We start from the raw sequence: 72,089 nt of genomic DNA, 5'->3' as shown, positions 1-72,089 counted from the left end.
TAAACTAAATAATAACAATTATACAAAAATTAAAAACTGGAAACGAAGAAAAAATTACCTGAAGATGATTTGTGGGGGAGGGGCGGACCATTCGTTGGGTAAATGGGTATATATAGGCAAATTCTTGTTTTTTTTTACACTTACAATGACGCATGGCGCCATCGTATTGGCTGCATCTGTGGCAACGTTTATTTCACATCCGAAATCATATACCCATAGCGACACTGGTTTTTTTTTTACAGTTACAATGACACGAGGCGCAATTCTATTGGCTTCATCTGCGGTAACATTTATTTCACTTGCGAAATGATATACCCTAGCGACACTGGTTTTTTTAATTTACACTTACAATAACACGTGGCGCCATCCTATTCGCTGCTGCATCTGCTGTAACATTTATTTCACCTGACAAATGATATACCCTATAGCGACATTCGTTTTTTTCCTACGAAATGATATACCTCATAGCGACATTCATTTTTTTCTATTTTTAATTTATTTAATTTAATCTTTTTGTTTTTTAACAATTTTTTCTTCGTAATTATTTTTTTTTACAAATCTTTTATTTTTCTTTTGCGTTATTTAAATGTTTTTTGAACTTAAATTTATTAATATATTCTATTTTACAAAATTTGCTTTTTTTTTAGAATACCAGAGTCGCTATGGACTCTAGCATTTTCTTTATTTTTTTTAATTTATTTACTCCATTTTTATTTTACAAATTTTTTTTGTAAATTTTTTTTTGTTTCAATTTTTTGATTTTTATTCTGCGTTATTCTAATATTTTTTTTAAAACTTTAGTTTTTTTGTTTATATTTTATATTATTTAAAATTTGTTTTTTTTAGGATATAGCGAAATAATTTTTTTTAAATTTTATATATTCCATATTAATTTACAATTTTTTCTTGTAAATAATTTTTCTTTGATTTTATGATTTTTCTTCTGCGTTATTTTTAATATTTTTTTACCTTCACTTAATTTATTTATTAATTTAGATTTTATATTTTAATTTTTTTCTTTTAAATATTACGGTCGCTATAGCCTGTAGCGCATACAAGCTATAAGGACTTGGTTTTTCTTTATTTTTTAAATGGTTTTTTCTATTTATATAAATAATTTCTATTAATAAAATTATATATTGTTTTTAAAATTATATTTTTACTATACACTAAGTTTATAATTAATTACATTTATTCAAAAATGTTATATACGAAAATTTTAAGTAAATTTTATTTTAAAAAAAATTATTTACTTGGTGAAATTGTAGCCTATAGAGACTTTATTGGAGCCGTATTGTGTCGCTATAGGCTATAGCGACTTCGTTGGGGACGCTACCAGCTATGACGACTTTTACAATATGACGTTCATGGCTTCTGCAAATTTAAAAAAAGGACACGTGGCACTAGTGTCGCTATGGCCCATAGCGACACTGTTGTAAACAACCCCAAAAGTATAAATAACTTAAAAACAGCCCCATTTAGGTATATAATTTCGAGAAGTGCCCCATTTAGGTCAATTAGCCTATATATATATATATAATTAAATATGTAATTAATTTTATATTATTTATTTAAAAACTAATTACTAAAATAAAAAGTTTTTGTGATGTAGGTGGGGACGTTATGCATTCAAATAGTAAGTGAACAGAAAAGGCTTATCCTTAAACGTTATGCTCTCCTTCTTTAAAAGCCTTCCTTCCCAATCCCTTGTTAATTCTCCATGCTTATTTTCCTCTTTCCAATTTTTTCTTCATTCATTTCTGCTTCTTTCATCTATTCTGCTCTTCTTTTCTTTTCAATTTTCTTGTGATTATTGTTTCTTAGCTGTTTTAGTGGTTTCTCTTGGTTAATAAATTTTTTTTTCCATTTCTCTTATTTATTTTATTTATTATTGGTTGTTAGATCTTTTCTTTAATATTATTTATCTATTTTGTTTCATTTCTTAACTGTTTTATTTTGTTTTATTTATTATTGGCTGTAGTAATGTGTTGTTTATTTTTTTAATATAATTTCTCAATTTATTTTTGAGGATGGTGTAAAGCAAAACTCATAAATTGATATTTTTTATTTGTATTTCCTTTGAAGGTTAGTATCAATAAATTATTTTAAAAAAAAATATTTGCTTCATTTTTTTTGTGAAATATTGTATATAATAATCTTATAGCTTTAAAATACTATATAACAATTTTAAAATAAATATAAATGCATTTCATTGTTATATATTTATTGAAGTTAATTTATAAATAATAATAAAGTGAAAAAGTATTTTTATTTAATTTATTTAATTAATATTTTTTAAATTACATTAGAATTAAATATATAAATTAATCATATGAAATAAAAATATTTATTTGTAGTTGATATTGTAAATGTATATTTATTAGAAAAGCTCAATTTTTTTTTATGTTTATTATCTTAAAGTATTATATTAGATTCATTTAATTAATATTTCTTTTAATAAAGTGTTGTTCTTGATAAATTGTATTGATATAATATTTATTTTTAAAATTATTTTAAAAGTATTATGTATTTATTTTGTAGGTTGATGTGAATTAAATCTCCTAACTTATTTTCAAATTTGTTTTATCAGTTAAGGTAAGTTTTAATATTCAATTCTTAGAAGTTAAATTATTTTAAAATATTTTTTAAATTAAAAATTATATTTTAAAATTTTGTATATTTGGCTAATGTTTAGAAATAATAAAATATTGAAAGGTTGTTTATTTTTTTAGTATATAAAAATAGGGATTTATTTTTTTCATCTTGTTATTTTTGGAATACTTTGCAAGTTAGTTGTCAGTTAATCATATCTTAAATTTTTTTTTATTTGTATTTCCGTTGTAGTTTAAATTTTATGAATTATATATTTAGTTGTATATTTATTTCATAAATTATTATTTTGTATTTTTTTATGTGAAATGTTGTATATTTTATTAATTACTTAATTCTAAAATTAAAGAAAAGTTTATGGCTATTTTCAATTATACTCTTTGAAATTGTGCTAGTGAAAGGTTTGTTTCTTTATCCACGTGATATGCTATTATGATAAACCGAGACAACTCCTCTAATTCACTATTACATTTTAATTCTTTAGCAACATTCTTTTTATATTTATTAAAATATTACTATATATTAAATAAATAAGTTATTTTGTAATATTTTTTTAAAAAATATTATTATAATTGCTTCTAAAATTAGAGTTCCACATTGAGTAAAAAAAATATTTCTTTCATTCACATTGAATAAATGAATGACTCATAAAGAATATATATAATTAGTAATTAGTGGTGACTAATTAAGAATATCTTCAATCTTCTCTTAAAAAACTCTTAAGTGGTTTGGAGATATAAAAATATAATAATTTATAATAATATCTAAATTAAAATTAATTCTTTTATAAAGTTAACTAAAACTTAACATCATTAAAATGTTACAAAAATACCACTTTGATAACATTTAAAAAATGTTACCTAATTGTGTAAAAAATTATTAAAAATCTTTAATAACATGAATTGTATACAATATTTAATAATATGTTGTAAAACTAAATTAGTAATATTTATACACAATTAAAAAATATTTTTCAAATGTTTCTAAAAAAGAATTTGTGTTATAGTGATTGTAACGTGTAAGATAAAATGACATTGATAGACATTATTAATAAAAACCCTTTCTAAGTCCTTTCAATGGATCTATAAATAGATATAATAAAGCTTGCCTCTTGAGAACATAAAAGAAGAAAAGGTAGTATAGTTTTGTTGAAGATAGATTTGCTGGGATTCACTGCAAGTTTTGTGGATGCTTGCTTTGGACCCAAGCTCATTGATGAATGAGGGTGATTTAGATAGAAGCGCAGCAATAGGAATAGCGTGTTGTCATAAATGTGAGTGTGACGTGTCAACATTGCCTTCTATTTCTATGTGCCAAATTATCACGTAATCTGTCATTTTTTTTTCAAGCTAATTCTTAATTAAAAGTTGAAAAACAAGTAAAATGAGATTTAACACAAAACAAGATTATCCTGCCACTTTGCAAATCATGCATGTTTTGTACACTTATGAGCATTAATTTTTCTGATCTATGGGTTGCAGAAACCAGCATGATAAGAGATCAGAAATTAATCACTACAGATAGCCAATATATCTGATCTTGACACCTTACCTCTAGCTTATAAATTCATCAAAGAAGGTATTCAATTTTGAGCAAATTTCCACACAAACCCTCCATCATTCACATTAATGAGACATGTCTTTGCCACAAACATGTAAAAAAAGAACCTACTCCCACAACAGTCAATAAAAATATAACATTTTGTTTGTTGATTTGACTTAGTAAGCACCTCAAGACTCCCCCTTCCAAATGCACCTATCCTGTCCACCCATCTTGAGATTTGTTCTACTCATCACCAATTTTTTGAATGCTCTATTTGAGACCTATCGTAGATATATATGATATCCCTTTAAAAGGGTTACCAATATTTATGTATGTACTTAAGTCCAACAATACTTAGCGTGATGAAGTATTAGTTAATAGGACTATTTACTATTTATCTATCTATTAAGTCGAATAATATTAGTATATTAAAAAAATACTAAAACCTCATATCAATTAAAAATAAAATTAACAAATATGTATAAATAAGTGGTAGTCTTACCATATAAATTAATTTTGTAATATTAATTAAATTTCATAAATTACTTGTACATACATACAATATGACGATATTTCTTTTTCTCTCTTTATGTCACACTGGGTATTTTTATTTTTATTTTATTTTTTAAAAATATAGAGACACTATGAAGTAACAGGTATATAAAATAACATTACTTTAAACATCACGGGTAGTAGTAGTACTACCACCCTGCTAGCTTCGAACTTCGAACGTCACGGGTACCTCTGCAATGGATGGAAATGAAGGTCATCAACTCCCAAGAAACGATGCAAGATTCTTCCAGGTATATATGCTTTTAACTTTTATCATACCAAGAACAGTAATAAAAAGAAAAATTCAAGGGAAAGAAAAATTTATTGCACTCTATCCATTCTATAAATAGATCTACGTAATGCTTACCCCTTCACGACATAAGAGAAAGAGAAAAGATATAGAAAAAGAAAGTGAGTGAGATGGAGTTGAAGAAGGTGGTGTTGGTGAAGGCAGCTTTGCTGCTTTTCTTCATTTGCTTCACTGCAAGTGTGGATGCACGCTTCGATCCAGGATCTTTTATCACTCAGGTGTTCTCCAACGGTGATGCCATTTACAATGTGAAATCCACAACCACTGCATGTTGTGATAAATGTTTCTGCACAAAATCAAACCCTCCCCAGTGCCAATGTAACGATGTTGGAGAAACCTGCCACACAGCTTGCAAATTATGCGTTTGTGCACTGTCATATCCTCCTCAGTGTCGTTGCATGGATAACACCAGCTTCTGCTATGACAAGTGTGACACCTCCAAACCCAAAGCTCACTAGGAATGAGCAAGTTTCAATAACCATGTTCTGAGACAAAGCCACTTAGGCTTTGTTTTCGTGTATGCATGCATGAGAATAAATTACTATGTTAATGAAAATAGTACTTAATCGACCAAGCATTTGCTTTTCGGCAAATCGCTGGTCATGGTCTTTGTTTTAATTATGTTGCTCTCATTCATGTTCCCTCTCTCATTGTCATCCTATAGTCATCATCCCTACTAGTAAGCGTTTCTCCCATCGTTGCTCTTGTTAGTCCTCTTGGTTTTTGTAGATTTGTTTGGTTTGAATTAATTGGTTGTTTAGGGTTTGAGTTTTGGTTTTGGTCTGATTTTTGACTTTTGTTATATATGCATGTTAAGTGTTTAATATTTTATCACAATGAATAACATAGTGTCGCTCTAGGAAAAAATCATAAGGGAGTAGAAGAAGAAGGAAAAGAAAGGAATAATAGAGTTCTCAGAGAAGATGTAAAATTTTTAAAATTGGTTATAAAACAATCAGTTAATAAAAGTTTAGACTTACAAAATTGGTCAAACAAGCAATTGTAAAAGTCTAAAATAAGATATATAAAATCGGACATACACACACTTTAAAATTTATTGTGTATATATATGATTCTTTGAGAAATTAATTAGTTTATAAATCACAATTTAAAATAGAAAATGCAATAATATATAAAGTGATAAGCATATATGTAATTTATCTCATAATTTTTATTCACAATTATTATTTTAAATAAATTATTATTAAATATTTTAAATTAAAGTACTTGTTTATCAAATCTTTATATTTTAGTTGTTCTTATTAATTCATTAAATATAATTTGAAGCAAACAATTAAAAAAAATTGTTTTTTCTTTTAATAGGTGGAAACATTACAAAATCGACAATAAAACTGAAATTTAAATTATAATTTTATATATATTGTTCCAACTTCACCTTCATGTTGACATTATTGTTTATTAAAAAAGTGTTTCTCAATAACAAAAGGTAATTAGTTAAATAAATAAATAAAATTGAGGAAAAAAAATAAAACTAAAACCCTGCATGCATTCCATTTATTCTATAACTGTATATACGTATACATGCTTGCCTGTTAGTAATTTAGAGTTTATGTAGTTTAAGATTGCTTAATAATTTTTTTATCAAATAAAAAAAATATTGTATTGGGTGCAAGAAAGAGAAAATGAGGGAAAAAGGTAATTGGACTTTTTAAATTTTTTTAAGATTGCAGTTGTGCTGACGTGCGTTTGGCTCGCGCCGAATCAGAAAAGGTAATCGGTCACTTAGGCTTTGTTTTGTTTTAATTTATCTTTCTCATTTTAAATAATTAACTTCACAATATACCAAGCTCCTTTAATATATCATCATTCATTCCATTTCAAAGTTTGGAAATGAATAATAATCCCCCAATTGAATTTTAACATGAGAATGTAAATTGGATTCGTCTCGTCTATTCATGATTTTTAAACATTAGTTTATAATTTTTTTATATATGATAAATTAAATGATTTTAATAGTTAAGATCTCATCAAGTGAATATGTCTCTATAGAGAAGAACTTAGTTCCTTTAGCACGTTGAAGTAAACTATCTAATTGCACCCCAATTTTTTATAACTAAATAATATTTTTAAGGTTAAAATAATATGTAGGTTCTCTAATTTTGTCAAATTTTTAACTAGGTTCCTATAGTTAAAAATATTCTAAAAGAATTCTTATAGTTAAAAAATTTCTTAATATAACCTTTCAGTCACTAGTACCTTACAATTCCGTTAGTTTATGTTGATACAGTGATATGACAATTTTGATATGATAATTATTAATTAATTACCCTATTATTTACTGTGTGTATAAATGAATCTACTTTTCATTATCAACAATTTTGACATAATATTTTTTTATTATATAAACTTCATGTAGATCTTAATTATTTCTTTTAAAAATTTGTTGTCAATAAACAAACTATATTCGACATGTAAATGAAGTCCGTGCGATGCACAAATCAATATGTTCACTAGTAAAGATAAATATAATCGTTGACACGTTTCTTTATCTTTATTATATAGTGTGAAAATTATAAAAGTATATGACGTTTCGATGGGCCTAAGCCTTAATTCCATATTAATTGGACTAGCCCAATACTGCTACATCAGCGAGGCCCAAAATAAAGAGCCATCAATCTTTCTGACATTATAGCCGTTGTAGTTTTAGGACACCTGTATTGTGGTCCCTTTACAACCGTTGACATTTAATTTCTTCTTTAAAATGAGCTTTGCTCTGAATAATGATATGAAGAATTTCCACTTTAGTAATCTTTTTTATTGTAAGAGAAATTTTACACATACACTCTCAAACACATTTTTTTTATTTGAAAATTTATTAAAAAAATAAAAGTTGGTGGATTACACACTTTATTTTACAATTTTTTTTCACCTAATTTTATAATTTTCAATAAATTTTATTCAATAAAAAAGAGTATATTAAAAAGATAATGTTGTTACTTACTAGCATTTCTCTTATTATAATTATTAGTTAGCATAATTACATAAATAGGTTGACACTTGAAAATGCCTATCACTTATATATGTTATATGTAAGAACCTTTATTATTGTGTAATTTGATCTTTTATTAACTACTCTTCCCAAGTTCACACTACTGTATTGGATCCACTTTCTTCACCTAGAATTACTCCATTTAATAATTTATTATTAATATTAATATTACATTTAATAAGTGTAGGTGGATCTTAATCTGTAGTAGGTGTGGGAGGGGAAAAGTATTTTCCATGTGCTTAATAAATGACAAGATAGGGCATTGAATAGCAAGGCAATGGCACCATGACTCTTCAAACTTGGAAGATCATATCTGAATGTACGATGAGAACAAGTACGTGTCTTAAAAATTATAATAAAACTAGACCTTATCTCTTCTTGCATATCCATGTATATATATAAATAAACCTATTCAATGCTTATGTCTCCATTGTGGTGGTAGAAGTCATAAAATCAACCAGAGTTTGTTCAAGAGATGGAGTTAAAGGCAATGGTGAAGGTAGGTCTGCTTCTTTTCCTGTTGGGGTTCACCGCAACTACGGTGGAGGCGCGGTTCGATCCAAGTTCCTTCATGACTCAGCTTCTCTGGAACGGTGATGATGGCGTGAAAACGGCAACGACAGCATGCTGCGATGCATGCTCTTGCACAAAATCAATCCCTCCCCAGTGTCGTTGTGAAGATGTTGGCGAAACATGTCACTCTGCATGCAAGACATGTTTCTGCACACGCTCCATTCCTCCGCAGTGTCGTTGCGCTGACATAACCGACTTTTGTTATGAACCTTGTACTAACTACGTTCACAACGAGGTTCACTAGAATAAAACGTACGTGCCAGACAAAGTTTCTTAGCCTTTGTTTTCATGTATCGTGTATTTGAATAAATAAATTACTTCTGAATCAATAAAAGCTTCTAGCCCATGCACCAACTTCTGTTTAATTTTCATATATATAATCAGAGATTTGATTTCCAAGTTTGGAAATGTATTAGACAAAAAGAGTTATGGATTAAGTTTTATATTGTTATGTCATAATCAATTTTTTTAATTTTAAAATAATTATCTTAAAGGTCTTAATTATCAACAACTATAACGTATAAATTTTATTTTAATTTTGTGTTGACGTCTGACAGTGCATGGACAATAAATTCCGTTTAAATTTAACATATGACTGTAAATAGAATTCATCTCGTCCATCCAAATTAAATTTCTAAATATTAGTTTATATTTTTTATAAAATAAATTAAATAATTTTGACAGCTAAGATCTCAACACAAGTCTATTCATGTATATCTAAAAGAGTATCAGTTGAAATTAAGAAGTTGGACTTTTCGTATTTTAAGAAATTGATATTTTACTCTTGACCGAGATACATGGACACAAGAAAAAAGTTAGTTTTTAATGAAAATTAATAGTTTGTTGACTAATTTTATGTAAAGCAATATTTTTTTGTTTAATTATCTTTTGATTTTTATAAATTCACAAGCTTATATCCTAAATCACATAGTACCAGAGATGTAAATTTTTAACAATTAAGTATTTGTGTTATTAATTCACGTACTGTCTTATTTAGAAATCAATCCCCAAGTATGACTTCTAAAAATGTGAGTCGAACCTAACAAGTTAAGTGACATTTTTCTCATTATCAATTGAAGTAATCATGGTTGACCCGTCGTGCTTTTCCTTTAGCTTGCTGAAGTAGACTATTGAATTCCACATCATTTATATTACTAGATAATATTTTTAATTATAAAATATACCTAACCCCCACTTAATCCCCCACTACAACAAAATTTATTTTTACCGATAATTATTTAACGACAATAAATTAATTATTTTTATTTTATTATTTAATAAAAATATTAATGATTAATATATAATGATCGCTAAAAATGTATTTATATCACACCAAAATTTACTATTAATGACAATTATTTATTAAGAAAAATTTTAGTCTCACATCAACTAGAAATAAGATAATTAAAAAGTATATAAATGGATAATAATTCTCACCTTACAAGTTTATTATATAGGATTGAGTTAAACCTATAACTTACTATTCTAAGTTGGTATGAGATTACTGCTATTATCAAACTCAATAGTCCTTAAACTTGAGAGGACTGACTATTGAAAAGATAATTAAAAAAAATACATACATATATATATATATATATATATATGTATATATATATATATATAAAAGTAGAAGACAACTTTCATCTTACAAGTCTCATATTAACTAGAAATAAGGTAATTAAAAAAATTAAAAGAAATTAAAAAGAATATATAAGTAGAAGACAACTTTCATCTTACAAGTCCCACATCAATTAGAGATCAAGTAATTAAAGAGTATTTATACTTATCTTATAAGTCTCACATCGACTAGAAAGTAAAAAATGTCAGTAAAAGATTTTGTAACAATTTTTATTGCCACTAAAAGTCTATTTTGTTGTAGTGCCCAATCACGATGAAGTTATCTTGCAGGTGCCACGTCAATTATTCTTCTTCCTCCTTTTATTTTTACCGGAAGCCACATGAATCCATGTGAAGCATATTTTATTATATAGTTGGGTCCTGCACAATTGATGAACATTAGCAGCAAGAAAAATACATAACATTAGATTCACGTATAAGTTATAACACTCTAGGGATTTCCTCGCAGCATATACTTCACATGATGATGAAGACGATGTACTCGCACTGAAAAATAGGGATGAAAAAATGGTTGACTTTGTTTCATCAGAATCTATGATTTAGCCTATCTAAATTAAGTTAAGGGCAGTATATTTAAGTAAGAGGATTATATATTAGGTCATTCTATCTTTTGCAAGTGTGGAGAAATATTTTTTTTTAAGAATGTTAAATAGAGAAATATTATATCTTATATTTATTTTTTTAACATTTTTTATTATTAGCTATGAATATTAGAAGGTGCCATGTTCTTTTTTTTTTTTTTTTTTCCGGTATAGTTTGCATTTATTGGTAATCCAGTCCACTTGAGGAATTGGAGTATCATATAGGTTGGGTTGCTCCACTCTTCCTACGCACAAAATTTGAGTGTTGGATCCATTTATTAAGGCCTTTCGCCCCATCACATATCCCCCTCTACATCCAACAATACAATTACAACAATATATAGTGAATATAAAAAACATTACTCTCTTCCATCCATTTTATTTCACAATTAATGTTTTGAAATGGGATTTAAGAAATATAACTAATACGTTTGATTTTATAAATAAATTATATAACTTACTAATATATTCTTAAACCTTTTGGATTCTCACACCAATAATGAAAAAATGTGTTAATAATGATTAAGGATATAATAAGAAAATATATTTAATATTACAATGATATTGTAAAATTATAATCAAATTGAAACAAGTAAGAAATACTAAAATGTCAAACAATAAGATTTAATTGAGTGTCCAATATGACCCTTTTTGACATGTAAAATACTATTCTACAAAAACAATTTATTAACAATTACATTACAGAATAATATGAACTACTAACATCGGTCGAGTAGCAGCCAAAAATTAAAATAGTTGTATAAAGAATTAATTCATCACTATTGTAATCTTTCTTATCAATAAAAAAAATTATACAAAGAAATTTGTTTAAGAAAAAATTAATTAGAACACATAGATAAAATAAATTTATTATATCATTCCATTAAAAGTTATCATATAATTGAAATCGATTACTTTTTGTAATTATTCTTTAAAATTAATATATATTTATATAAGGTAATTTAAATTACTTAATAATAATAATTAAAAGTTTTAATTCAAATAATTCAACATTTATCTTTTTTAACTAAGATTTAGGACTTAATCTCTAAATTGAGACTCCAATCGTAATTGAAAATACAACTTTATTTTTATAAGAGTTTATTCAGTGGAATGAATTATGCTCCTTTATATATAAAAACATTACTTAATAGTATAAAAAGAAAAATTATTAATAATATATCAAAGTTAAACTCTAACCATCACCTAAATTAAATTGTATGTGATTGTTTTAATTTTTTTTATTTTAAGTTTGCAATTATGTATGTTAAATATTTAAGAGAAAAATTCTATTACTTTTAATAATTTTATTTAACTCGAGTATACTTATTTTTTAGTGGAAGGCAATTATGTGATCTTGTACTAAAAAAATACCGACCCATTTGTCGGTTACAGCAAAAGAATAATTAACAAAGAAAATTTGGTTGGCGTTTCTGATGATACCAATAGCAATAGTTATATATGTTCATAATTATATATCATTAGGCCAATGAGTAAGAATTCATGTTAGAATCACAATTCTCATAATGTTATATATTAATATTAATAATAGAAACACCTTTTGCCATGATTTTAAGTGTGGAGTAATTATTTTGGTGTGTGGTGTCTGTGACAGAAGTGGGCATTGTTTGTGGAAGAGGGGAAAAGTTCTGTGAATGAAAAGATTCTTATTCAATGTGTGTTGCTTGCTGGTTCAATGACCAATCCAGTGCAGTCATATCACACGCACATGCTCTTGTTTTCTTTTCAAGTTTTTATTTAATCATGTTCAAATCGTGCATGCTACAAGACATGGATCTTAATTTTTATATATACAGTCATTCACCAAATGCTGGTTTGAAAATGAAAATTATATAACTAAATATTCTTACTTATTATCAATCAAATATAGACGACAATTTGCATGAAAAAGATCATGCAAATTTTTATGAACAATGTAGTCTACCTGCATGACTAATACAAGGAGCAGAATCTAACTACCTAAATTAGGAATTGGTTTTACTACATAATTATATAAGTATAGTTTTCTTTATAAAAAATATGACACTGTTATTTGTTTCTATATATAAATATGGATTGTATTTAAAAAGGTCATAATCCAGATCCAGTACTTTCATTTGTACCTAACAATAGTGACAAAAGGATGAAAATAATTTGTTTAGTTGTTATAATATATATATATATATATATATATATATATATATATATATAGCCAATGTTTCTGATTATAATTCCTTCCTACTCATTTCAGAATTTTTCATAATAAACTTTATGCATATTTGCTCATCCAATAAATCATTGCATGACACTAGGTTTAGAGAGATATGTATACTTAGACTATAATATAGGTATTTTTTTAGTTGAAAGTTAATTAGGAACTAATTTTTAAGATACTGAAATTTATTTAAAAGTTGACAATTTTTTAACAAATATTTTTTATATACATCAATTAATAATCGAATCATTTTATTTGAAAAAAATAGTTCATTTAACATAATATCAATTCGTGAAGTAATTGGTTGGGTTAAACTCAACTCTAGATTTTTTTTAAAAAAAATTGTTAAAATAAATATTTTAGTCCATTGACTTAACTACCATCAAAGTAAATTACATTTTTTTTCTCTTACATTTTTTTTGGAACAAACAAACTTATATTATTTCCGTTAAATGAAATTAACAATACAATCAGATACTGTCCGGAAAAAAATAAAATGGGACCAACAAAACATATAAATGTCTTAATTAGGTTATGGACAATTAAGTTGGTTTGTATCCTAACAAATCTAACATGGTTGTTAAGTAGGGAATTGACGAGGTGTCTGCACTGCTCAAGTATGGATACCAAGTATAGGAAAGACTATAAATGACATTAATTTGGGAAATAATTTATGACAAAAGTACATTCTAAAAACAAAATAATTTAGTAAAATATATATATTTGTCTGTAAAAAAATGTACAAATATATTAAAAAAAGTTTTATAATTAATAAAAAAAATCTATAATAGAGATTATTTGGTTTTTATAGAAGAAAAAAAAGTTGGTGAAAAGTTTGGTGTATATATAGCTCAATCTAACAATAATTTATTTTAACAAAAGGGTGGAACTTAAAAGAAATTAAAAACAAAATAAAGTACCGTATACTCAATCAAAGAGAGAGCATATACTTCAAAAATAAATCAATTTTTCTTCCTTTATTTATTTTTTTTTTCCGATGAAATAAACAAAATATACAGCATATCTTTTCTTTCTCCTTGGTCAAACATTAATAATATTATTTCGAAATATTAAATAAAATCATTGGAGGGAAATTGATTTTGTCATGTATCTTTAATATATACTTCATAATTAAAAATTAGAATGTTGATAAAGAAAGCAGGAAGCTAATTACAGAGAATTTTGTGGAGTGTGAGAAACAATGTGTAACGACAGGCATTTGATGTTATCATAAAAACGACAACAGAGTACAACTGTACAAACAATTATGAGTGACATGGTGAGCTAGGGTCACTTTGCAGACTACACATTACGTACACAAACCCATCATTAATCACTCTCACACTCACATTCCCTTCATTCAAATGAATTCAGTTCGGAGCTTCCTCATTTTTAATTCATAATGTAGTGAAGGATAAATAAAGTATATATTGTTTAAAATCCTCTATTTTTATTTTTCTGTTTTAAAACAATAATCAAATTCTCTTACCATATACATATTTAAATATTAAACTAGTCGATTATTCCTGCGACATAATTATTAGAAACAAAAAATATCTAACTTAAAATTTTAGATATACAAATATTGAAATATGTATTATATATTACATATATATATAAAAAATCAACTAAATCAATAAATGCGGTATAAATTCAGTAATTCAATAAATGTAAATTAGATATTTTAAATTATTTGTCAAATAAATATATTGTCTATGCAAATTTACCATCACGAATAATCAATAAAATGTTCTCTAACTTATGCACCACCACAACAACACTTTACCCTTATCTTTGCCTTACATTCATACTATGTATAATCATTGCAGTTTACATCACTTGAAAATACACAAGGATGAGATAGAGTAAAAAGAAAAAACATAAATATATCGTGAAAGTATCACATCATCATCTCATCTTTAACAAAACATCGATAAAATAACACAATATACAACATAAATCAACACAATACATCTCTAATTCAACACAACATCACATATAATCTTAGTTCAACATAACATATGAATAATATAATCAACTAAACACATCATATGCTCAACATAAAAATTATATACATTATCACGCATTTTAATAAAGAGATCTTCTACAATACAAGGTGAACATTTTAACTATCATCTCCCTCAACACCTTCAATAAAACAACATAGATCACGCACACACACATGTGTGTATTTATATACAACTGATGCATCGTCATGTATATCAACTACAAATATTTTCTACAAATTATGGAGTTTTTAAAATTAACCTTCCCTTAATCCTCTTTTAATTAAAACACTTAACATTTGTTACTAATTTCTTTCTCTTTTAGTTAATTAAATAAAATCTTTAATTAAAACACCTTATATAATATTCTAAAATATGTCAAATAATTAAAATAATTATTAACACAATTCTATTAATTAAAACAAAAAATACCAAAAATATTTATATTATATTTTATGAAAAATGAAATGTTACAATGGGACTATCATTGTGAGATATGGACAAATCTTTAGATGACACTTATAATAAGATATTTGCACAAGGTCGTAACATATGCACCACTGATTAAAATTTTAAAATAAACCCCTATATTATTTATTGGATTATGTTCCAAAGCCTGGTTAAATGGAATATGGTTCAAGATAAACTAGTTTGTGTATTTTTTTTAGGTTGAAGTTCATATACACTAGGTATAAGCTCAAACTTAAAAGTTTTCTTATACTAAAAAAATAATATGTTATGCTTCATTAAAGATTGTTTCTTTAATTTTTTCATATATTTTGATTCTTTATTTAAAATTTAAATTAGTAGGGGATTGTTGAAGAATTATATTATACTTTAAAATTTTATTAAATATTTTTATTTAATTACTTTTTCTCTTACAATGTTTTTATTAAATCTTTTTATGTTTTAATATTTTTTAATTACTTTTAAGTAACATTTTGATAAGATTAATTAATTATTTTTTTAATCTTTTGTTAAATTCTTTTAATAGATATGACCAAGCCTTATGTTACTATTATGTTTGGGAAGCTATTTTTCATTTTTCACGTTACAAAGTTGTTATTTGATCACTTATATGTTACATGGATTTTGATTTTTTTGTGGATATGAATATATCTCCCGGATATTGGATAGAAGCAACTATGAAAAATACTATTATGAAAATTATCTCTCCTTAGAGAATTATTTTTTATTATTAAATATATTTTGGAACGATATTATACACGATTGATATAGATTGTTGTATCTTGATAAAGGAGTATATTATAAATTAATTTATGGTAAATGTTATGTGAAAATGGTGTTTAATGATTTTGACATGTATAACAAACAAATATTTAAAATGTGTCATGATCTTTTGTATTACAAATGAGTTATTAGAATATGAAAACTTGCTCAAATACAATGTTAAGTTACATAGTGCATGTCCTATTGTAGGACAAAAACAATTTACTATCAACTTCAACATGAAAGGAACATAGTATGCCGTGCCCATCAAATATTTCTCACGAATAATCACCTCCATTATAGTTTTTGTTATACATATATTGCTGAAAAAGAGAGAGAAGAATAATCTCTAATTGTTGACGAGAAAACATCACAATTATATCCATCGAATGTTAACTTGCGTATGTTAAAAAAATTTGAAATTAAACTACTTTATAAAGTCTTATGATTATCTTATCTTAATGCAACAACTACTACCAATAGTTTTCCATGACATAGTAACAAAAGAATTTAGACACACTAACCAAATTGTATATCTACTTCAATGTTATCACCATTGTATTATATATTCATTCTTTTGAAAGTTATCGCCATTGTTTTATACACTCCAACACTAATTTCTTTAGGAATCAAACCTAGAAACTATTAATAATTGAGTGTTATAGTGTATAGAATAATGATTATATAGTTTTGACTGAGGTGAATAAATATAATCTAATGCTTTGTTTGTAAGGAGAAAATTGAGGGGAATAGAAAAGAATAGATAAAAATTATTTGGAAAGCAAATAGGTAAAAAATAATGTGAAAATTATAATTGTTTAATAGAGAAAAATTATGTGAAAAATAACGAAAATTAATATTTTAAAAATATATTTTACATGATTAAATAATTATATTTTATTTTTTATTAACTAATTATTTAGATAATAGTATAAGAGTAATCTTATTCATTTATTTTTTGATAAAAAAATTTCACACAAATTTAACTTTAAAAGAATAAAATTAAATCCACATATACTTCGTCACAATTTTTTCACAAATTTTTATTTAAATCATCTATTTCAAATATAATTTTTTTAATTCATTGACAATCTTCTTCTTTTCTATTTTCTATTAAATCACCTTTCGAAAACATAAGTGAAATATATATCACGTGCAAAAAAAGGAGGAAAAAATATCTACCTGCCACAAAAGTTGAAATTCTATTAAATCAAATGAAAGGTTGACATGTAATGAATCGTAATTGTTTTCAGTATATTGATAACAAAGAGGATATTTTTTTTTAAAAAAATTGTACTATATATTTGTCACTTAATCAACTTTTTTAATTGAGACAAAAAAAAAATCAGCCTCAACTTGGGACATTATTTTTTTTTTTTAAAAAGATAATCTTTGCTTTTCTAAAAATGACCTCAAACCTAACACTAATTAACTTTTTTTTTAACTACCGATACAACCTGGCTGATTGATCATAGTGGGACATTTTGTGAAGTTATTTACGTAATTGGGGCTCTTTTTAAATAATATACACCTTTGAAACTGTTTATAACGGTGTCGCTATGACCCATAGCGACACTAGTGACACGTGGATTTTTTTAACTCTAGGGAAGCCATGAAAACTATATTGATAAAGTCGCTACAGCCCATAGCACCACTAAACAGCTTGACTGAAGTCGTTATAGTCTATAGCACCCCATTTTTAATATAAAAAAAAATAATAAAAAAAAGTAAATATTTTTTTAAAAAATACGAATATGTGAAAGTGACGTTATGGCCTATATAGCGCCACTAGGATAAATATTTAAATACATATTTAATTCGTAAGAAAAATATTTAAAGGAAAAAATATATATAAAGTAAAGAAATTACAGAAAAAATAAGTTTATAAATAGAAATTAATATTGAATTGGTAATATAAAATAAAATAATTTTAAAAATAATTAAGTTAATAATTTAAAAAAATAATTTACTGGAATTAAATAAATTTTTGTAAAATAATTTACTGGAATTTTGAGTATATAATAATTTTTAACAGATATATTTTATTTAAAAATTGTGTATAGTGTATAATAAAAAATGAAAAAAATAAATTTTTTCTAGGAACAAAATTTATTTATATAAATAGAAATAATAAAAAAACACAAAAAAAATGAATTACAAAATAGTTTTCTTTAAAAAAAACTATTACAATAAATCTGGAGAAAAAAAAAGACCCAATAACCCAAAAAAATGAAAATTTTCAACAAAAAAAAAGAAAAAAAAGGCTGATGTCGCTATAGACCATAGCGACACAATAGCGACACCAGCCTTTTTTTTTTTAGTTTTTCGTTTTTTTCTACTTAAAGTCGCTATGAGCACACAATGTCACTATGGCCCATAGCGACACTAGCCTTTTTTTTAGTTTTTTATTTTTTGCTGCCTCAGTTTCTTTTTTCAAAATTTTTGTTTTTTTGGTCATTGGGTCATTTTTTTCTCCAGATTTATTTTACCAGTTTTTTTTAAAATTTATTTTGTAATTCATTTTTTTGTATTTTCCTACATTTTTTCCCTTCACTTTTTTGTGTGTGCGTTTTTTATTTATATTTCTTTCCTCAATTTTATTTTTTTGTGTGTTTTTTTATACTAGTTTATTAAAAACAGGCTTGGCATTTTTTTCTTTTTATTTTAATTACTTATTTTTTTCCTAATTTTTTAAAAATTAACATATAAATATATTAATTTAATTTAATTTTTTAATTTGTGTAGTTTTAATTAAAAATATAAAAATGAAAATTTTAAAATAAAACGTAAATATTTACAAAAAAAAAATATACAAAAGGTGTCGCTGCCCATAGAGACACTCATTTTTGTTTTTGTTTTTTTTAATTACTTATTTTTTGCCCAATTTTTTTAAAATTAACATATAAATATAAATATTTAATTTAAATTATTTAGTTTTTGTACTTTTAATTAATAATTTAAAAAAGAAAATTTAAAAATAAAACGTGATTATTTGTAAAAAAAATTTATACAAAATGCGTGGCGCTATGGCCCATAGCGACTTGGTGTCGCTATGACCCATAGCGCCTCTTTTAAAAAATTCATATAATTTAATTTAAAATTACATTTTTAAAAAACTTAATTTTATTTTTATAAATATATAATAAATAACTCAGTTTATTATTTTTATTTTACATTTCTATTATTTTTGTTTTTTTTTGTTTTTTTCTTACACAGTGTCGCTATGGGCTACATTGTCTTTGTTAGTCCATCAAGGGTGCTGATCCAGCCTATAGCAACATTGATATGGCTCATTCCAGCCCAACCTAAACCAAAAAAAAAATGTCACGTGTCAAAGGTGTCGCTATGGGCCATAGCAACACCGTTGTAAACAGCCCCAAAGGTGTAATTAGTTACAAAACAGCCCCATTTGCATAAAATATTTTTAAAACAGCTTCACTATGGTCAAAAAGCCTTAAACTATTTTATCTTAGGTCTCCAGCCTTCCACTAAAAAAAAATAATCATTATCATCTTGGCATGATTAATACCGATCTCATGTTAATATGTGTTTTTATTGTTATGAATCAAGAATGGGTAAGATTTTATAATATTTGTTTTTATATTTACATTTAAAAATAATACTTAAATTTAATTTTGTATTTGCATGAATAATAATTTTAATGCTTATTTTTGTACTTGTTAGGTACTTGTGTACTCATACCTGCATCCGCGACTTGAATTTTATTTATGTATAAAATAATTAAACAAATCAATAAGAAAATAACATTTCACATAAACAAACATAATATTAATTTGTCATGTCTTTAACATTACAAAAATATATCATAACAATTTTTATAAATAAAGATTACAAAAATTCAATTCTTATAAATAAACTTAAAAAAATCATAATAAAAGTTGTAATTAAACTTCTAGCATTATGATCATGTGTTAACAATATTCTTCAAGACTTATGAAAAAAATTGTATAAAAATTAATTAGATTAAAATTATAGATTAAATAATATATCATAAATTTCAACAAAAATAAATATATAGATATTTGACCTTATCATCGGAATCAATTTCTCCTATATTTTGTAAACACTTGTTTTCTAAGTCTATATATTATTTTGGTCAAGTAATACCAATAGAAACTATATGACAAAAGAATGATTAACTAATTTAAATTAATAATTAAAACTAACAATAAAAAATAAAACAAATTTTATTAAATAAATAAAGTTTAATTATTTATTATTTTGTTGCTTGTGTTTTAACCAACTTTGTGTACACATAAATGCCTTTAGAGTAAATTTATGGAGTCTAAAATGATGAGAACTAAAAAATCTACCTCTTGTGTTAAATGTAAATTTTGAAACTACAATTGAAATTGAGATTAGTAGAACATCCTTAGCAAGTTTTTACAAAATTGAATATTTGATCCCATTTGTTTTCCACCATCTAAGATTGTTAAAAGTAACAGACAAAACATTTTATTTCAAGTAGAGTTCTATTTTAGACTTTGCTTATGTTTTAACTGTATCATTCACAAATTAACATGTCATAATCACTAAGAAAATTGAAAATATTTAGATTATTCAAGTTTGACTTATTGACATTTGCTTGTGAAATTGAATTTTTCATTATTCTCTTAACTTTAGTTTGATACTCTTAAAATAATGAGCAGTATAATTTATTGATATTATTAATTTTAATTGAATATAAGCTATTATAAAACTTAGAAAAAAAAGTATCCAACAACTTTAACTTGTATTTTGGATCTAAAATAATAACAATATTATTATATTATATTATATTATATATATATAACTGTAAGGCGAGTTGGGTACCATTATAATCGTACCCGCATTCACAAAATTTTACAGGTCTATATATACGTGTCCTGTACCCATCTCCATATAAACGAGTATTTATCCGCTCACATAAGAATATTTTTGCGAGTACCCGTAAGATTCGGATCCATTTTATCATCATTAGTGTATCGTCACTTGTTATTCATATTAAAATTTTAATTTATATTTATGTATTTTAAATAATCGGTGATTCTTTCTATTAGCATCTAACCTATATTGACACTTCCATTTTATTTATTTACTTGGTGTGTCCTCATCGTAAAGTATGGATCTTAAGTGAAATATCTCATAGATATCATAAAATGCATTATTTGGTCTCTAGCTAATTGGTGATCGATGATGAAAGAATGAACATGGAAATATTTTTGGATCATTTGAAACATGGAAATGTGAAATGATAAGACAAAAATGAAACGAAAACTACGTACATAAGAATGTTGTGATATGATACGGATGCCCATTATCGACTTTGTGATGCTTAAACTTGATAAATAACCAAGTAAAACATCGATCTTTATTAGTAATGAATGTGTATGATTATTTTCATTTTCTTTTGGTAAAAGAGAATATATAATAAATATTCTGATGGGCCAATCACTTTTTCTCATTTAATGTTCTATGTATGATTGTTATCGTATTAAATAATAATGGCGAACAAATTTATGTAAATAATTTTATACTTCTTTCTCTTTATATATATTCACAAAGATTGATATAATATTATTTATTTATTGTGTGTTATACAAAACTTTTTACACTTTTTTTCTACCCATTAAAATTTATACAAAGAAATATTTATTCTCATAACTATTTTTTATCTCCACGATTTGTAAATCATTATATATTTATACTAAATAATCACTTACAGTATTTTTTTATATTTAACTTTTAAAAGTATTGAAAGACACGATCTTCTTTTCTTTTAGTTATAATTACAACGGTAAAGTTCAAATCGAAGGTGAACCAACATTATTCACATAACCTTTTACATAATCCTAATTCTTATCACATAAATTTTTTAAATAAAATGAATCCATCTTTGACATTAAGTGTGAAATCTTGAAGCCTAGGCATAAATATAGCGGCTTCACATTTAATATGCACCATTTGCGGAAATCAGATTTTTGTGACTATTTATTTGTCTTCTTTGACTTTTAATACATAGTTAACTTCTAACTACACCAGCTAATTAATCTCCTAACATGTTCTTTCCTCTACATTTATCTCCTTAAAAGAATATTAAACACTAGTATGTTAAATTCAAAATATCCTCATTTAATATCTTTAATAAGAGCAATTATGAATTAAGAATAACAATTGTTATATATATGTAGAAAAAATTAATTAATATGAAAAAAGGATTATAAAATAAAAATTATGTCATCGTCAAAAGTGAAAATTAGAGCTATATTCTCAAAATGATTTTATATGCGAGTCTTTTGGAACAACCATGAAATGGACAATGACTTCATATATTTGCCATTATAGTAAAAATGAGAAAAATAAAAGGGAATTCATAAGTACTAATGTCTAATGAGGACAACATTAGATTTGCTCTTGGACAAAGTTAAGTCGTCCAGTGCAATATAAAAACATTAAAGATGTCTTTCGAAGTTAGGATATTATATATATATGAACTGAATTCAAGTAATTCCATATTTGGACGAGGAATCTAATATATGATCACGTGGGTCAAACCAATAATATTTTTTAATTATATCTTTCACTTTTCATAGGAGCGAATAGACTGACATCTCCAATTTTTTTTATTTTCATTTAACTGGACTGAGAAAACATTGAGATCAAATTATGGTTCATTATTATAATATAACATCTGCGGAAAAAAACAATGTGAGACTTTGAGTACTTAATATAAAAATCATATATATAAATTCTAAATACATAAATTAATTAAGGCCAGAGATGTTAAGTTTAAACTTGAATTTACAACTATCATATAATTATTCAGAAAGGCAACCTGTAATCTTTTATAATCCTAATCTAATTCGAACAAAATTTCTTTTTCTTTTAGATGTCTTTATAAGTAAATTTTGATTTCAAGGGGGAGGGGGATTTTGTTTACTATTATCTCAACTGGAGAGTTGATTTTAAGGTTTTATATATGAATTATCATTGAAAACATAAATCAACTGATTTAAGATTATTTTAACATAATTATGAGTAAATTACATTGAAATTTTCTGATATTTTGTAAAATTGCATAATTTTTTTAAATATTTACAATATCTTCTTTTATGAGAGAGGTTGTAATATTGTCAAACAATTAAAGAAGTTATTGTAGTGTATAAAGAGTTGCATTAGAAGCGAATTTTGATTCTAAAGGGGGATTATGCCTACCTATTATCCTACCATAAGAGTTAACTTAATCATTTTGTCCCTTAACATTATACTATAAAAAGTCATAAAAGAGATTCAGAAGAAGTTGTCAATTGAAACCCTACCAACTACATGACATTTTGTGGTAAAGATGGATACTAATATGTATATTGATGATAAAGAGGTGAAAAATCAAATATAATTGACAAATAATCTTATTCTTAAATATGATTAGAAATTTGATTCTTGATCAATATATATATATATATAATATTTATTGAAATAAATATTGATATATTTCAAGAAAACAAACTCTTAAAAAGATTGCTAAAGGGTACACAAAATAAAAAAAATAATATGGAGGTGTGGAATAAGGAGAGAAAAGATTCTTTGGAGTTTGTGTGATGGAGGTTAATTGGGGAGAGAGGTGGGTGAAGAGTTATGGTTACTTTTGATAGATATTTTAGGGTGTATGGGCCATTGCCATAATATGGTGAAGAGAGAGGGATCACATGGAATGGAAGGAACCACACAAAGTCAGCCTATGCATGCCCCACACCCCTTCTAAGTCACTCTCACGCGCTAACTCATTTGGGAGTTGGGACCAATCCCATGCATTCACCATCCATAAATAACAACTTGCTCAATCCTTATTTTAGGATATACTTATTTCTCGAGTTAATCATTTATATATTATTAATGTAAAGTTTTTTTTATTATAATTAATAAATTTTTTAAAATTATTTATTTTATTAAATAAGTAACTGACATAACATTATTAAAAAATTTCATTAATTATTAATGTAAAATTTTTTTACACTAACAATATATAAGTGATTAACTTCTCAAATTATTATTAGGATAAATTAATAGAAACTATAATTGTGACTTTCTTTATGACTTCGAATTTTCGTTTTAATTTATCCATGAATTATGATTCAGACAAAAGAAACAAATATTTAATTTATTTTGGTAAAAAGTTAATTTTAAATTTTATAACATAAATATGACTAAAATAAAGAAGTTTAACTAATAATTATTTTTAAGACTTAAATATATATTTAGTTTAAGTTAATTATGATTGTTATTCAAGAAAGATAATGTTACTTGTACAAGTAAATTTTAACAAGAATAGAGAACAAAATATGAAAAACAACTAATAATGTTACAGAAAAAAGAAGTCATTATTTTAAATAAATTGAAACAGAAGTAAAAAATAAAAATAGGTGTCCTGTTATGAAAACTTAGCTGAGCAATTGAATACATTTCATGCCTCATAAACGCATTAAATTACAATTTTTATGCTAAATAAGGTGTGTCTACATGGTTGACTTTGGATGATCATAGTAATACAATACTAGTCCAATATCTTACTTTTAACAATATAGAATATAGATTTCAAAAGTTGGATAGATATTTTGGATGATATTGAGGCTGGGACATTAGGCAACACCATAAGCTCAGTGGGAGTGATGCAGCAGAACATAACCATGGCGCGTGGATAGAGATAGACACCCTTTTCTCTTCACAATCCCTATGGACCCAAACTTCCCCACCACCACGGTCCCTATTTAAATCTCAAATATTTATTCATTTAATTCACTTATTCTTCAAATAAATACCATAGTACTAATATTTTGTTTATTTATTTTTTTTAAAATAAAATATTTCAGTATTATCCAAAACAAGAAGTGCTTTTTCTGTTCAACTTTGTTTGCTTCTCAACCCCCTTTCTCAAATCCCAGAAACATCACACACACAGCTTCGTCATCATCATCATATCACAACTCAAACAGGAGAGAGAAAGTGTGAAAAAAAAAACCTTTTTTTAGAGAGAGAAACAAAGCTTAGCCCTAGAAAAATATGCAACGAGATAAGGACTTTTGCAGCTGAGACACTGCAACTGCAAGAGTTAGAGAGAGAAAAGACTATTATTATTATTACTATTTTTATTTCAATTTTCAATTTTTAAGCTTTTTTTTTTTTATGTATATATTTATTTTGCCTTCTTTGTTGTTCTCCATTGTTGTGGAGAAATTTGCTTCTTTGCACTGACAGTGGTTCTTTCTCTCACCTCTTTCTCTGTGTAACTCTGCCACCTCTCTTCATTTCCCCAAGAGAGGAAAAAAAAGACTGTTGAACTTTTTTCAACTCAATCAATCACTAGCTTCCATTTCTTCACGAGTGGGACTGTGAATGTGCACCACAGCTTTTTGATCTTGTTCCTCAAATGTTAGTACGATTCCTTTTCCCTTTGCTTTGTATCTGCACATGTTGCATTCTCACTTTTGTGTGTTTGGGGCGTTGAATCTGTTCTAGTCATGAACCCAATTCTTCAAAGTTTGTAATTTTCCATGACGAAACCCGTTTTGGCTGACGCTTTGCTTGTTTTTCTTTGTGATTCTGCGGTCCCTTTGGCGTGATGTGGCATTTTCTGTTCTTTTTAGGAACTGGGTTGCAAATTCTTTATGGCATTGGTCTCGAGTAATTAGTTCCTTCCTTTTATTTTTGTTTCACTTGTATATTTCGTGGTGGTAATTTTCTGGGTGTTGGCACTTGTATTGCTTGGTGTTTAAGGTTTATGATGGGTGTTGGTAAGAGTGGACCTTTCATGTTCTTCTAGTCTTTCTTTATCTTCAGCATGAAGCCTTTTTGTTGTTTCTTATAGTTTGGTAAGCTGTAAATAGCTTCTTTTTTTGTCTTCTCTTAGACATGTCCATATTGTTGTTAGAGAGTGGTTCCCTTGTTTGTGTTGATGCTTTCATGGCTTACCATCTTTTCCTCTGATCTATCTTCTACTTGATGCTTTGCCTTTATATACGTGTGGATCCATTTTAGTTTCCTTCATATGTATATTTTATAATATTGTGTCATCAATGAGAAGTTTTATCTGCTGGAAGCTTCACTGTTTTGATTTTAAGGACTTATAGTTGTTCTTCTCAAGCTACAGTTACTAACATTTAAGCACTTTTTAACACGCTTGTTGGTCATTGCTCATTGGATTTCATACTTTTTATGGTATCCTGATATATTGGTGTTTTTTCCTCCACAATTTGTCACTATACTCTATTTGGGAACAGAGCTAGGTGATAAGTTTAGGTGTGTATTGGAGTTTCAAAGTTTATTGTGAAAGATTCTGAAGGCATTTGAAGTAAATGCATGGATCGTGGGGACCAAATGGCGCTATCTGGGTCTTACTACATGCAGCAAAGAGGAATACCTGGATCTGGAGCACAACCCGAGTTACATGTTTCACCTAATATTCGTCCACTGTCTAATCCGAATCTACCATTTCAATCCAGCATTGGTGGTGGTAACATTGGATCCACATTGCCATTGGAATCTTCGGCAATTTCGTCTCATGGTATCAATGTTGGAGCTCCTACTGGGGCTCCTCCTGGGGAACCTGTCAAGAGGAAGAGAGGAAGGCCTAGGAAGTATGGCACTGATGGAAGTGTGTCCTTGGCATTGACTCCAACTCCAACATCATCTAGTCATCATGGAGCCTTTTCACAAAACCAGAAACGGGGCAGGGGGCGCCCACCTGGGACTGGGAAGAAACAGCAATTGGCTTCTCTTGGTAAATCTCTATTGCAATGCAACTTGTTTTAGAGTTTGTTTGGATACAAGCTTAAAAAGCTTTAGAGAGCATCTCTATTGGAAAAAAAAAAAAACTATATTTTCAGTAAAAAAAAAAGCTCTCAAAAGCTTTTCCAAGTCTGTATCTAAACAGACTCTTAGTTTTTCCTTTTGTTGCATATGATAATTATTTGAAGCTGAAGAAAGGTTGATGAGTTTGAAATTCTGCAAATCCTTATCCAAGTCTTATTTTGTTGAAAGTTTTGTTTAACTGAATATTTGGTTACTGATTTATTTATTTATTTATTTTATGTTGATATGCTATTATCATAATCACCTTAATGATCAATGGATTTTAAATCCATGTAGTTTGCTATATATTATTAATTTCCTTGAATTTAAATTTTCCTGATCCACAAGAGAGATGCATTTTTTATATTTTTTCTAATAAATCTGATTAGAATTAAAATGGGTTGATTGTTGTTGATTTGTATACCATTATACCTTCCCAGTGTTTTTGTAGGATTGTATACAGAAAACAATTGTGTGTTTGGTTTAGCTTATTTTGGAGAAATAATTATTTTTTCCAGCTTCTTGTCGCTTTTAAAAAAATGATTATTTCCTCACATTTAAAATCTTTCCAAAACATGCATCCTTACCTCATTCAGTAATTATTGCCTCACATTATAATAATCAAGCTATTTGGAGAAGACATTTTACAATTTTGACAAATGTATGTATATGTAGATAAAGGATCTGAATTTTATGTTACAATAATTACAATATAAATGGTTGAGCATGGGATACAAATTACAATAGAAGCTCAGAAAATTGTAGATTTATAATAAGCAAAGTTGCAAGGGTGCTAATATTATAAATTTTAATGTTGATATGACTTTTAAGGTAATTATTGTAAAAAATAATAAACTTACTTTACATGATCATTTGTAATTAAATGATAGTTAATAATTTAACCAAGATATCATTTGTGAAGTTGCAGAAGTCTTAGCATGACTGATGAGATTTTTAGTAGTCATTTGGTTTGAGAAAATGTTTTTGTTTTCATTTTTTATTTTTACTTTTAATGAACAAAAAATGTCACATTGTTTTCATTTTATTTTTCTATTTTCAAATGTTGCGTAGAAAATGGTGAAAACAACAAGTTGTTTTTAATGTTTCTTAAATACAATGTGACATATTTTTTTTTGTAATAAAATGAAAACGAGAAATGTAAATAGAGAACATTTTATCTAAATAAACAGGCCATTAGATTTCTATTTCCTACCACAGTTTATGATTAAGCATGACCAATTGGATCTTAAGGTCTGTATGCTTCATATTCCTCATTTAGACTATTTCTTTTGATGAAGATTACAGCTTATTGTTTTATTTGGTAAGGCCTAGAACTCACTTGTGGGCTCCTGGGTGGTCCCCTACTAATGGGTCCTGACATTACAGCTTATCTAATTCTAACCAAAAGTGAGTTAGAATTTAACTATTTTTGGTGACACATTTAGTTAGCATAATGGCTCATATGTTTGCTAAATTGCCCATTTGCACCTTCTAACCTAATGAGTTGTCTAATCCAACCTAGCATATATTTGTCCGTAAAGGCTGATTCACCCTAGATGATTGATTTATATACTTTGTTTTTGAGGTTTTGACTTTTGAGTGGTTACTTGTTGCCAGGTGAGTTGATGTCTGGTTCAGCTGGGATGGGATTCACTCCTCATATCATCAACATTGCCAGTGGAGAAGTATGTGGCAATTTTTTTATGAATTTGAATCAATCTCTGTTTTTGTAATGTATGTTATAATTGTTGAAAGTGGATGAATAAGATAGAAGGAGAAATATGACTCAGAATGAATTATTTTGTTGGTTGAAGGCTCTGAATGATATTACGATTATATGATGTGTTGATATGCAACGTGTGATATCACTAGCTAGCTAAAAAAACTATTTATACTAATTATTCTTGGTCAAGTACTATACTAGTGTAGTATATCTGGTACAACCTAGAGTCCTAGACTAATGACATAAGATTCATAACACTATAGTTCCTAATAATTATGTATTTAAATAAACATCACCCTTTGATTTCTGTCAGTATTTTTGTTCTCTTTTTTACTTGATGGTCTATATAAAACATCTTATTTATTTATGCAACCAAGTTTGGTATTTTTGGCCAAAGAAAGGTGGCACTATGTACTGTTGATCTCTTGAAATACTGATAACTTGAATGTTAAATACTAAACAGACATTCATGTTTGTAGTATTTCTCTCTTATAAGGAAAAGTAGACTTATTGAAGCCAAAGCCGAGCATTATTGATCGACTTAGTGCCATATCTTCTGGCATTTATGTAAATATTGATAAGTTACTCTTCTGATTTTTTTCCCTGTAGGACATTGCAACAAAAATCATGGCATTTTCTCAGCAGGGACCTAGAGCTGTATGCATTTTGTCAGCCAATGGTGCTGTCTCAACTGTTACACTTCGTCAGCCATCAACTTCAGGCGGCACTGTAACATATGAGGTACGGCACTTTCTCAGTATTGTGTATCTGTTGGTGATACACTTCTAGGTTCACATGGAACTGTGATTACATAAAGATACATACCCACATTTATGCATACTATGATTGATTGATTAAAAAAATGCTTTCATGTTACAAGAATGCCTTAGGAATTTTTTTCATATATGGAAGTTGAATACCAACATCATTACTGCAAATTAAGACTGTTTTGTGGCTACTTTTCAAATTGTTTTATATGAGCCTTCGAACAAGTGTTGTAGCTCTTCCACAATGCCAGTTTGACTGAAACCGTGTTGTAAACATGAAGCTTGATACTTATTGGACAAATATTTCATAAATATATTCCTTAGAAAGTATATTCATACATGCACGCATGCATACAATATGGCTAAGTGGCACAAATAAACTTTAATCCCTCCAATGATTGAAACAAAATAATCTTTTACCATTGAATACTGTTTGAGTCACCACACCTTTTTGGTCGGTGGGTACATAATTCCAAGAGAGAAATATTTACGCCTAGAGCAAACTTTAAGATCAGACTTTTTTAAACATTAAAATAATAATTTTATTTAAAATAGATCTGTAAAACTTTTTGAAATACAAAATTGTCTTTTCAGATTATTGTAGTCAATTTCATTTCACATTTCATTTTTAATCCTAATCAGCAAGCTGCAAGCTTTTTACCGAGCAGAAGAAAGAAATGGGAAAGAAAAGAAACACAACTGTGTATATGGGGAGGACTGAAGAGAGAATGGCATTAACTAATGGAGAGACTGAAGGGACATATATGTGTTTCTTTTATGGTAAAAGAAAGCCGAGTCATATTATTAAGTAACTAATATTTTAAATATTTTTTAGGAGCCTAATGTGAGGGCTTTATTCACCTTACCCCAAGGCTGGCCATGACTGCAAATCTTTGACTATCCTAGCTTTATTCACATATTTTGATTGAGAAATATCTGTAATTGTCAGCCTTCTAGTAAAAATCACAGATTTCAACTTTTGTATTATTGAGTATCAATATTTGTTTTTATTTTTAATTTTTTACCCTTTTCCAAATCATAACTCTTATGATAAGGTTATTCATATATCCATATGCATAGAATATATATTTGATTGTAGGGGTGTGCAAAAAATCCAAATTGATCCGAACCGATCCATAACCGATCCGATCTATATTGAAAAATCCGATCCATTTTTTAAAAAAATCCGAACCGAACCACTTTATAAAACCGGTTCAGTTATCCGATCCATTTTTACAAAGTGGATCGGTTCGGTTCGGTTTGGTTTTCTAAAAAAACCGATCCATATATGAGTAAAAAAGTGGATAACTGCACTGCACCGAACCGATCCAATTTCAAAAAAACCGATCCATATTTTAAAAAAACCAAACCGATCCACTTTATAAAAAATGGATCGGTTAACCGATCCACTTTTATAAAACGGTTCGGTTCGGTTTGGATCGGTTTTTTGAAAAAACCGATCCATGAACACCCCTATTTGATTGTTTGTTAACTATGAATTTGATAGGGGCGCTTTGAGATAGTGTGCCTGTCAGGCTCTTACTTGGTCACTGATAGTGGCGGCTCACGCAATCGAACTGGTGGACTAAGTGTGTCCCTTGCTAGTCCTGATGGTCGTGTCATTGGTGGTGGAGTTGGTGGTGTGCTTATTGCATCAAGTCCTGTTCAGGTAACAGCATTCTAGTGTTGTCATAAAATATTACTTTCTCTGGTCCTTTTTATAGAAATAAGTTATAGTGTAAAATATATTTATTATCACTTGTTCCTTGTTAAAAAGGTCTGGAGGTAGTACAATATTATATCTTGAATTCATGTCCCTGATTCCCATATGTTAAAAATCAAAACTTTGTAGCTACTGAATATGAAAGTTATGGACCCATATGTGATAGCCTTTTTCGGAAAAGAATCACCTTTTTGACAGAATCACCTTTTCTAGCTTCAGTTTTTCAATATAAGCGGAAGCCTGAAAGAATCCCAAATCTGAATAAAATCAGAAGCTATCTTGAATAGCTTCTCATAATATCAATTACTCCTTTTAAAAAAATTATCACTGTAAACAAACATAAATTAGCTTCTACTTTTTTTATAATCTCTAAAATAATCACTAGATTATAAGTTTGATTGGGAAAGATGTTTTTCCCAACTTTCAGCTGTTTTTATGGGAAAAAATGTTTTTTGTGAAATAAACCGGTTGTTTGGGACAACAAAAATAACTTTTTTTCATGAATCTGCATATTTGAAACTTATGATTATTTTTCAACAGTTTTTTTATTCTCCTAAAGCTAATTTACTACACAAGCGGATTTTTTTGTTGTATCCAAATGAAATTAAATATCTCAATCACTTTTCAACAAACTTATCGAAACGGATTATAATTGATTATAGATATTTTACATCAGAATCATTCTTTTTAATCTTTAACAACCTGGGTCTGTGATCTTAGATCTGCTCCCACCCCCCTAGTTTTTTCTTTTGGATGGCTTGACTGAAATAGTGAATGACCATAGGTGGTAGTTGGGAGCTTTGTATGGGGAGGATCAAAGACAAAGAACAAGAAAAAGGAAGGATCAGAAGGTGCAGAAGTTGCTGTGGAGTCAGATCACCAGGCAGTAGTTCATAATCCAGTGGCACTGAACAGCATCTCACCAAATCAAAATCTTACTCCATCCCCATCTTTGAGTCCTTGGTCGGCATCGCGACCGTTGGATATGCGTAATTCCCATGTTGACATTGATTTGATGCGTGGTTGACACTTCATTCAATACACACACTAGTGCTGTGTATATATGTTTCAGATTCATCTAATTTTGTTGTAGTAGTAATGACAGAATGGAAGTAAGTACCAACAGCAGAGTAGAGCCAGCTGACTTTTGCAATTGATAAATTTCATCACTTATCCATCCACCCATGATTATTCACTTGGGGTTGTACTCATATTTTTGTAGCTGTGAGGAATTTTAATTTGGAGATTGTATGTTCCTGATTGATTGGTAATGATACATTTTATGTCCTACTTGGAAAAATAATTGACATGGGGCTAGGTGTTTTTATGTGGTCTAGGAGCATCAATTATGGCACATAATAAATATCATGTGATTTTTGTCATAGAACTGTCATGTCTTCTACAAGGCATTGACAAGGGGAACATGAAGATTTATTGCTGTGGATGCATGGTGTGAAAGCATTTTGTATCCTAATGTTGATAAGTGTGGTGTGGGGTTGTAGATTCTCTTATTGCAGGTACACTCATGCATTGATCACCCCGCTCCCTTTGTACAACCATCCATAAAATTTAGTGCTAATAAAGAGGGTAAAAGGCTAAAAAGAAAACTAAAAGGGTAATGGAATCATGATAATAACTTTTAGTCTTTTGACCCCTACAATAATACTTCCACTCTTTTCAACTATGATTTGTGGTGGACATGGCCTTCTAAGCAAGTTTATAAAGGTGACTTAGAGGTAGTATCTGATTTAACTTATTTTGTACCTTTTTCCTCTTTAAAGCGAGGTGTTACTATAATTTTATATAGTTCTAAAAAAATAACAAGATTTTTTAATGAAGAAAACATAAAGAATACGTTTTATGCACGTTAATTTTAGTAACGTTTTTCTTTTTCTTTGAAATATTAAGATCCAAAAGCAAATCATTTTAACAAATAACAAGAGTTTAAATATAGGTACTGAAATTGATTTTCTGAAAATTTAGCTGCGTTAAATTTTTTAAGAAATGGTGTAGTTATGCATAATTTTTTTTTCTTTCTCTTTGTTTATTTTACCGGAATTAATTCTGTTCAATTTGAATAAAATCATTATGAAAGAAAAAATTCTCTCTGAATATTTAATGATTTTTTTATACCATTGGAGTTAATTATGTTCAAGTCTAATAAGAGTATTATAAAACATAGAACTCTTACTGCTTTTTAAATTAATGTTACCTGAATTAGTGAATTGGTTTGATGTTAAATGTGATATCTTTAAATTAGTTTCACCTGAATTGGTGAATTGCTTAGATGTTAAATGTGATATCTTGAAATTGATATTCTTAGATAAAAATAATGTGATATGTGGTCAGTTGGATGAAGCTTGCGATTTGTTTGAGAGAAAAGCACAGTATCAACTAAACTAAGTTCATCGACTGAACTACATAACAATGCCTAGAAGACCACATTATTTCACAATACAGACAATAACAACACCCTTAATGCTATATTACAAACAATAAACACTGCTCAAGTGTGTTGCGCTTGCCCATTTTACTCATCTTAAAACCCTGCAATCATGTTTTCCAAAGTGTGATCATAACACTTGAGACATACAACTTCCAACATTCCCCCAAAATTACTAGAGTTAAGTACACGAACAGCTAGTAGCAAATTCCAACTTTTGTGTGGTATGCAAAGGTCTAAAAGTCCTTTGTGTTGGCTCTAAAATGTAATGGCAATAACACAGTTCAACTTGAAGATTTAACAACGAATAGACCTGGAAATCATTTCTGAGAATTGAAAATCACTAGCTTCTATCTATTATCTAAGACCATAATCTATGAACAAATGAAAGATTCACATTTTATAGAAGATGGCCTGTATTAGTAAAGGTAAAATATGAATTACAGCAGAAGAAAATTACAGACTAAAGGCTCACTGAACAGTAAACAAATATAAACCAAATTAGAAAATATACAAGTTATAATAATTAATGTTTACATGCATATAACTAAGTTTGTAATCAAAACTTGCTCCTAGATCTTCATTGTTAGGATACAAATAAGTCTTATATTAATAAAATAAGAGAAAAAATAACAATTTATAAAACATACTCATACTCCAATGATTGAGGGGCTTTTTGGGTGATAACCAAAAGCAAAGGTGTGAGGACTTAGGCTCAAAGCAGACAATATCTCATCATTGTGGAGTTGTGTATAAAAATAACTTATATAAAATATCCCTTTAAACAAATATCATAAAATAACCTTAACACCGATCACTATCTAATGTAGATATTAAGAGGAAATTTAGGAGAAGCATATTTAATAAGGGAATAGAAAGTCTAAACAGAGGAAATAGTTAGGGGGAAGGCAATAAATTAGAAAGCAATTGTTCGTTGATCATGCTTACGGTGACAAGGAGAGGAGTGGTTGTTGGAATGAAAAAGGTTGGTTGGGCTCTACCCAAATCACACAAGGCCCAACTCATTAAGATCACTTCACTTCAGTAATGTTGGGTTAGGGTCCAAAACATGTAATAATTGAATCAACAGAATTAATGCTGAAACCTACCTAGCTTTGGGAGGATTGTTTCATGTGAAAGATACATGTAGAATAACTAAAATAATAATTGATGCTGAAACTAATACACTAATCTCGCATAGTCCATACAAAAGCTGTAAGCTTGTAATGGGAACCATGATGCAAACAAATTAACATTATTACACGTCATTTATCTCTCAAATAACATGTCATCTTCAACTCACTTCACATATTCTCATCTCGTATTATTGTTATAAGTGAATTAAGAGTATGTTTGGTTACATCTATAGGAGTTTTTAAGAGTTTTTTTTATAAAAAAAAGTTTTTTTTCTTCTTCCAATTAAAAAATTCTTATAAACTTTTCTAAGCTTGTATAAATATAAGCACTACTAGAATTTCTCTTATTACATGCAACTTTTCATACGAATTTGACATAATAATTCATTGGAAATTTGACTCTTATGAATTTTTTTGCGAAATTTTATCTTTAGATAATATCTTTGTGAATAATATATTTTTGTGAATTTTAAAATTCGCAAGAAATTTTCCTACAAAATTTCTTGTGAAAAAATTCGCAAAAAATTTTCCTGCGAATTTTTTTGCAAAAATTTTTTGTAGATTTTTTAATGAAAAAAATTAAATAAATTTTCTTTCCAATTTATAATTCAAAATTAATTTGTGTAAATTTTTTTGCTAAATTTCTTACGAATTTTAAATTTACAAAAACATGTGATTGATGACCTTTTGAAATTTTAGAATGCAAGTTATAGGCCTAATTCAACCTACAAGATTAACTTGTAACATTAGTGTTGTCCCTAATTATATACTCTTTAATTATCTTATTTCTAATCAATGTATGATTTATGGTTTTCTTTAAAAATTAATTAGATTATATCCTTAGAAATAAAATTAATTCAATCATATTGAACTACAAAATTATATTATATATTATATTAACACTTAAAATATTCAATATTCTAAAAAATAGCTTTATATTAAATAATTTATTTTAAAAATTATCATTAAATTAAAATTCATTATCACTAACTTATATATTTAATTAAAATAAATGTTTAATTAATTAATATTTTAAATTAAAACTATTTTTTATGAAATGTTTATAATAATTTAGTAAAATAATATTTTGTTAAGTAAATACTTTTAATTTTAAAATTTTATGAATTATCATTCAATTAAAACTCATTATCATTAATTTATTATATTTACAAAATTTTATATATTTAATTTAATTTAAAATTTTATCATAAATAAATTTCTATGATCATCAAGATTATAGCAAAATTTATAAAAATTTCTTGTAGATTATTTTTCATAAAAGAATTTGTAATAATTTTTTACAAATTATTTTTAATAAATAATTTACAAAAAAGTTTTTATAAATTTATTATTATAAAAAAATCTGCAAAAAAATTTTACGAATATTTTTTTAAAAAAATTATAAAAAAATAACAATTTTTTAGTAATGAGGCTCCATCTAGCATCAAAACATTTTGCAATCCATGAAACAATCACACATTATTGTCTACTGCAACCAACTCAGATTAAATTTATGCAGTCCACGCATCTTAAACAAAATGATAAGAAAGTTAATAATATAATATGACCATTTATTTTATTTTCTTTCCAAAGGGTGAAATTTAACTTCTAAATTATTTAAATTGTGTGTTATAAAAATTTTATATAGTACAAGTTACAGTTGGGAATACCATCTGTAGAAAAATGTAAAGTGAATGTTATGCACCTAATATGACATTAAATAACAATGATTTTTCCATGTCTACGAGGAATAAAACTATAAAAGACTTATTTATTTGTAGCTGACCAAACAAAAAACACCACACCACAGCAAGAGATTAATTCTCAAGAGTGTTCCTTGAGAATTTGCAAAAGCTCGTCTGACACCTAATTACTAATTTGGTGTAACCCAAAGCACCTATGAGGATACATATATAAAACTGAGATGATACATTTTGTGAATGTTCATCCCTAATTTTCTCGAAAGACTTGTTTACAAAAATGGAAGATGAAATAATTACTGAGAAGAGCTCTTGTTGCCTATAACAAGGGTCAAGTTCAAGAATGGACCAATAACACCACCCACTTAAAATAGGGTTAAAGTTGAAAGACAAAGTTGTGTTATACTTTCAGCATCAGACTACAATCCTAAAGAATGCAATAAAATCATAAATTGAAGAATTGCCAAATTAAAAGGGAAGTCACATATCCTTGAAGAAACAGATACCATTGAAATCCCAATTCTTAACGTCCTACCAATAGTTAACTTACCCAAAAGAAGAAACGAGACGAAGGCTACACTTTCAATCTGCCACTGCTAAAAAACTCAAAGAGGCAAAATAAATGGTGATAGTAGAGTTGAGCTGCAAATGCAAAAGAGAAGGAGTGGAGTAAGTACCTAGAACTAGCCCACAAAACCTAATTCACAAAAATAAAAAATAAATAATTGTTTTATGAGTATGAGTAAACACTAAACAGTGGACTAAATTGAGATTTTAACTTGACCGATATTGGAAGACATCTTCACAAAGACACTTTCAAAAGGAAAATGTTGAGAATATGAATCAGTATCTATTATTTGAGTTTATTTCAGATTAATGGAACATTATTAGAATTCCTACGGTTATGAATTTTAATTATAAGAATTATAAGTATTGTTACACTTTTATGAGTATTTACATTTGTCATTTAATTTTATGTTTATGAACAAAATTTGTATCAGTGTGTTTTGTGTATTTAAAAGGTTGTAAGTATGAATAAAATACATGAGTTTCAGCTCCTAATTTTTTTCTAAATTCCAACAAAAGTGCAGTTTTGATCATAATGATGAATTATATCTATTTTTAAAATCAAATGTTAAAATATTGATTTAGAGCAAAAGTGATAATGATATCCAAGTTTTGTCTGTTTATTTATTTCACACCATGTCGGCATGTTATATATATATTTTTTTGTCTTCACCTGTTACTTACTGAGCCATTTGCGAAAAGAATATATCTTACTCAAACATCACAATAGCTTTTTTTTTTTTTTAGAGAAAAACATCACACTTGCTAGCACATGAAATAAAATAACAACTCAATCCATATAAAAATGCAGATGCAGTCTCCCTGGAAAGTAGGCAAGACATCATACATCTTAACATTGGTCATTTCAAGAAAACTCTAGAAATGAAAAGTGTGTTTGTTTGCCTGTATATAATCTATTGCACATTTTCAAGTTTTATTTTTACATATTATATTGTTGGGTGTAAATTACACTACCAATTAATTAAAACTATGATAGTTATTGTAAAAATTAATAAACTTATTGTTTGAATGGTGATCATGACGTGCTCCTTCAATATGACTGCTATAGTTGTAAAGACAAAATGGTAGTAATAATCACTTGCAGACACTCCAATACTCAAGTCATATGAGCAAGGGCAGATTGACAATAAGCGATCTGAGAGTAAGTCATGCGTGGTACAGAAGGGCCTTTAAATAGCAGGCGGAAGGAGGGAAAATTTGTTATCCTATGTAAGTAGATTGGAGGAGGTGGACTATAGCGGGAAAAGACTAGCAGAGAAACAAAAACAAAATAAAAATAATACACTAGTCAATTTTCCACAGCATGTGTACATTTGTGTCAACAATTATGACTTAGGGAACAAAGACTTGTACAACAAGCACTGCCAAAGAGGCTCAAATCAGATTCAAGTAGCTTTCAAAGTAAAACCAAGGCTCAACAATATTTACATTCTACAACATGTTGTCTGTGAGAGCAGGCAACCTGCGGAAGAAATTGATTGGTGCTCCTGGTGTCTTGCCCCTAAGCTTAGGGTGCCTCATTAGGTAAAATCCACCAAGAATAAACAACATCTGAGGGGGTGTCACATACAACATTATGGCACTCACAAGGCAAAACACCATGAATATGGAAGTTGCACGTGGATCCCTCCAATTCAGAAGTGCATGGACCCTTTCTCCCTGAGTTGCTATCTGTCCTACAACACTTTGAACTTTCCCTGCCAAACTTCTCAACCTATCATACCTCCAACGCACTATGTCTGAACTCTTTGTGGTTGGAAAAGAGTCCATCTCCTCATCAAACTCCTCAGGGTTAGTTATATCTGCACAAGAGAGCTTAGCATCCATGTGAGGAGGGTTTCTAGGCCTGAACCTCCATTTCCACATCCCTATCACAAACATGTATAGGAACATGGTTGGTAGAATGAGTTCTGGGAAACACACAAACATTAAGTAGACAATGTGCACCAGCACTGTCACAAAAGAGTTCTTCCACTTGGCAATTTCTCCAAACCAACTTCCAAAACAAGCTAGGAAGGAAAACACTTCCTTTAGACGGTTGAAGTTCGCCTTGCTGCGCCGCATGCTCCATAGATGAGAGTCTGTGTCAGACATGTACTCAACCACTTCTTTTCTAAGAGGGGGTTCTGTTCTGCCGAGTCTAGATGCTACAATGATCACAGCTTGGACTCTAAGCCTTTCCTGGTCAATAATGCTAAGGGGCTTTGTGTAGTGCATCTTTGGCAAATGGGGTTTGAAGTACATAGCCATCATGTTAGCCATTGAGGTGCATGAGAAACGTACGGCCAAGTGCACCTCACCACTCTTCTTGAGACCAGAGTTTTGCAGTGACAATAATGGATAAGAATGAGTGTAAACACGGCCAGTTTCTAGTGTTGAGATCCTTATCCGAACCTTTCCGATCTTGGAATCTTTGGTACCATTTGAAGAATTGTGAATCTGTGCATTGTCAAACACCCCCAAAGTGAGAACCGTGGCTGTGTCATAAACTTCCCAAGTGTACTGCTCATGGAACTTTGGGTTTAGATTGCCAACAATTGTTCTAGTGCGCACCCATTTGAGGCCATACTTTGCCACACAGTATGCATCTGCTGTTCCTCTTCCATCCCTACTTTTGGTTGGTAACAAATCAGCATTCAAAATGCCAAGTTCCAAGACACCAATTGGCTTCTTCCATAGCTGCTTAGCGGTTGGCCTAAGATCACTACTGTAATAAGTTGACTCATCTAGCACATGGTATCCACCATCAAGAATGAGAGTGACATGGATTCTGCTGAAGAACTTGTCCTTGTCCTTCTCTTTCTTTTTCCCTTGATCCTCCATTGCAGATGACATGGACTTCTCAAGGGGATACCACCTTCCACGGATAGGCCTGTCTTCCACACGCCTTCCGATTGTGCTGATAGGAATAACAACATTGCCAATGGTCTCATCCTTGTTGCCACCAACACGTTCTTCCACTGTGAGGACCAAAGGCTCTTCAAAAGGCTCAGCAGCAACAAACAATAGCTCCTGATCCCAGCGAGGTTGCGCCACCCTTAATGGCTTTGTCTTCATAATCTGGTTGCCAATTTGCACCTTAACATAGGCATCTGGAACTTTAGACTTGTCAGATGAAACCAAGTCCTGCGCCTCTATCACTTTGACGCGCACATACCATAATCTTGGTGACATATAAACTTTTGATCTAATCTGAGAATAGTTAGATATAGTGCTTCCATCAGGGGAAAGTACTGCATCCGAATGCCAAGCATCTTGGAAAGCCTCGTCTGCTTGTGTGCCATACCAAACAGCAAGCATCAACTCCCCTTTTTTTTCTCCATTCTTGTTAACAATCCTATACCACTGAGGAGCCAATGGACTATCAGGTGGAATACGTTCAGGAACTTCATGAAGATCAAATACCACAGTTCCAACAAAATCATCTAATATAGTGTCCTTGTCTTTGACCACAACTTCAAGAGTAAATGATTGCTCATTCTCCTTGGCAAAGGCAAACACCTTGTTCCATTCAGGGTTTTGGTTTTTCTCAAAGTGGTTGGTAGTTCCTTTGAAGTTTCCAACCTTGACCTCCACGTAGGGGTCAAGGCTACCTGTCACATCCATTGATGGAAGGTCTCGTGCCTTTACAACTCTTACAAAAAGGTACTTCATTGGTTCAACAAGGTCATAGCTGCTTGATGGGGCTGCTTTATTCCCACGGATAACCCTTCCACCAACAACTTTGCCCCCTCCTAGAGTAGGGCTAATTTCTTTCACTACGAACTCTTGTGCACCTCCAAATGCTTGAACAACTTTTGGAGGAGCCTGTGAGGATTTCATCTCAAACATCCCAAAGGTTACACCTGGCTTTGCATCTGCTGCAGGCTTAGACTGCTGTTTTTGTTCATTGTTTGGTTTTGCAATGCTATGAAACATGTGCCTTGCCTCAGTTTTCTTTCTAGTCACACTGTTGAGGATTGAGTCTGTAAATGACACTGACGTTGGTGGTGTTTGGTCTTGTGTTAGATTTTCATTTTGGTCTATATTGACAAAGGACTCCACAGCAGGAAGAGGGTTTGAGGCTCTTATAGAAGGGTTATCAGTGACAAAAACCTTCAAACCAATCTCTCCTTTGGAACGCGAGAAAACGTTTTTCTTTTCAAGAGGGTAGTGCAAAAGAGCAGCATCAGAATATGGCACAAATGAGGCTCCAGTGAGCCTGACCTTCCCAAGGAGTACTTTAGAACCATTGGTTTTGTTGTAGTGATAGATATAGGCTTCAAGAGTGAGGCTTGATAACTTGGTTGGATCAGTAATGTTGAAGTAAAAGCTTTCATTCCAAACAGGACTCAGATCTTTATCTTTGGTTGTTGTCCGAAATCTCTGGTCATCAAAGTGAAGTTCCACATAAGTAGTAGATGAGCCTTGACCATCTTTGGACACAAGGTCATGAGCACTCACAACTTCTACTCCTAGCTTAAGGTTGTTCATTGCCAATAAATAACTGCCAGGAAAAATCTGATAGAGAGAAGATATACTGATACCTGAGGTAAAAAAAATAGAAAAAGAAATCAATAAGGTTCAACTTTAAAGATTAACATTGCAATGCATCAAATATAAGAAGTTTCAATAATTGTTATAAATAAATAGAGAGAAATCTATGTTATAGGTCCCTCAATTTTCAGTCAAAGTTGGTCTTAGTCCTATACTTTAAAAAACAACGACTTCGATCCTCATATTTATTACAATTAGTGAATTTAGGAATCTATAACACATTTTACCCATAAATAAATCACAATTGTTAATGCTTACAAATATATATATATATATGTCAGAGGAACAAATTAACAGCCTAGTTTTTATATATGTATGAGAGTGGAATGGATTGATTTTGATCCTGCGTGTTGGTTTAGTGAAACAGGTTAAATGCACACTAGAATCATCAGTCACATCTATGTCAATTAAATGAATATCTGCTAATAGCTAAATATTAGTCTTACATATAATATATCACCTATCAGCAATATTGAATTTTGTGCCTTTATCTTCTTCGTTAAGCATATGCTAGAGATTTCTCTATGCTTTCCCATTAATATAGTCAAAGAAGAATTCTAGCAGAGCTACAGCAATTTCATGAAACATATAAACTTGGCAGAAATAGTCTGTTTGTAAAAGGGAAAAAAAGCAAAAGTTCTATTGGTATTTTTTGAGTTCCCATGATTATATATTCATGTGAATTTGTGAATGATTCGGAGGCTCACTGATAAAGTAAACATGCTATTAATATCATTATTCATTAATGCATATTCCCAATCTCTCGTGGTTTGACTCAATTACATAAAGATGTGAATTTATCAAATTTGAATTTTATTTAGTCTTCTTTTTCTAACTGTAATAATTAGAAAGCCTGTGAAAGCATAAATTACCCCGGTCTATTCCCATCTAAAATTAATATAATTATATATATCTATAACTAAAACAGGAAGAAAAAAAAAGAGTAATGAATTATCATTCAGTTTTCCCAATCATAAATAGGAAGCAAAGATGGAAAGATATAATAAGAAAAGAAGGAAAGGAAAATTGTGGTGGAAAGTAATACTTATTAGAGAACATTAAAAAAGAGGGAAGGTTCTGAAAGTATCAACCAAACAATCCCACAACTGTCTTCTACGTGACCAAAAAGCAAGACAAGAATAAAAAATAACCCTTTTGTTATGTACTTATTGGAGAACATTAAAAGGCATGGACTCCTTGCATATTGACCTCAAAACAAGGGATTGAGACGAGAAGCTTCAGATTACATAAATCAAAAGAAAAACTTTCTGAAGAGAATTAATTAAAGATTCATGAACTCCAAACATGGGAGCTAAACTAGTCCCTTGAGTTATACACTTGCTTCAGCCTTCTAGCTGAAACAAACATACATTAAAATTTTCAAAAATGAAACTAAAACAAAAGTCAAAAGCAGTGATTAGTGAAGCAAAGAAGGAGCTTTTATGAAGAGGCAAAATTTACACGAAACTTTTGCAAAATAAACATCTGTGCCCAATATTTGAAAACACAAAAGGCTTTGTTTGTCTAGTCTGACCAAACATCCCAACTTCGTAGCATCCGAAAATTCAAGCTTTGAAGACTATATAACTACAACCAAACACTACCAAAAGCCCACAAATTTTCCATTATTGGGAGAAATTATTACATGCTCCCAAACCAGCCCATCATGGTCTCAACTAATTTTTACGTAATATATAATCAAGCGTTATTAATTTTTATTATAAACTAATTTTTTTTTGTCATATATCACATCTAAATTGGTTGAGACTAATAACACTGTAATCTGGTACAAGTTGTCCCATACTAGACTCAGTATCCAACTAGAAATCAACAAAATGGTGCACATACCCAGAAGAAAAATAAAACAACCCAAAAAGGAGGAGGCAGAAGAATATTATGAGACTTACCTGGGTGTTTTAATTAAGAGGTGAACAAGAAGAAGAAGAAGAAACAAGTGAAGAAAAAAAAGGAGGATTTTGAGTGGTTGTAAATAACAGAGAGAAGAGACTTAAAAGAGAAGGCAAAGGTTGAGGAAGTGATTTCTGGGATGGTTCTCACGTTATACATAGAAGTCGTTGAAAACGAGTGAAATTGGAATACATGGACGTGCAAATTGAATTTGTCAAGTCTTTTATTTTATTATTTGCTCCGAAAGAGATATAGAGAGAGAGAAAGAGTTATAGTTGGAACTTGGAATTTGTAAGAACGTCGTCCGTTTCAGTTTGTTCTGTTGTTTTAGACAACCTCGGTCTTCGTTTTCAGTTTTACTCTCTCCCTCTCCCCGCGTTACACGTGTCCTTCATGCATTTGAATTATTGTTTCTTATTAACATGTTCTGTTTGAGACTAAATTTCATCATGTTTTTGATAAATTAATGACAAATTTTGTTTTTTAATAATTTAAATTCATTGAGTATTTAATTTATTTATCGATAAAAATTAAAGTAATATTATACATATAACAAAAAATATATATAAATTATTAGTTCAAGTAGTTTCACATTTATATTCCTCATATAAAGACTAAATTTTGATCTCTATGTTGATCATGGAATTGCTAACAAATATATTATTATGGCTCTTTATTGAATAAAAAATAAATCATTATAAATTATTAAAAAAATTATTATAAAATAATTTATTATTTTTGTTTCTAGAGATTTTAAAACAAACATAATCTCATATATATATATATATATATATATATATATATTCACAATCATAAAATTACTATTCTTTTTTTAAAGAAGTGACTAATTTTATGAAAATTTATTCAAAATAGCTTCTATTTTGATTAGATATTATGTTTTTTAATCTTTATTTTGGAAATTTGAAACAAACGTATGAATTTTTTTTAAAATTGATTAATTTTTTTAAGGAAAAAACATAGTAAACGGGCCAATATCTCTTTTAATTAAGTAAGGCCATAGTGTTGAGCGTTGACTCTTACATTGTTGTGTTTGGGGTTTCATGATAAGTTTAAGTTTAATTTTCCGTTCTGTATTTATATTTATAGTTTATATTCGTATAAGAATGACAACGACAATAAGTGTTCTCATTATTTTTATTTAGATTTTTATAACAAGTCTTAGTATGGGCGAAGTTAGCTAGGGTTGAGTAAAGGGTGGTCAAAGAGTAACTAGCAAAGGGTTAACTTGATTATCGAATAAAAAAATCTTATAAAGACTTGTTTTTATTTATCATGCTTGAATTTAATATGCTAGATAATTTATAATAAGTGTTCTACTCAACCAAACTCTTACTGAGACTTTAATATAACTAATCTAAGACTTTTAGGTATTAAAACATTTCAATTAATGTTAAAAGCTTATTATACTTTTGTGTTTAAATTTTTCATTTGGTCAAATTACTTTTTGAGCGATTTAACAACAGATTTTCGCGGAAAATATATTTTTTCTCTATGTGTAAATATATCCTTTTCTCTCATAATATTTTAATTAAATTTAAAGTTTTTGGTCTAAATAAAAATATTAACGAGTGGTTGGTTTAAATAATTCATGTTTAATTTTCCTTATATAAAATATTAGATTCAAATACTACGTATCAAAATCAATCTTGTTGAAAGATTCAACCCCGTCATGTTATGTTTATATAACAGAATTATTTATTGTGAATGATATATATATATATATATATATATATATATATATATATATATATAATTTTCACTAGAATAAAAATGTTAATCATGTTTATAATATATAGTGAGTCACGTTTCCTCCTCTATATATTTAATTATATGGAAAATGATAATAATTTTCTTTCAGACATTAGTTAAGGACAAGAACAATATTTCTTCTTCACAAGTGTTAGTAACACGTTTCTTCATAATTTCTAATACAATCCCACCTTATTTCTAATATAAAAAAAAAAAACTATTAAATTTTTAATTAATGTCCTCAAACTCTGGTTAACAATATTCTTATTATATTTTCCAAAAATATATATGATGACTGGATGTGGTAACAACATGATAAGGTTATAAATATTTAAAGAATCGTCATTGTTTCCATAATCCAAATATACAATTCCATATAATTAATAAACTATAAGGTAGGTATCATATCTTTAAGTCACTCTATTTGAAAAGTCAATGTAATATATCCCAAGTCTTCTAATTTGTCTTGTAGCCAGTAAGACCATAAATCAAAGACATGCCTTTTCCTTCAATAGTCTTTGAATCTAAAGATCGACAAATAAATGCATTCTCATTTACTTCAAGAAATTAAAGATCTTAGAAAACCAATGGACATTTCCTTGAAACTATGAAAAGATCAAGATGGATGTGTCTTTTGTCTTGAAATAATTAAACAAAAATAAAATATATACGATTGCTATTTGCTAGTTGCCTTTCTCTCTAGAGTTTGAGCCTTCTTAACTCTTATTATAATATATATATAGCACCAACCATCCATTGACAAAAATGAAAAACTTAATCAAGTCACTTTCGATTTTATCGGCTTAGCCTCTTCATATTTTCTTGAGTATCTTTCATGTTTTATAAAATAGTTATGTGTGAACTATATATTATACTCATGTAACATGAAATTTACAAGATTTATAATTAGTGAGTAGTTTGATAATAATTTCAGATAATCTTAAAAAATAATCGGTAATTATTAAGATAGTTCTATTATTTTAAAATATAATTTTAAATCTAATTTAAATTTACAAAATTAACTTAAAAAAAGAGAATTATTTTGTATTTATATATATTATTTTAGTATTATACCTAGCTGATATAAGATTTCTAACAAAATTTGACATAGTGGTGAAGATTATGATAAATACATGAAGATTTATTGATTTAAGTTGACTTGGTTGTAACCTACTTAAAAAAAAAAAAAAAAAAACTGCATGTATATGTCATTATCATTGGTCAATGGCAACTACGACTTAAAATTTGAGAATGCGTACTCTATCGATCTGTTTCGATATATAATCTCAGTTGTTTTCCTCCATGAGTACATAAAATAGTACGAAAACTTGATAAAATAAAAGAAAATTATTAACTCAAATGATTGTTGCAATTTGTTATAGAAAAATATAAATTTTGAGTGAGCAGAAAACATATCACGAAAGCGAGTTGTGTGCGAGTTTCAATTAATTAATCAATGGAAAGAATTAACAATTTGGTAAAAATATGCAATTCTTGTGAAAATGATATCCACAAGAAAAATGAATTTGAAATTTGACTTATTATAGGCATAACAACTAACAAGTTTATATAAAATTGATAAATTGTTCAATATATTTATTTTCAAAAACATTGCCCCAAAGCTCTACCTCTGTTAGATTGGCTACATGTATATATAATAATGTTATTTTACAACAAAAAAAATGATAAAATATTTCCCATTTATCTAAATTACCATTCTTCCATAGCTTATTTTTCCTCACCCTCATTTTCACCATAAGGTGAAGCCATTGTACATGGAGGTGTATCACTTGGAGACTTGACCATGGACTCAACCATATACTCCCTCCATATACCATTCAAGGGACAGGCAAAATTCTCAGAACAAATCTCAACAGCTCCTGCAGGTATGGTTGGTTCAAATCTCAGAAGCCTTGCATATTCATTCAGTAAATGAAACATGTAATCATACACAAACTTCATTTTTAGGTTCTCTTCAATGAAGCTTGTCCCTGCTTTTCCAATTGCTTCTGCCTGGTAAAATACATTGGCATAAAACGAGAAATTATTAAATAGTCTTAAATTATAAAATGTTCATGTTGTTGTCCAATCTCTCTGTCATGTATTAAGTTTTTCAAATTACATGAAAAAATTAACAGTATTTGATTAGATATAAATTGAAATCAGTCAACACCAGAATAACATTCTATATTTACTTTTAATGTAAACCTTGGTTGTTACACGAATTTTTAAAATAAAATTTTAATTCTGATGAATAAACTAAAAGCACCAAAAAAAATTGTATGTAAATTTTGTTTGTCTATTTACCTTGTCTGGATTGGCATTACCCCAGTCAACAGCATACTTAATATCATTGCACATGCTTTGGTTGGTGTTGCTGATGGGCCAATAGTGCTTCCTAGGTACCAAGCTTCTTGTAAAGAAATCATAAAATATAGGCTCTATGAACAAGGTCATGGAGTCACAAGCTAATATATACTTTTCACTCACAGACCATGCTACTCCTTCCACATAAATCTTGTACCTTCATTTCAAAAGTCACACAAATCAAATCTACTAAATAACACATCATAACAGTAAGTTGTAGAAACTTAAGAAAGGGCATCAAAATTTTGTTAGATAATTAATCTCATAGATTGACGTAGTGATTAGATATTTTGCGATCAGATATTTAATAAAGAATCTCTAATTTAATCTTTATCATATGCAAAAATTCTTAAGTCAATAATATTCATAGTTTCACAAATTTGATTGGTCTCACGCCTATTCATCTAGCAAATACCAGTAGTAGGACCAAAAGAAAAATTATTAGATAGTTAATTACCTGTGGACACATTGGTGTTCTAGCTTTGTGTTCTTGAACCCTCTTTCAATCTCCTTATCCCAGCTCTAAAAACAAACGATTCATTATATTTATATGTTTGTCGAAGGTTTTCACATACTATATGGTAATATTTTCATTTGGCATTACATATTTACCAGAGGATATATGTGAGCATACGAGTGATGTTGGTCTGAAGCGTTGCACTTGGTGAGATCATACCTTTTGTAGGACACCATTGTGTTGCCCTTCCAAAAAGCATAGGGTAACCTATCCTTCCATTTGATCTTCTTGTTGCCTTCTTCTATGCTCTGCAGCAATGCCTCCCATGGTCTTATTGCAAGCTCAGCCCTTGAAATCAAAGGGAAAAATATAATGCATAAGAATTGAGAATATGAAAAAGAAAATGTCAAATATATAAGAGAAGAACACAACTTGATTTATGAAAAAATGATGGGGTCTCTCCCAAAGAAAGTTAACAAGAATGAAATCGGACAAGTCCTTGAAACAAAATCAGATAAACACTGAAATTTTTTTATCAGAAAAGTAATGATAAATGGACACTTGGATAGTGCATGTATATAATTCACCACAAATTATTACATATGATGCGAGAGTATCATGAGATCACACTCTCGACAAATGTCTACATGTACATGACTTGTAATTGAATATATTCACGTTATGAGAAAAAGTTAACAAGATTTTATATTCACATAAAAATTTATCAAAACCATACTGGTATGAGATTACGTAATAATTTTTCCTAATTGACATTTTTTCATTTTAGTTTGTCTCTTTTCTTATCTATCATGAATATTTTTGTTAGAAAAATTAACTTTCGAAAATCCTAACAATAATATCAACTGAAACCACAAGAAATTAATTAAATGTAGAAACTTTACCAACCCCAGAAGCTCCAATCAGGAAAGACAATGTCATAAGCATTTTTCTGGCCACAATAATGAAAAATAGGTGGTGGTGGTGATTCTTGGAAATTTTGTTTCTCCACCACAGTTCTATCCCCGGTCTCAAACAACAGCTCCAAATCAGGTATATTTCCAGGGTACAACCTTAGAAGTTGTAGAATTCCCCATATTGTGAACACATCCCTAGTCTGATAAGAATATGCATACTTTTCTGCATAAGCTTTTCCTTGTATTATCACAAGCCTAAAGTGTGAAACATTTTGCCCCCTCTCCACCATCTCCCTAGTGATTCCTGTTCTCTTCCATGGTTTTAGATCTTCATGGATCCATTTGAAGTACTCTGGACATGTTGATTCTGTTGATGAGTCTTGATATTGCTCAAACCTTGTAGGGTAATAATCCTTTGGACAGGTTAATGTCATGTTTCCATTGAAGCAGTTCAAAGGGAATTGAGTTTGTTTCCTTCTGAAGGTTGTGATTGTTTTTTTGGAAAAATTATTGGTGCTTGTTGCTTTGAACTGGAAGACAATAAATAAAACAATTGTGATCACTGCTAGACGAGATACTGTTGAGTGCATAAGAAATGTTATATGATGAAGTGTATTGATATGTAGCTGAACAATTTTATGTGTTTCTATGATATGAAATTGAAAAAATGATACTATCTGTTGTTGGATCTCTCAGAAGAGATAGAATCATACAACAACAGAAGGTGTACTCATTGATATATGTTTCTAGCTTATTGTTTACTATATTTCCAAAATCATCAAAATAGTTATCATGGAATTATATTGTACATGTTAAGCTAGTAAAATTTTTCATTTATTTTCTTTACTAATTTAATTAATTATAATTGTTTGTATTAGTGAGTAAAGTTCTTTTATATTTATGTTTATTTATTTTTGTGGATAAAGTCTTGTTAAGTATTTGATTTTGAACAAATCTACATACTTAATAATAATAGATATATGTGTGTTAGTGACAATATATAAAGATGATAGATGATGTATGATTTTCATTTTTTATGTATTTTTCTTATATATGAATAAAAAATTATTCGGTAAGAGTTTGTTCTGTTCTCTCAATTTTATCTTCTTTATTTAATGATTTTTACGTCTCTGTAATTGCTTTATATTTTATCATTCAAAATTATGTGTTTTCTACCTTATATATCTCGTTGAGAGTTAGAATTTTATTTTAAGTTTTCACATGAGTTTAGTCAGATTAAAAATTTTAGGCAGAAATAGCATTTCTGGAATTATGATTGGTTAAGGCAGATCATTTTGGACGTTTAATTATATATTCAAGACTTGATTTTATTTGATTTTTAGATGATAGAAACTTTAACATGTATCTTGCTAGCAAATTACCAACCATTATGTTATACTTTTATTTTATTATTATATTTGAAATTTTAAATTGTTTCCATTTAATTTATACTAAGATTTGATTGAAAATTTCGTCTTTTTTTCATATAGATGACTAATTTGAAATTGATATTGTTCCTACCGTAAGTCCGAGTCAGCGTACCCGAGATATTGTCCGTTTTGGTACTCATTGGATCGTCACGGTTTTTTCCTTTAAAAGGCGCCTCAGCGGGTGATGAGCCTAAATTATACTTGTTTTTATACAAAATTTAATGATCAAATTCTTCCATTCTTTGTATCATTGCATTTTAATTGTTCTCATTTTGGTTTCGTTTGTATATGCAGGTATTCAAGTAGAGAATTGAGAAAAAAAAGGGTTAAAGGAGTGGAAAATCAAAAGAATTAAGGAGCAGAGAAGAGGCTCTGCGCCGGGCTCAATATAACCTGCGCTGGGCGTGACAAAAACAGAGTATTTCATCTCTGCCAGGAATTAAGCCGGGCGCAAAAGGAATTAAGCCGGGCGCATTAAGCCGGGCGCAAAAGGAATTGCGCCGGGCTTGTGTTGAGACAGAGAGTGCTTGACTTCTCTGGAAGAACTTGCGCCGGGCGCGAAGAATTGTGCGCTGGGCGCGGAACCCTAATCTGATCTCCCAGGCTCGTATTTGAAGCCATTTTCGGGGTTCTTTTCCCTCATTCACACATTGGGCGCCTCCAGGAGCTGCGGAAGGGATTCCCAGGGCTTGGGATCGTCCGTGTGCGGATCTTTCCTTCGGTTCTTCACTTCCTCTTCCATCTCTATTTTGTATTTGCCCTCTTTGTTGAGTGGTTTCACCCATTTTGTGGGGTTAGATGTAACCAACGTACTCTATTGTAATCTTTACGGTTTTAATGATATATATACATGTTGTTTTATTCGTTGTTGTGTTTGTTTCTATTCTTAATGCTTGCTTTGGATTTAATCTCATTGCATGATATAGGTTCCATTGGGTATTGGAAAATAACCCTTGAAACTAGCTCTGAAACAAATGCCTAGTGGGAAATGTATCTAGGAATGGAGCTTAGCCCATTAGTAGTCTTAAACCCTAGCCCGTAATGCGGATGTAGATATTGGGTACTCAAGGGATTGATATTCAATATCCACATCTAGGCTCTTGCTCTAAGGGATTAGGTTTGAGTAAACTTATGGGTTGACTAAGCAATGAATTCAACAAGAGATTAAGGATACATTAGTGTTACGTTCGGTGAAATCTGACCCCCACAACCTCACAATACCACAATACCATTCCTTACCTTTTCCACTCACAAAACAATATTTATTTACAGCTTTCATTCCAATAGTCACAACTTTGCATTCACTGCACAAACTATGAAATTGGAATTATTCTTTAGTCACGAATAGTCAATAAATGCTTATATTACCTTCTAATCCCTGTGGATACGATATTTTTACTACTTGAACGGCCGGTATACTTGCCGTGTTTGAGACCGTTGATAGAATTAAACTAAATTTCAATTATAACAAAAGTACTTCAACGGAAATCTCAACAGCGGGTTAAGGAGAAGGGTGTTTAGGGCATCTCCAATGGAAGCAACTCATTTGAGTTGCTTCATGCATTGAAAAATGAAAAAAGTGGTCCCGAGTATGTCATGTCAATATTAAGCAACTCAAACACAAATTTACTTTAATGGTAAGAAATTTTAAGAAATTCAACTTTTAGAATTTTTTTTCTAATCATTTATGAACCAATTTTAAATTTTTATTAAAAAGGGTAATTGCACTACAATGAAATAAAATAAATTACGAGAAAAAATACACAATAAGTAGATATTAAAAGTAAAATAAAATAATAATAAATACATAGATATTATACGAAATTAATTTTCATTATTATCATTTTTGAAACGTTTCCAAATATATTCGATAAGATTTGCTTGAAATCTGGTAAAAAACGGTTGCTTGAAAAAGCAACTCCTCTCTCTTCTTCAAGCAACTCATGTTGCCACGTCAGAGTGCTCCAATAGTAAGAAACCGGGGCTTGAGTTGCTTCATGGGACAAGCAACTCCCATTGGAGTTGCTCTTATAAACTACCCTTAACCTCGACACCTAAGCAATATGGGACTTTTAGACATACCGGAACAGATATTAATTTCAAACAATAAATGTTTAATGTGTTAAAAAATGATATTTTTTTCTTCTAATACATCATAATCCTATGAGTTTAATTTTGACAATAGTGACTGGATATTCACATTGTGAATTAATTAGAAAATATAATACTAAATTATATTTTAATCTTTTATTTTATTTTTAAAATTTATTTTGATTCTTTATTTTTTAAAAATATTCATTTTAATTCTTTATCTTTTAAATTTATCAATTTGACCCTTTTGAAATAATGATTATTTTTAATTTTAAAATATAATTCTAATTTTTTTTTTACTAATTCAAGATTTAAAATTTGTTTTATTAGATTCAATTATATGAAAATGATTGAACGCAACTAAAGTTCATAAGCCCAAAAATTAGTTGAGAAATTTTAAAATCCTAGCTTCATATTATTTTCTACTTGCTAGTGAGATATATTTATTATATAATTTTCATTATGATTATACCAATTGAATTTCATAATTTTTATGTAAGTAAATAAAATGTTATAAGTTTTACGCTTTGAAAGAATAAAAATATCATGGTACAAAATTAAAAATAATCCTTTATAAAAGGGTGAAATTGATCCAAATATAAAAAATAATAGGTTAAAATAAATATTTTTGACAAATAAAGGATCAAAATGAATTTAACTAAAAATATAAAATATTAAAATTAGAATTTAACCAAAATATTATAAATAATTTTAAAATAATTAATACAAAAATTGTTAATACATATAAATTTATGATTAAGTGATAATGTAAAAAATTACATTACTAAAATATTCTAGTTAAATTCATTTTGTAACTATATAAAGAAATAAATCATGAGATGAAAGATATGAAAACTATTTCTAAATATTACTAAATTATTTTCTTATATTTTAACATTATTATTAATATGTCATATAGGAAGATTGAAAACGTTTGAGTGAAATTCAAGAAAAACTTAATTTGAATGTCATTTATGAAAATAATAAATAAAACATCTTGGTATTACTTTCATTATTGTATATAAGACTTTTTTGCTAAAATTTTTTTACTAGTCTTATTTCAAATTGTATTTATATTAATTATTTTTTACCAAAAAACTCTTAATCATTTTACAATTCTTTACTCCTTCTTTGTAAGTGTCAAAATTTTGAAGGAAAAAAAAAAAACTACTTATGTGTGATTTTCAAATTTAAAGATAATATTAATTATTTTCGGTCAATTCTACATGATTTTTATCAATTTTTAATTACAAATCTATCATGAAAGTGGAATGGAAAAATAATCGATATGGTAACGCATAAAAATCTTAAAAGACACTTGGGAATAAATAACGTTAAAATAGAAAACTTCCTAAATATTTTAACTTGAACGAGAAAAATTATTACATTATTTTTGGTAATGCATAAAAATCTTAAAAGACAATTAGAAAAGAAAAAATAATAATAAATATTGTAAATTGTTTCTTCTTATCTGTGATCACTATTATCTTTTTCCAAACGTTAACTAATCAGGTGGGAATAAATGATATGATTAGTCTAAATAATTTTAAGGATAAAACTTTAAAATTAATTATCAATAAAAAAATCACTTAATTATTAATTAATTTTATTTTTTAATGAAAAAATTATATTAGAGCAAGACACACTATACCAGAAAGAAAGGACTTTTACTGACATTCAATATTATTTTTAGTGATAATAAAAATAATTACAAAATATTTTATTAATATTTTTACATTAATCATTGTATGCAATATTAGTAAACATTTACAGATAATTATTCTGCATTAGTAAGGATTTCATATTGGACAAAACAAATATATAAATTTTTATGACATCTTTTAATGGCATTTATAATGACATATTAGTTTTTAAATGTTTAACATATTATTTATTGACTTTTTAATATTGTTACTAAAAGTTTAAGAAAATATTCTTAAATTTTATGTTCTCAAATTATATATTTTTTAATTATTTCTATCTTTATTTGATGTGAGATTTGAATTTTTTCTAATAAATCTCCATCTTGCATTCAATATTATTGAATTTGATACATGAATAAATGATAGGTGACCTTTTTTAATGATCTAAGATAGGCAAAATTTAGGTTTTTTTCAATACACCCCTTCACGTCCAAAATTATTAGATGTGGTACATGTATTAATAATGAGTTACCTTTTTTAGTATGGATCTAGGTTAATTTTGATACCATCTTACAATAGTGAGTTATAGGTCTAATTCAACCTTACAAAATTGGGTTGTAAGGTGATGATTTCTTTCCACTTAAATACTCTTTATCTGTTTTATCTCTATTCGATGTAAGACTTAGATTTTTTTCAATAAAATGAATTAAAAGTTACCTTACTTTTTTACTAGCTATTTTCAATAATTACTATTTTTAATGATTATTATTTATTAATCATTAATACTTATATTAGATAATAAAATAGACATAATTAATTTATTATTATTTAATAATTATCACTATTAATAAATTTTGGTATAGTGACACAATCTCATAAAAGGTTAAAACCAACCACTAATTAAATTATTAATTAATTTAATATTAATAATTAAGTTAATTATTTTAAATTTATAAGGACATAACTTATGAAAGGGTGTATTGAATTAATATTTCAAAGAATATATACATACGTATATATATACATTACTTTTTTTCTTTCTCATTTATCTCTTAGAATTTATTAATATTTGATTTTTAATTATTAAATATTATAAATTTGAATTACTAAATATTATTTATTTTTAAATCATTAAAATTTAACTAATGTTTATTTCAAATAAAATTTAATATTGAAATATCAAACTTTTAAACATAAATTAATAAATATTTGTATATATGATGAAATTAAGTGTTTTAAATTTAAAATTTTTGAATTAAATTATTTAATTAAAATAATTAAAAATTCAAGCATCTCAAATTTTAAATTTTCAAATCTAAATATAACATGTGAGAAATTTTTTGGTTATTTATAAAATTTGTATGTGAAATGCATCTTTGAAAGAGATGAAAATATAACTTTAAGTGTGAGAGTTAAAGTTTTAATATTTAATTTATATGTAATATCAACTTAAATATAATTAATTTAATATGTGTATTTATTTATGTTGTCAAAACTGGATCAAATTGATCACCTTAACCGGTCAATTTACCTGTCAGAAAGAATCATAAAATTTGAATGTGAAAAAACTAATAAAAAATTGGATGAACTAACCCAAAAAAAAAACTAGTGAAAATTAATCCGGATTGAATTGAATTTTCTAAAAAAAATATATTTTTTAAAATTACTTAAATATTTTTTTACGATAAATAAATAAATAAACAAATATAATAAAAATTATAAATTAGAATAAAATATGTTATTTAATATTTCTAATAATTTTATTTTAAAGATATAATTTTTTCATTTATATTAATTTATATTTTTTTATATCATGATATATTATATTTCATATTATATTAATTTGAAAATTTCTACTCTAAATATAAAATTGAGTATATATATTGTTATATTTTATTAAAATTATAAAATTTAAATATTATATTTAGACTTTTGTATGCACTCCAAAAAAATAAAAAAATATATAAAATAATATTTTATTTTAATTTTAGTATTATAAAATCATGATATTATGTTTATATAATATTATTTATGTATTATTTAAATATTTATTATTTTATTAATACTGATTTGATCACAATTATATCATTGAACCTTAAATAATGTCTTAATAGAATTATTTCACTCAATAACCTATATTTTATATCAAATTTTAACAATTCAATGGTTGAATGAAGAATTTTTATTAATAGATAAAATCTATAAATTTAAAAAAAAAACTTGAAAATTATTTAATACTTCATGACATAAATTTAAATTAACAAATATTATAAAAATATATTATATTTAATTTAAATTAATGTAACGAAATATCAAATAATTTTCAAAATTTTATAAAATCTTGTAAATTTAATGTACTCATTAAATTTTTTTAATTGAATTATTAAATTATTAAAATTCATGATACACCATAAATAATTGAATTAAATAACTGTAAAAAAAAAAAAAAAAAAAAAAAACGGATATGCCCTATCATTCCACATTCACAATGTTCTAAAATGTTTTATAACATCTCAATTCAAAAGACCTTATAAGATGTAAGAGTGTGTGGAATGAATTATACAATTTTTCACTCCCAACTATGATAACATTGGTTGTGTGATTGGGATATATAAGTGGCAGTGCCCATAAAGAGTTTAAAATTTTTGTTTTTATTTTTTCTTCTGGGAGAAATCAGCTTCTCTGTTTGGGTAATTATTAATTACTCTTTTTTTTTTATCTCTCTTATTTTCCATCTCTTGTCACAATGTCTCTCTTTGATTCACCCTATTTGGACTCCCCCATTATCCACTCTGTTTACATTTTGAACAACACTGTTTTTCTATAAATAAATAAAAAATAAATAGGAAGCAAAATACAACAGAGAGAATCAGTTATAAGAAACTAAAAGGCACACTAAGCATCAAAAACAAAATTAAACATTCAAACCATTAAAAAGAAGAAGAAAAAAAGTAGAAAAATTAGAATCATATTTAAAATAATTAGACCCATTACAAGACTAACCCGATAGATGTAGGTGCTCCAATTCATCATAATGACAAAATATATGAAGAATATTGTGGCTGACAAAACCCATCTACTCTCCATGCTCTATGATTCATAAAACCTTAAAGCAAAAAACTTGACAAGTCACTAATGGAGTTCCACCATTCTGGTCTAAAAGAGAGTTAGTTTAGTATATATAGTGTATAATTAATATTAATATTCACTTTCCACGGGAATATAAATGCCCATAAAAAAAATTGGTTTTTTTGGATTAAATATTAATTTGGTGGAAATTAAATAAGGGAAATAGTTTTGGTTTTCTTGACCCTATGAAGTTCATATTAAATGGATGTGTAGGGTGGTTCATATCAGCGGCCCCAAACCGCGTTCAGCAAAACGTGATTTTCTCATGGTCAATGATACCTTTTCGTGCATGTTTGCTTTACCGTTTAAAATAGGTTAATTTACATTGAACTCAATCCATTCATACTCATATTTTTCTGTTTGAGTGAACTGGAATGTGTGTGAATGAGTAATCAAACATACACTTCGTGGTTACCTTAATTTTTAGTTTCATTTTTTTTTAAATTAAAAATAATTTTAGTTTATAATTAGTGGATGTGTATAAGTTTTATATATGCCATTAAAGAAAAATGGTAATTATTGAGCCATTGTTTTATAATTTTTATTGTTTTAATATTTATGAAAGTTTTTTTAATAATTATTAAGAGTAAAATAAGTTAAAAAAAGTGTAAATCCTTAATAAGACAATCCCTTTTATTATTAGTGTGTATATATATATAATCTTATTATTAATGTATTTATAATTTTTTTATTGATTAAAAAATAGTTGACTAAATTATCTTCTAATTTAGGTCAATTTTTTTTTTTGGAAAAAAATTGTTTTAACGTTAAGAACTTTATATAATAAAATAAGATTTTATAATTAATTGTAATTAATTTATAAATAAAATATTATTACTAATGTATTTATAATATTTTTATGGGGTAAAAACTAGTTGACAAAATTATCTTTTAATTTGGATGACTTTTTTTTTTTTTTAGAGAAAAAGATGTTTCAACGTTACATAATAAGATTTACGATCTTAATATCAAATTTAATATCATGTAGATTTTGCCTATAATCTCATTTCATAATTAATTGTAATTAATTTATTAATAAAATTTCATTATTAACGTATTTATAATCTTTTATTTAGTAAAATTAGTTAACTAAATTGTCACCCAATTTGGGTTTTTTTTTTAGGGAAAAGATGTTTCAATGTTAACAAATTTATATAATAAGATAATATAAAATTAATGTATTAATAATTCTTTTATTGAGTAAAAAAAAATAGTTGACCGAATTATCTTTCAACTTGGGCCGACTTTTTGGTGGAAAGATTTATTTCAAAGTTAAGAAATTTACGCAATAAAGTTATTGAGTTGAAAATAGTTCATTCAATTGTCTTTGAATTTAGACATACATCTTTTTTGGAAAAAAAATTGTTCCAACATTAACAATTTTTTTATAATAAGATGTGAATTTTGCCTATAATTTCATTCTACAATTAATTTTAACTATTTTATAAATAAATCTTAACATTAATATATTTATAATCTATTTATTAATTAAAAATAGTTTATAGAATTATCTCCCGATTTGGATAGACTTTTAGGGAGAAAATTTCTTCCTACGTTAACAACTTTATATAATAAGATAAGATTTTAATTTTATCTATAATTTCATTCCACAATTAATTGTTGTTAATTTATGAATACAAATTTATTATTAATGTATTTATAATTCTTTTATTGAGTTACAAATATTTGACAGAATTGTCTCAATTTGAGCATACTTTTTTTTAAAAGGAATAATTGTTATAACATTAATAATTTTATATAATAAGATTTATAATTCATTTATTAATTACAAAATAGTTGACAAAATAATCTCCCAATTTGAAAAAACTTTTTTATGAAGAAAAGTTGCTCTAACGTTAATAACTTAATATAATAATACACTCAAACTTAAAACTACTAATTAAATTAAAAACATCACACAACAACTCATTGACAAGTTAATGGTATATATGTATAAGTTATATTTTAAAGAATATGATGTATATAATTTAAAAGAATTTATTATCTATTATATATTATAAAAGAAAGATATGTCGCATATACAAATGTTAATGTGATATTTTTATATAAACATCTTTCTAAATTGGAAGAGAAGTCATTATCAAGTCAGTTGCTCAAGCAATTTCATTTGATTGCATGAGCACATTTCTATTACCTTTCACTTTGGGCAATGAGATTCAAAAAATGATGAACTTCTGGTAGGGTTAAAATAGGAATTCTAAAAGAGGAATTCAGTGGCTATAAATTGAGACCACTTGTTAGCTATGCTAGGAAAGCAAGGTTGAGTGTTTTTATGTGACCAAGATTCTATTGTTACAAGAGTTTTCAAAGCTAGATATTTTTCTAGAGAGGACTCTTAAAAGCTAGTTTGGGTCATAATCCAAGTTTTACACAACGTAGCATCCACTCTTCAAGGATGATAGTTAAACAAGGTATTAGATGGCAGCTGAGAGATGGTAAAAATATTAATGTATGAGATGATCCTTGGTTGTATTCAACTAGTAGCCCCTACATAGAAAGTTTAATAATCAAGGTTTGGAGGGTCTTCAAGTTCATGACTTTATTGAGTCTATCTAGCACATGGGAAGTAGATTTGGTTCAATAAGATCTTTTTAATCAGTTAATATATCAATGTCAATACATTTCAACATAGATGAGGACCAACTGATTCGAAATTACAATTAAGTTTAAAATAGATTATTTTCTTTAATTTAAAAGTTTAAAATTATAATTATTATTTTTTTAAAAATTTATCTTACAATTGATTCACCAAAAATTACAATCAATTATAAAATTAATTTTCAATGAATTTATTAAAATAAAAATTTATCTATATTATAACCAATTATAATAATAACTAATTATACACACAATCAATTATTAAAATAATATAATTTAAATACTTTGAATAGAGAAATAAGAAGGGATTCACTCATTTTTAAAGTAAGTTTACTAAGATTTATTTTACTCAACAACTTATTTTTTATATTAAGTTTCAATGATCTAATCGTTAAATTAAAAGTTTTTAATGTATATATAAAATCTGTAAAATTTAAAAAATAAAAATAAAAATTATTTAATATTTTATTTTATTAATTCAATTTAATAAATAATCATAAAAATATTTTATACGTCAATTTAAATTAATGAAATAAAGTATTAAATAAATTTTAAATTTTTTTAATTTAATTTATGTATTAAAAATTTTATAATTTAATAATTAATTATTAAAATTTAATATAAAATATAAATTATTAAATAAAGTATATACTTACATGAAGTGAATCCCACCTCTAAGAAATGATCCCTTAATCAATCATTTTTCTAAAGAATTAATCCCTTTTGGATTTATGTATAAAAAAAATGTGCATGATAAGACCCATTTGATAGTGGGACACATGCTAATGAGAGGAGTTAATGAGTTATCCTGATTTGTGAGGACGTGTCTCTCCACCAAACTTAGCCACACTCCTCAATAACAGCGCGTGTAACACACTCTCCAAGTAAGTGGAAAACAAACAAAACAACAGTGGAACAAAACATTTTGCCATTTTTATTATCTTCACTCTTCACACAATTCAGCACTGATTAAATAGCATTCAAAAGCTGCAACACTTGAAGTTCACAGCTCACAATCCTTAGGATTTCCAAGGTATATAAACCTACATATACACACACTTTAGTTTTTGTTGTTTGGTTGCTTAGAAGACTTAGGGGGGGAAAATGAAAGGGTGGAAGTTTGTGGAATGATATAAAATTGACATAGATGTTGATATAATCATATATATATATATATATATATATATATATATATATATATATATATATATATATATATATATATGTTGATTAGCTCATATTGAAGGTCACTCTTAAGGCCAAAAGGATTAAATTAGAAGGTAAATAAACCCCCACCTACCACCACTCACACTTCATTTTTCTGCTTTGGTTGCTGAGAAAGATGTAGGGAAAATTTTAAACAAAAATTAGGTAAATTTATGAATGGTTTCCAACTTCACACATTTGACTTTACGAGTGTGACTAATGACCTTGTTATGAGTTTCTTTTAACTTATTTCGATGAGTTTAATGAAAAAGTTTCATAATATAAGCCTTTTTAGTTTAAGTCAGTAAGTTTCATGGTGAAACTCGCATATATATATAAACTCTCATTTGATAAATTCGTATTAAATAAAACTTAATTAAGTTATTTACCTAACACACATGTATATATGAATAGATGATAGATACCCTGCTTAGCTTCCATACATAAAAATGGGTAATTTGCATTGTAATATTTTGTCTTAATTTATTTTATGGTAAAGGAATAGAGTACGTGTACTTTGGAATGGATAAGTTTGGAAATTAAAGAGTCGGTTCTACTTTGCTACTTCTCAATGAATGAAATTTAACAATTAAAAAGGTTTTGTGTTCTGGATTCTCTGGAGTAAAATTCTAATACAATCATTTGCAAGGCAAGCATTATTAGAAATTTAAGATGTAGAAAAAGAAAGGAAAAAATAAATAATTTGCATCTCTAAGATGTCTGATGCTTGATTTTGTGCATGCGAGCATGTTATGCTTTAGTACCTCTTTTGAATTTGTGAAAGTTAAATTTAAATTTCTCTTTACAGGAAACCTTTTATCTTGATCCTCTGCACATCCAATACACAAGAATTTCAGCTGATGAAGATGATTACCATGTCACTCATGTGTGGAAATTATATAAGTGGAAGAGGGCTTGAAGATCCTGCCATTGATTTGATACATCCATGCCTTGGAAAAGACCACCTGGCTAATTATTTTCTTGGGTGTTCTTCCAAAAGTGCATTTATTATCTGGCCAAAGTATTTAAGCGGTTCAAGGAATAGAAAAGACCAAAAGTTTCATGTTGTTGCAAAGATTATAAAGGGAAAGAAGCATGATTATCCATGGCCTGATAAAATGGATCCAAATATCAGTAGTGGATATTTAACTTACCTGTCTCACTTTAAGCCTCTGGCAGAGAAACCAAAACCTGTGACACTAGATTTTGAGAAGCCACTGGTTGATCTAGAGAAAAAGATTATAGAGGTAATTTTTTTTGGGTTATTTGAGGAGCATTACATTGGCATATTATAGTCTAAAAAAGCAACCCTTAACCACCTTTCCCTGCTCATGTTTTGTTTAATCTTTTGTTTCTTGCAGGTACGTAGAATGGCAGATGACACAGGTTTAGACTTTAGTAATCAAATTGGAGCTCTGGAGAGCAAGTATCAACAGGTAATTGTTATCAAATGCTTCTATAAGGTTATAGAACAGCTGTTCATTGTATATAATTTTGGTATCTTTCGTATGTCTTAAAACTTAATTCTTATTACTTTAACTGAATTTCAGATACCGAAAATAATTACATGAGCACAATGGACTTGTAATATACATTGTAGAAAAATCAATGCCCTCTATAAAAAACTTTTGAAGTTGTGTTTTTATTATCTTCCAGCTATGTGAAAGAGTTGACTTGTTGAGCTACATCTTTAAATACTAAAATATTTCCCTTTTTCCATTGATACCAAACTAATAGTGTAATCCTAACAAGCATAAAATAAAATACAATTTAATTTGAGAAATCCATCGAGGTTAGAAGAATGTGTATGACACCTAAAAGTAACAAATCAGATACTATTACTACGTCAATTCTTAGGCATTGGCAGATAATCCAAATGAAGTTGTGTTTTTATTATCTTCCAGCTATGTGAAAGAGTTGACTTGTTGAGCTACATCTTTAAATACTAAAATATTTCCCTTTTTCCATTGATACCAAACTAATAGTGTAATCCTAACAAGCATAAAATAAAATACAATTTAATTTGAGAAATCCATCGAGGTTAGAAGAATGTGTATGACACCTAAAAGTAACAAATCAGATACTATTACTACGTCAATTCTTAGGCATTGGCAGATAATCCAAATGAAAGTGATTCTAGAGAATTAGTAATACAATTTGGATTAGAGTTCTGGAAAGAAAACATTTTCTTGGTTAATGGAGAACAAAAGGATGCCCTTTTCATAAATGAAAATAAATAAATAAAACACATCAAACCCCCTACCCCAGATGAAAGTAGGAATTAAATCCAGGTTCATGGAACAACCTGAAGAGACTTTACCAGATGAACTTAATAGCCCTGTCACGATCCAATTTATAAGTGTCTAATATTCCTATTATTATTGCTTATTTCATTAGTTTCTTCCCTGATATGCCTAGGAGCGATATGATCAATTAAAATGAATAAGATAAAGGATCATTTTGTCTTTCTTTAAAGTAATTTATTTAAATTGTAGTGAAGATAGAGGAAGTATATATGTTGGTAACTACACTATATATGGCAGTTTCTGTTTACACATTGATGCTACAAAATATTAATAAAAATGACTGTCATACTCCTGCATAACTTCACATTATCATAACTCAAATTTTCTTCATTTTGAGCTTAGGCTCTGAAAGATCTATACAAGCATTTAACACCTATTCAACGGTTGATGATTGCTCGACATCCCAATAGGCCAACAGTTCTTGATCATATACTTAATATCACAGACAAGGTATCTTTACTCTCACCACCTTTCCAATCAACTGCTGATAGTTTCTCACTGCTTTTCATTTTACCTTTTGGAAACTTTTAGTGGCTTGAGCTTCATGGAGACCGTGCTGGCTATGATGATCCAGCAATTGTGACTGGTATAGGGAGTATAGATGGAAAGAGTTACATTTTTATTGGCCATCAAAAAGGTAGGAACACAAAGGAAAACATTGCTCGCAACTTTGCAATGCCAACTCCTCATGGGTATGCTTCACTATTCTAATGATTAGACTATACCCCAAATAAAGTAAGGATAAAACTTACATGCAATACTATACAGGCTTTTGATGTTGTTCTCTAACCAAAGTTTGAGTTTCACCTTGTTAATATGCATAACAAAGGATTCCATCAATTGTTAATGCGTATTATTGAGATAAAACTTCAATTCTAATTGGAAAACATCATCAATAATACTTATGGTACTGTATCTAAGTTTTTTCTAATAAGTTATTAAATACTGAAGCAATGGTGGTATGAGTGATTAACTTATTGACATTTCTGTTTTAGAGGATTAATGGTTTGTACTAGTTTTCTTCCTTATATCAAATTTTCATGATTTGATCAATCTTGAATAAAGATGTTGGTAATTTGCAAGCAGCTACCGCAAAGCATTGCGCATGATGAAATATGCTGATCACCATCAATTCCCCATCATTACATTTGTTGACACTCCTGGGGCCTTTGCTGATCTAAAGTCTGAGGAACTTGGTCAAGTGTGTGTGTATATTGTCCTTGCTTGACCTTACTAGTTTGGATTATTACACTTTTACTCTCTTAACTTGACATTGGTTAATTTTGCTTATGCAGGGTGAGGCGATAGCCAAAAATTTAAGGACTATGTTTGGTCTCAAGGTACCAATAATAACAGTGGTAACTGGGGAAGGTGGTTCAGGTGGTGCACTTGCCATTGCCTGTGCAAATAAATTGTTTATGCTCGAGAACTCTGCCTTTTATGTTGCAAGGTAACCATTACAAGGCATTTTTTTCCATACTTTTATTGTTCTTTCTTAGTAAATTACGTTTTACATATACATCTTACACCTCTGTTGCAAAATCATCAAAGAAAAAAAGCACAGCATAGATTTATATATCTTTAATGTAGTGGTTAGTAGTTTAGAAACTAGCAACAGTTAGTAGACCTTCTTCATGTGTAGGATCGACCAACCAATTCTATAGTAATGTAAGAATGAACAAGTTAACTTGTCATTATATTAAAATCTGTTTGAATAAACTTCTCTATAAACACTTATAGAAGAAGAAAATAAGAAGAAAAAATGAAATAAGTCTCTACTCTCTATAAAGTAATTTGTAGAAGCTCTTTCATATTAGATTCTCCAAAATCTTGTTTTTAACTTATGAATCATTTCTGCATGTTCTTGCAGCATGAAAGTGGCCCACATAGTTTACTAATTTGCGCTTTCATTTTCACCTATGGCTGATTTTCCTTTGACAAAAAAAGTTTATATTGATCTAACATGTTTATGCTAACCAGTCCTGAAGCTTGTGCTGCAATATTGTGGAAATCATCCAAATCCTCTCCTAAGGTTAGTTATCAATTGTAATATATACTTTTGTGGCTCGAGAATGTCTTCACAACTATTTTTCAATTAATTAAAGTTCACTTGTGTAGGCAGCTGAAAAGCTAAAAATAACAGCACAAGAACATTACAGACTCGGAATAGCTGATGGTGTCATTCCTGTAAGAATGTTGATAATTTGCTGTGCTTTCCCTTTCCAGCCAGCAGCCACTATGTTTCAATATTTGATCAAATATAAACAAAGTGGTTCTTAAGAATGCAAATAATCTAAACCAGTCCTTAGAAATCTCAAGCGTGGGACATATTTGACTATTTGTCCTTTTCAAGGACTCATATGTCCCCTACTTAAGGAGTAATATGATCGACATATCTGATTTTGAAGGACCAACCTGAGATACTTGTATCGTGACTTATGAGATACTAAATGTCTCCCCCTAAATTTCTCAAGGAAAAAATTATAGGTTTCACTAAAAATATGTTGAAAAGAAAATGTGGTCAACTCTCTACTAAATAATGTTGATGTAACTATTATGATATATACATGTAGGAGCCACTAGGTGGGGCACATGCTGATCCTACATGGACTTCTCAACAAATCAAGCTTGCAATCACTCAGGCCATGGAGGTAACTTAATAATTGCATCTGTTTATGCTTAATCACTTTTTCTTCTTGTTACTTGTGAGAGGAGGTTGCATTTTCTCTCTATCAATTCCCTAGTTACCTACCACTCACAAATTAAAACATGAAATTTCCACAGGAGTTGACAAAAATGGATGCAGAGGAGTTGCTACACCATAGACATCTCAAGTTTCGGTCAACTGGAGGCTACCAAGAAGGCATACCTGTGGAACCAGAGAGGAAACGCAACATGAAGCCATCTGAGGTCAACTCAACAAAGATCAGTGATATTGAGTCAGAGCTCCAAAGTCTCGAGAAGAAAATTTTAGAAGCAAAAGGACCGGTTGAACTTGATTCACTCACAAAGGAAGCACTTCAAAAGCTGGTGAAAGAAGCTGACCAAGAGATAACTGAAGCACTCATTTCAATGGATTTGGCCGAAAAAGTTCAATCTGCGAAGATGGAACTATCTAAAGTCTCCTCAAACCAACCCCTCAATAGCAACTTAAAGGAGAAAGTGGACAAAATAGTGAAAGAAATGAAGACCAAGATGTCTCAGCCAGCGGCCTATCTTGGATTGAAACAGAAGCTTCAGAAGCTGGACAATGCCAACAGGCTCATTGAGATGAAGTTGAAACAAGAAGAATTGAAACAAGAGCTGAATCAGAAACTTGGTGATGACACCAAAGCAAAGATGGAAAACTTGAAGGTTGCATTGGCAAAGGTACCAAAAGGGGAGTCACCAAACAAGGAATTGGTGGAGAAAGCAATGGAAGTCATGAAGGAGTTGGAAGAGGTGTTGAAATCAGCCAACTTGGAGATTGTTGGGGTAGTCGAGAGAAGTGTGGTGAGTCCGCCACCAGATGTTAAAGAGAAGATAACAGAGTTGAGGAATGAGATCATGAGTGAAATTGATAGAGTGGTAAATGAAGAAGGTCTTAAGGGCCAAATCAAGGAGTTGGAGAATGAGATAGCTCGAGTTTCAAATTCTGAGGATGTACAAAAGATGGAGGAAGGTATTAAGGAGAGGATTCTTGCTGCATTGGATGTCAAAGCACTGAAGGAAAAGATTGAGAGACTGAGAGAAGAGTTGGGATCCTCATCCAAGGATGTTTATGAAAACAAGATTGGTGTTGGAATCCTCATCCAAGAGTTGGAGTCCTTGAGAAAGTGAATTATGAATCTAATTCAATAATATAAAATTAACTTATAAAGTAATGATTGTTCTCGTTATTGTGAGTATATCTTTAATCAATGTGGATTAGATCACCAACAAGTAAAGCATTTCTCAGCTTGAGAAATGCTTTGTTTACTATGCATGGTTGTTTGTTTCTATTAAACCATGTAAATAAGCAAATTGGACAATAAAACTTGGCTTCCAAATTGTTAGAAACTAGAATAAGAAAAACAAAAGAAACTATTGAAGAATGTGATGTATCACAGCAGAAGAAACTGCCACAGTCCTCTCCATTACCATATCTCATCAAGGATTTCTAAGCTCAATCCTTGTACTTTTTATTAATTTCACTTAAAGGAAGTCAAGTAATTTTTTTTTCTTAAGAAATTAAGATATAAATAAATTAACAAGAAGGCAAAGCATAAACTAAATTGAATTAATACTCATTAAAAAATTTACATAAAATTTAAACGAAAACCAATCTCAACGCCTTTTTCATTTAGATTAATTCTCATTCTTTCTCATTTTAATACCTTACAAAAACGAATATACAAGATTAGTTACAAGTCTCTAAACAAGGGCACTTGGAAAGTTAGAGTTAGGAAAACAAGATCACAAAAAAAATTATATATATATATATATATATATATATATATATATATATATATATATTACACGTTAAAGATCTTTCTTTGTTCTTCAAACTTTCGACTATTTAAACTCAAGACTCTAAATTAAGTTATATTGAACCAACTATATTTAACACAAACCCAAATAAAATAAAATGGTTCATATGGTTTAAGAAAGTTGAGGTAAGTCCTGAAAGGCTGAAACTATAAATCACATTCAATAAATCAAAGCTGTTTAATTATATGTTTTGATTTTCAGTCGAAAACTCTAGAACCATAATTTAAAACTTTTCAAATCAAAAGCCCAATATATGCTAAAGTCTTGCATATCTGTTTATAAAATATTAAAACGCCCAAGACGAATGATTCCAAAAACCACTATATCACAAAGCACCCTTGATTTATTTTTTTATAGTAATTATCTATTATGATTTTAACTTATAAAGTAACCAATAAAACAAATTCGTGATGATTTCGTTACTTTTAGTACTGAAATCATTCATAATCATAACCCAATAGTAATATTCTTTATAAAAAGGTTAAACAGTGTGCTGAAAATTTACCAATATTTAATAGTGTTGTGACATTAAGCATGTCTATGGGAACCAAACTCTGGTTAGCTCATTTTGGATTCAAAGCTTTTAATTAGAATTTAAAAGAAGATTCATGGGAGAATTTTTGTGAAGGAAAAGGATTATTTAACAAAAAGAAAAAGAAATGATTACCAAACACATCATAAAATTTGAAAACATCACTCGGAAGTTGGGACCGGATAGATACATCATACATGATAAGTGTTTTCATTTTCTTTTGGGCCTGGGCCCCACCATTTACTCAAAAAGTGTAACATAACAAAAATAAAATATATTAAATTTTATGATACTGGGCCGAATACAAACAAGACTAAATCTTTAAGTAAGAAAGCGAACAGTGTTCCTAATCATTTGATCAACAAAGTTCAGCAAATTAATCAAATGATTTTATTATTGATTATGCATACATTATAAACAAATGCTTGATGGAATGGGAGGCGAAAAATTAAATTCAACTATTTTTGTGTCTCAAAACAGTTAATCTATTCATCAAATAAATAAATAAATTATTTTTTTACTATATAAATTATCATAATTCAATAATTATTTTGAATAAGAATATTTTTAGATATCATTATTTAATAATAAAATTTTAACTATTTTTATTTAATGAGAATATATTTGGAGATTCTTTTAATCTCTTATCTTTTTAATTTATTATTTTTATTTTTAAATTAAATTTTAATATTTTTTCTAAAATATCAATAATTAAAAATGATATAGTGTGATAATATAAATTATTTATCATAGACTATGCAATAAAGTTTCAACTATATCAATCAAAAGAAAAAAAGAAAATATTTTTCTTATGTTAATATATTATGCTTTAAATTGAACTTTATATTTCTTGTCTTTATATTCAAGAGATTTTCTATCAAACATTATATTTGTGTAAATGAAATTAGGTTTAATTTTTTAAATGAGATCTCAAATTTAATATTATAAATAAAGGAAAGTACAATTGAGAGTGCATACTCTCTATTTAAAAAAATTAGTTTAAATTTATATTTGATATATATATATATATATATAATTTGATTAAATATTATGTTTTTGTAAATATTTGACAAAATGAAAACTAATTCAACCTAAGCTAAGTTAAATTAAATCAAAATTTACATGTAAAATTAATTAATTAAATGATATTATAAAAATATTTATATTAAACCAAATTCAACTAAATTTTAAAAAAATGTTCATTATAAAATTATTAACAACATATTTTATTGTATTCATTAAAATAGACATTATCGAGTAAAATTCACATAATAAAAGAATACATAAATAAGTATGTGAGTTTTTTTTTTCTTTCTCGAATATCTTTTCCATAAATAAATGATACATAATACATACAAGCTAAAAAGTAGAAATAACTATATTGATAGGAAAATATTTATTTTTATAAGGATTAACAATTTTCAACAAAGATTTGTCGTAAAAAATGATTTTTAACAAAGTTTAATATAATATTTTATACTAATGCTATGATTATTAAAAAAATAAAAAAATTAGAGAAAAACAATATTATATAAATCAATGTATGAATTTTTTTTTTGAAAGATAATTGTTATATAAATTACTATTAGTTCATAATTACTTAAAAAAGATATTAACTTCTAATGCTAAAACCCAACCAACCAAGCAACCCTATTATATTATAATGTGGCAGCATTTATCTCACAAGAGAATAATGATCCATAATGTACAAGATTGCAAACAAGGAAGATAAATAAAAACTAGTGTGTGAAAATGAGATAATAAAATGAGAGAGAAAGAGGGGCCAATGCTATGAAGCAATAATCACAAGAACCCAATTTCACGCCCTAATCAATTTTCATTTCATTTTCTCACAAACAAAAAGAAAAAGGCGCACTCTCTTTTCCTCTCTTCAATTTCTTCGCCCCCTTCAACAAATCTCTGCCTCCAATCACAAATCAACCTCCCCAACTGCCGTAGATCTGTACAAATCCCCCCTTTTCCCCAAAATTATCGCTCCAAATCACAACCCTACCCAATTTTTTTTGGGTCCCTGCAAGAAATTCCAGGTTTTTCCTCTCGGATTTTGCTAGGTTAGACCCCAATCGCAACCCCATTTCTAGAATTCGCCGTTCGCGGGGTTCCGGATTCAACGACCCTCGAGAAACCCTAGATAGGTAGTGTGTAGCACCATCTTGTACATTGTTTATTTTTGCGTAGAATTTTTGTTTTTTTCAGTTTTAGATCGGAAAGATGAACAATAGAGAGAACAATAGAGAGAGATACCCACCTGGGATGGGGTTAGGTCGAGGTTTGAACCCGAACCATGGGTTTCAACCGAGGGGACATCACCATCAGTATGTGCAGAGGCACATGGTGCAGCATCATCCGCAGCAGTATCAACAGAATCATCATCAACAACATCATCATCAGCAACATCATCAACAGCATCATCATCAACAACAACAGCATCATCATCATCAGCAGCAGCAACAGCAACAGTGGTTGAGAAGGAACCAATTAGGTGGTGGGACCGACACAAACGTTGTTGAGGAGGTTGAGAAGACTGTACAGTCTGAAGCCGTTGACCCAAGGTTTTTTTTTTCTTTTTCTTTTTTGTTATTGTGCCTCAGTGTCTGTTTATTTATTTTGGGACTCTGTCAGATTGATTTGTTGACATTAGTTCCAAGGTTTTAGAAAAGTGGTCCACCACTGCGATTTTGGCCGCAATGTTGAGGCTTTTGAACTCTCCACAACCGCATCACGACTACAATTGTGGCCGCATTTGTCCACAATTTCTTGATTCGCAATTTGGAACTTTGGAAATTATGTTTTGTGTGTGTCTGTTGGAGTGATTTGTGTGATGTGATGGGATTTTTGAGTGATTGAGTGGTGTTGGATTTGTTGAGTTTTCTGGGGTTAGAATGGGTTAGGTTTTGTCAAGATGTGTTTTCAATTGTTAGTTACTTGTGTGGGTGAGTGGTTGACTGCCTATTGTCCAAGGGTGTAGAGGATGTTTAACTATTGGAGTGAAGTCTGTCTTCTCATGTGGGGATGTGTAGTTGTTGTTTGCTAATGTGGCGTGTTTGTGATTCTGATATGTTGTGATTTTTTGGCTTATTTTTCCGTTGTTTTAATGGTGAACATAATCTGTTGGGCAACATTGTGGTTTACTTAATTTGTTGGGGAAGGGTAGCGATTCTTGAGGTTTTTTGCTTTTTTCTATGTAGTGAAGTATGTTCTTGTTGTTTTAAATTGTGGGGGATCAGAACATTTTTCGTGTAATCATGGATTTTAGAAGACGTTGCAAGTTATGTTGTAAATGATTGTTGAAACGCAAATTTGAGCAGTAGAGGTAAAACTAAATGTTTGACTGCTGTTTAATGAGGTTCTAGGCTCTGATGCTTTTCTTAATGTAATTCGATGTCTAACATGACCATACATAATTGCATTGATTTCTGTTGTATATTTATGTTTAAATGCAAAGTTGAGTTGATAATG

General features: G+C 28.3%; 5 protein-coding genes across 10 annotated transcripts in view; 3 read left to right on the top strand and 2 right to left on the bottom strand.

The window, feature by feature from the left end:
• The first annotated feature begins 25,192 nt into the window (after positions 1–25,192).
• Positions 25,193–32,652, top strand: LOC109802061 (AT-hook motif nuclear-localized protein 11). 2 transcript variants are annotated; one of them, XM_020363267.2, is made up of 6 exons: positions 25,193–25,693; positions 26,542–27,041; positions 28,730–28,797; positions 29,445–29,576; positions 31,110–31,271; positions 32,110–32,652. In XM_020363267.2, exons 2-6 carry the CDS (start codon positions 26,621–26,623, stop codon positions 32,350–32,352), a joined length of 1,026 nt encoding a protein of 341 aa, XP_020218856.1. In that variant the 5' UTR covers positions 25,193–25,693; positions 26,542–26,620; the 3' UTR covers positions 32,353–32,652. The 2 variants fall into 2 exon arrangements, with proteins under 2 accessions (XP_020218856.1, XP_082929087.1); XM_083072961.1 differs by lacking the exon at positions 25,193–25,693 and adding an exon at positions 25,743–25,945.
• Positions 32,653–38,448: 5,796 nt separating this feature from the next.
• Positions 38,449–43,807, bottom strand: LOC109802545 (multiple C2 domain and transmembrane region protein 5). 2 transcript variants are annotated; one of them, XM_029272200.2, is made up of 2 exons: positions 43,787–43,807; positions 38,449–41,718 (listed from the first exon to the last, which is right to left on the bottom strand). In XM_029272200.2, the coding sequence occupies exon 2, from the start codon at positions 41,663–41,665 to the stop codon at positions 38,624–38,626; it is 3,042 nt and encodes a 1,013-aa protein (XP_029128033.1). In that variant the 5' UTR covers positions 41,666–41,718; positions 43,787–43,807; the 3' UTR covers positions 38,449–38,623. The 2 variants fall into 2 exon arrangements, with proteins under 2 accessions (XP_029128033.1, XP_020219536.1); XM_020363947.2 differs by lacking the exon at positions 43,787–43,807 and adding an exon at positions 43,636–43,780.
• Positions 43,808–46,756: 2,949 nt separating this feature from the next.
• LOC109802546 (uncharacterized) lies at positions 46,757–52,964 on the bottom strand. Its single transcript, XM_020363948.3, has 5 exons — positions 49,133–52,964; positions 48,386–48,578; positions 48,231–48,295; positions 47,714–47,930; positions 46,757–47,419 (listed from the first exon to the last, which is right to left on the bottom strand). Exons 1-5 carry the CDS (start codon positions 49,732–49,734, stop codon positions 47,135–47,137), a joined length of 1,362 nt encoding a protein of 453 aa, XP_020219537.3. The 5' UTR covers positions 49,735–52,964; the 3' UTR covers positions 46,757–47,134.
• A 7,972-nt stretch (positions 52,965–60,936) lies between these two features.
• LOC109802951 (acetyl-coenzyme A carboxylase carboxyl transferase subunit alpha, chloroplastic) lies at positions 60,937–67,528 on the top strand. Of its 2 annotated transcripts, none has more exons than XM_020364380.3 (11): positions 60,937–61,089; positions 62,071–62,509; positions 62,624–62,698; positions 63,911–64,018; positions 64,100–64,260; positions 64,655–64,769; positions 64,864–65,018; positions 65,549–65,600; positions 65,687–65,755; positions 66,142–66,219; positions 66,353–67,528. In XM_020364380.3, the coding sequence occupies exons 2-11, from the start codon at positions 62,123–62,125 to the stop codon at positions 67,385–67,387; spliced, it is 2,235 nt and encodes a 744-aa protein (XP_020219969.1). In that variant the 5' UTR covers positions 60,937–61,089; positions 62,071–62,122; the 3' UTR covers positions 67,388–67,528. The 2 variants fall into 2 exon arrangements, with proteins under 2 accessions (XP_020219969.1, XP_020219970.1); XM_020364381.3 differs by lacking the exon at positions 60,937–61,089 and adding an exon at positions 61,808–61,911.
• Positions 67,529–70,369: 2,841 nt separating this feature from the next.
• LOC109802047 (DEAD-box ATP-dependent RNA helicase 8) overlaps positions 70,370–72,089 on the top strand; it is a 7,086-nt gene continuing 5,366 nt past the window's right edge. For 2 of the 3 annotated variants that reach the window (XR_002240076.3, XM_020363250.3), the window contains exon 1: positions 70,371–71,182. Coding sequence is in view for 1 of the 3 variants with exons in the window: in XM_020363250.3 (XP_020218839.1) it covers positions 70,842–71,182 (341 nt within the window). In the remaining 2 variants the exon portion in view is untranslated. Of the gene's footprint in view, positions 71,183–72,089 lie in introns of all 3 variants that reach the window. The other variant, XR_014433360.1, reaches the window with a different exon arrangement.

This window comes from Cajanus cajan, chromosome 4, assembly GCF_000230855.2.
Source record: "Cajanus cajan strain Asha chromosome 4, NIPB_CcT2T_4, whole genome shotgun sequence".
Taxonomy (NCBI): Eukaryota; Viridiplantae; Streptophyta; class Magnoliopsida; order Fabales; family Fabaceae; genus Cajanus; species Cajanus cajan.
Note: the sequence above shows the minus strand (reverse complement) of the source record. Positions and strands in the feature narration are given on the sequence as shown.

Excerpts from the sequence above, each read along its gene's own strand:
- LOC109802951 (XM_020364380.3), top strand. The coding sequence starts at position 62,123 with ATGAAGATGATTACCATGTCACTCATGTGTGGAAATTATATAAGTGGA. Across the intron at positions 62,699-63,910 it reads TGGAGAGCAAGTATCAACAG|GCTCTGAAAGATCTATACAA; the intron begins GTAATTGTTATC and ends TTTTGAGCTTAG. Across the intron at positions 64,261-64,654 it reads GCAATGCCAACTCCTCATGG|CTACCGCAAAGCATTGCGCA; the intron begins GTATGCTTCACT and ends ATTTGCAAGCAG.
- LOC109802545 (XM_029272200.2), bottom strand. The coding sequence starts at position 41,665 with ATGAACAACCTTAAGCTAGGAGTAGAAGTTGTGAGTGCTCATGACCTT.
- LOC109802546 (XM_020363948.3), bottom strand. The coding sequence starts at position 49,734 with ATGCACTCAACAGTATCTCGTCTAGCAGTGATCACAATTGTTTTATTT. Across the intron at positions 48,579-49,132 it reads GATTGGAGCTTCTGGGGTTG|GGCTGAGCTTGCAATAAGAC; the intron begins GTAAAGTTTCTA and ends TTTGATTTCAAG. Across the intron at positions 48,296-48,385 it reads ATGCTCACATATATCCTCTG|AGCTGGGATAAGGAGATTGA; the intron begins GTAAATATGTAA and ends GTTTGTTTTTAG.
- LOC109802061 (XM_020363267.2), top strand. The coding sequence starts at position 26,621 with ATGGATCGTGGGGACCAAATGGCGCTATCTGGGTCTTACTACATGCAG. Across the intron at positions 27,042-28,729 it reads ACAGCAATTGGCTTCTCTTG|GTGAGTTGATGTCTGGTTCA; the intron begins GTAAATCTCTAT and ends ACTTGTTGCCAG. Across the intron at positions 29,577-31,109 it reads GCGGCACTGTAACATATGAG|GGGCGCTTTGAGATAGTGTG; the intron begins GTACGGCACTTT and ends TGAATTTGATAG.